At 40.2% G+C, this 72,089-nt stretch overlaps 1 long non-coding RNA gene across 2 annotated transcripts; it reads right to left on the reverse strand.

Moving 5' to 3' along the window:
* Positions 1-13,059: 13,059 nt before the first annotated feature.
* LOC132659753 (uncharacterized) lies at positions 13,060-48,785 on the reverse strand. 2 transcript variants are annotated; one of them, XR_009600516.1, is made up of 3 exons: positions 48,634-48,784; positions 48,120-48,271; positions 13,060-13,495 (listed from the first exon to the last, which is right to left on the reverse strand). It is a non-coding gene; the product is annotated as an uncharacterized LOC132659753 (long non-coding RNA). The 2 variants fall into 2 exon arrangements; XR_009600517.1 differs by lacking the exon at positions 13,060-13,495 and adding an exon at positions 13,505-16,813 and having other exon boundaries at positions 48,634-48,785.
* Positions 48,786-72,089: the final 23,304 nt, after the last annotated feature.

The raw sequence follows: 72,089 nt of genomic DNA on the forward strand, positions 1-72,089 counted from the left end.
CTAAGGTAAGATATCGGCTTTATGTTAAGATAATGCTGACCTCCTCATAAGAGAACTTATGCCAGGACACCTGCTGCTGCCAGTGCTCCTGCAAAATCAAGGAATGTATCAGAATGTATTAATATTAAAGACCCCTACACTCACGATCACTTAAAAGGTGAATTGATTCAGTCTCTTATAATTTAGACACTTACTATAAAAACTGAGCTCTATATAGCACCTGACACTGATATTTCTTGATCATCTATAGTGTTCTTAGTTGGTGCTAAATGGAACACTGGAAGTGATATTCAAATAGAAGTCATGATCTCTAAAAAGCAATATAAATTTTAGGTAGGGAGCCAAGACTAACATGTTTTGAGTTGATAACCAGAATGATGAAGTAGAAAAATATTGAAATGCTCAACTCTATAGTATAAATTGTCAATGTTATAGTCATTCCAAGAAGGAAGTTATCAGTGAGTAGGCCCTGGTTCAGAACCTTCCAGGATGGGTATGCTTCAGCATCCACAGAGATGGGAAATTATTCCAAGTGGAGGAAAGTGCACTGTGAAGAGAGGCTTTGAGAATGACCTAGATGAGTAGAAATGAGATACAGGCTGAATTTTTGGTCATTAAGTACTCTCAATCCTAAAAGGAAAATTAAACAAGAGCATGATGAGATCAGCAGAACTCCATTAGAATTGGCATTTGGAGAGTTTCATGACCTTGACATTGGAGGGTTTGCGTGATTTCACAACAGCGACTCTCTAGAAGCATGGCCAAGGAATTCAGCCTAATTAGGCAGGAAACAGCAAGTCAGTAGGTTCCTTCAGCAGAAGAGTAAGTCTTTGAAATAAATATTTAGGGAAGATTAACCTGTGAAATCCTGTGAAGTGTGTACAAGAAAACAGAGACTGGGAATCAGGGAAGCCACTACAAACCAGTTTGAGCTCCCTAGTGTGGACCATGAATGCACAATGGAGGTGGGAGGGAGAGAGAGGAAGGACATGGAGTGTCATGAAGAAAGTAGAATGTGATCACTCAGTAGTCCCAGGGAACTGGTGGGGAGAGTAAGTCAAGGATCATTTAAAGGTTTTAAGACTAAGGGCAGGAGCTTCAGTTAACAGGTAATTGCAAAGCAAGGAAGATGATGAATATGGTATCATAAGTTTAAGGAAATTGATTTAAAGGTCACAGTAAATCATTGGCAATGTGGAATTATAATTCGGGTAAAAGTGTTTCAGATTTATCATTACCTGCTTGCATGTATAGATAAACCCCTCCCTGCTAGAAGGCTTCCCTTGCAATTAAGATATTTATGTTTTGCATAAAAATCCTTCCTATTTGTTTTCTAACAGGTACAAAGCCACATAGACACACACTCCTTTATGCAGTGTCTATTGGCACATATATATACAATGGAATATTACTCAGCCATATAAAGGATGAAATTGTGCCATTTGCAGGGATATGGATGGACCTAGAGACTGTCAAGAAGAGTGAAGTAAGTCAGAAAGGGACTTTCAAGAAGAGTGAAGCAAGTCAGAAAGAGAAAAACAAATATCATATATTAACACATATATGTGGAATCTAGAAAAATGGTACAGATGAACCTATTTGCAAAGCATAAATAGAGACAGAAGTAAAGAACAAATGTATGGATGTCAAGGGGGAAAGAGGGTGGGATTAACTGGGAGAGCAGAGTTGACATATATATACTACTGATACTATGCATAAAATAGATAACTAATGAGAACTTACTGTATAGCTCAGGAACTCAGTGCTCTGTGGTGACCTAAATGGGAAGGAAATCCAAAAAATAGGGGATATATGTATACGTATGGATGGCTTATTCACTTCTGCTATACAGCAGAAACTGACACAACATTGTAAGGCAACTATACTTCAATAAAAATTTAAAAAACAAGAGAGAAACAAACAAATATAAAAACCAGAAGTGTACTAGAATTCAGAAGCAGAGAAGTCATGGAGGACACTCTAAGTACAGTGGCTGACATCAACAAAGATCTGAAGGTCACAAAATAAGGAGAAGAAAGGTAAAATTAGGAAAACAGAAAAATCACTAGAAATCCAGCTCACGTTATTACTTCCTCTAGCTATGTCTTCCTCCTTCCTAGTTATTATTTCCTCTAGCTACTGTATCTTGCTATGTCTTCCCTGATCATTTCTCACCAGGAAGATGGCTTTTTGCCCTAAGCTGCCCCACTCCAATGGCACTTAACAATGGATTCTTAATTTTTTGTGTAAGTCTTTAATTTTCTCGCTTCAATAAGATTTTAGTATGCAAGGTTGAAGTCTAACCCATCCTGTGCTTTACAGAAGTATATGCTCCATAAAATCATCTCATGCCGGGGTTCAGCCCCGGTGGATCCAGGGTGATTCGAAGGTGGGGACGGAGTCAGTGTCTCTGGAAATAACTTATTTAATTACAGATAGAAAGGGATTAGAAGATTAGCGGAGAAAAAGAGGCTGAATAACTTGGTTTACATGGGATACCAATCACCACCTACGTAGGCCGCAGGCGTCTTCCCATTCTCCAGAAGGAGAGGTGGCATTGAGGCCCCCCTGGTCCAATCTTAGAAGCCCAGGCAAAATTAGTAGGCTTGGCGGGTACCCATGTACCAGATGGGAATTCAGCCAGAAAATAGTAGGAGAGAAAAAAGGGGGTTGAATAACTTGGTTTACGTGGGATACCAATAAAATTCCAAGACAAGGAATTTGCACCATCTACATTGGGCCACTGGTGCCATTTGAATATCGGAAGGTGCCCCTCCTTGGGCTCCTTCTCGCGTGGTCTTGAAAACCGGGGCGAATAAGTAGACTTGGAGGGCACCCACGCTCCAGATGGGAATTCAGCCCGAAAAATGGGGAGCAGAAAAGAACGACATGAGGGAATCAGTCTTTCCGGAAACTGATCCGATTTCTTTATTTTTGGGTTTGCTTATATACCTTTTGTTACACATAGGGATGAATACAGAATCACGCGGGGGTCAGCAGTCCTGACCTTTATCAAAATCAGGTGCTTCACATAAATGTATATAAAAAAGGTACATCATCTTCTGGCCATGAGTGAGACCTGCTGACATTTTATGATCCTTTCTTTCTGATAACCAAAAACTTATTTCTTCCAAGGGTGTTTTTTCTTAAACCAGGCACCACCCTCCAAACAAAGTTACATTCCTATAGGGTGAGGGTGCAGTGAGTTACAATCAAGAAAGGAATTTATTTAACCCAAGGTTAACATGATTAATCTTAAAGGTTAATACTTATTTCTCCTATATGTTTAAAGGTTAATACTTATTTCTCCTATATGTTTAAAGGTTAATACTTATTTCTCCTATATGTTTAAAGGTTAATACTTATTTGTCCTATATGTTAGTTATATTCATTATAAGGGTCGGGAACATGGAGATTTAGCAGCAAACATCAGCCCGACAAATGAAAATCCTTTCACCAATGATCCCCTTAAGATCTATTTAGTCTTAAGATATGATAAAGTTACATTCTTACATAGCAAGGACACAGTGATTTATAACAAAGTACAGTGATCTACTACAAAAGAGAAAATCCATTAACTCAAAAAGTCTAGTATTGCTAACATCAAAAACTACCATATTTCCTTTGCTATATTCCAAATACATTGATTAATATATTCCCAGGTACCTAAGGATATAGAGGCCTGGCGGCGATCATTGACTCAACAAGAAGAAAAAGTCCTATGCTAATTAAGACTCTCAAAATACTCCAAAACTCTCTGCGCTGTTTATGGTTGAGAGGTAGTAAACAATCATGTGCCTAGTGGCAGCAGTAAGGATAATCCTGTCACACAAGCTAGTCTGTCAGCAGAGAGGTTTGACCTGAGACATCCTTGTCCCACCCAGAGCAGGGAATTAGCAGCAATTATTGACACAACAAATGAAGAGACCCTTCACCAATATAATTCCTAACCAACTATACTAATAATTTCTAACTCCCCCAAAGAATTTATCTTTAGTAAGTCTAAAACATCTCGTGCCTCTCAGGTTAGGAGGCTGTAGACAATCACATGTGGCCGGACGAACCTATACAGGTGGGCTAGATAACCTTCAGAGGAGTCCGTAAGCTGAAACACTCTTGTCAAGCCCAAGAATTTTTATTGCCTTGGAGCTGCACGTTTACTCCTTCTCCGAGAGAAACGGTTATGGGGGAGAGCTCCCCGTAAAGTCAGAGGTGTAGGTGAGAGCATAAAACAGACTCTGGTTTTGGGGTTAGATGCTCGGGAACAGGGGGTTTCCTGAGGATTGATCACGCCTTTGCATATGCCAAGCCTCGTTCCTCATGACCTTTGCCATGGGCGGAGTTCCTCACACTGGCCCCCGGCAATCTCATAATTTTTAATGGTCTATTTTTTATTTGTATGATGTGAGGTGACATGAAACAATGTAAACAGGAAATAATCTTACTTCTTTCATGAAATCATTAACATGGGAAGACAGGCTTGGTGTGTGTCGTGGTTATTTGTCATCATTTTGACTCTCCCTTTTTTTGTGAGAGACTCCTAATTTATAAAGCTGAATTGACCTTCTGCTCTAGAAGCTGCAAAGGCAGCCTGACCCTCTCTCACTTTGCCTTGCAATCAGGACATGGGTATGCAAACTGGACACACCTCTAGTATTTTGACACAATGAGGGAGCAACAGTGTAGCAGCCACTTCCAGTTTCCAGGAGCAGAAGTGGTCTGTGGGGTCAGTCATCAGGGATAGGGATGGTGCAAGCTATAGCTGCCCGCATTTTGAGGAAGCCGTCACAGTTCAGTGGCCTTTTCTAGTTCCAGTGCCTAACTATTTTTTCTTAGTGTCCAGGTTTTTGAGGCTGTTCTTTGATTTTTTCAGTGTTTCTGGGAGGCACACAATATCCTTTCAGTAAAATTTTCTCTTGGTTAGTTTCCCCATGAAACTGAGAACTGGGGATTCCCCATTGGTAAATATTTTCTGTAGTTTTAAAATAAGTAGGGTATAGTCCCATTCTTCATTAGGGTCCATCAGACTTCACTCTCTCCAGCAGGTGAAATGCAGCTGAGTCTGTGGTCTAGGGGTGTGTTACCACTGATCCTATCTTTCCCCTTCAGCAGTTTCCCTTGACGAAGACATTGATCAGTGTTGCCATCTCTTGCTCTTGGGAATGGAACAAGCTGCCATAGCCTTGTATGTCAACAGCGAGCTTAATCTCAGGTGGCCACGACACCCCAGGTTTGCTTAGTGCAAGTCCAGCTGGAAATCCCTCCAGAGGACAGGACCAGAACGGAACACCCACTGTGGGACACAAAAATGAGAGCTGTGTGTGAAAAGCTCTGCTCCCAAGGAACATCTGTTTATTCACTTGTTTGTTCATTCTTTCAATAAATATTTATTGGACACTTGCCTACTAGGTAAGAAGACACATTCCTGGACTTAATGAGTATGAGACCTGGCTGGGAAGATGTGAAGGCAGTGATCTGAGTACCATGCAATAGGGCCACTGACACTATAGAGCTAGGAACAGAGTGAAGTCCACAGGGAGGGAGGACAAAAGTTCAACTGCAGAGTGGGTCTATGCTTCAAAATAAGGGACAGGTTTTTTTTCTTGTCTTGGAGGATGAATAGGCATTGGTAGGAAATGCCAGGCATTGAGAAAGGTATGTGAAAAGATCCAGAAATATGAGGTGAGTACACATGCCAGTGACTCACTGTGATGAGGATCTGGGTATCTGAGAGGGGCAATTTGAAGAGATGAGAATTTGGCCTGTGTCTTGGAGATGGTGGGGTCCCATTGAAGGATTTCCACAGTCACTTTCAGTTTCTTTCTTACTCCAATATTACTTTTTCTTTTTTTCCAAGGAAGCTGGTATGTTAAATCCTACAGTGTATATATGATTCTGACCACTACCTGGCACATTGGGGGTACACACATTTTAGCAGCTCTTATTTATAATCAGGGCACAGGAGTTGCAGAGCCCCTCCAGATTTTCTTGGAGCCCATTCAACTTTTTAGGAAAGCCAAAGCTTTTTCCTTCTTACTGGTCCTTGTTCTGGCTCTAAGCCATGCTTACACTTGTCCATCTGTCCTGTAGAACCTCCCTTGGACTCTGCTTCCTGGGGAGCTGAATACGAGTATCACCCAAGGCAGCTTTCTAAGTCCTGCATTTACAGGGAGCTTTAAAACCTTGCAAATCACTGATCTTATTGTCAGGAGCTGGAAATCTTTCCTTTTACATCTTGGGTGAGGATGGGTGAGGAGCTGTATGGTGGGGGTGGCTGAGTGGGCAAAGGAAGATGAGAAAATTCGGCAGAGGCAGGGAAGGTACGCTGTCATTTGCTAAAGTTGGGGTTGTTGTGCAAGCGAGCAAAGTACTTTTAAAGGGCATCTCTTCATGACAATACACGAAAAAAATGTCTAAAGTTTATTTGGAAAATGTGAAACAGCTAAATTTGCTTACAAACTGAATGCATCTTCCAGCTAAGATTGGGTGGTGATAGGAGGAAAGAAGGAGGGAGGAAGAAAAGGAGAGGAAGACGGAAAGCCAAAGCGGGGCAGAGGATGCCACAGGGAGTTGGAGAAGAGGTATGGGTTTGCTGGATGGTCACTGTTTTAAAAAGCACTCTAAGCGACTCACTATAACTTACCATTTGGCACATCTTTTCAAGCTTCTTAGGGGAAAGAAAAAAAAACTGCTGGTACAGATGAACCTATTTGCAAAGCAGAAATAGAGACAGAACATAGCAAACAAACGTATGGACACTAATGGGGGGAAGGAAGGTGGGATAAATCGGGAGACTAGGATTGACACATACAGTGCTACGAATAAAATGGATAACTAGTGGGAACCAAAAAATATATATATATATATATATATAGAAAATGGGAGTAACAGGTATGTCCCTTTTCTCCCTCATGTCCTGCCACTACACACAAAAGTACCTCATAGAACTATCCATTTATGTCATCTTTTAACACCATGATAGAGGAGAAAGTTCCAAAATTGTACATAAATTCACCACATCCATATCTAAAAATATAATACATAAGAAAAAAGACTAGATGATAAATTAAAAAAAAAATCTGCTTCGATGACACTGCTCCCTAAGCATGATCAGAATTTCAAGAGCCCAAAGTCTGCTTCGATGACACTGATCTCTAAGCATGATCAGAATTTCAAGGTCCCAGAGGTCCAGAAAACCTACTTCTACCTATGGGGAGAGAAATAACAAAGGTCTGAAGGGAAAATAAATCTACTTTGTACACATAAATACACAATTGCTTATGTATACATTCATTCAGGGCTTCCCCTTGTGGCTCAGCTGGTAAAGAATCCACTTGCAATGTAGGGGACCTGGGTTCAATCCCTGGGTTGGGAAGATCCCCTGGTTCTAGAAGGGAAAGGCAGGATACTAGCCAGGAGAATTCCATGGACGGTATAGTCCATGGGGTCGCAAAGAGTTGGATGCGACTGAGTGACTTTCACTTTCACATTCATTCAATCACTCTGCGAAAAAAAACTCAAAGGATATACCAGGGTTTAGAATATTCTATTCAAAGTCACAAAGAGGAGAAAGATGATGAATAGCTGAAAAATTAGCAGCAGATTTTTGTGGCTGAAGCATAAGGGACAGGCCAGCAAGGGACACGGAGTGAGTCTTCTCCTAGGTCTTTTACCTCAAAAGAAGATCCTGTAGAGTCAGGTTTTCCTGAAGGCATCCAAGAGGCCAGGTCACATGATAAAATCTCTGTTTTAAGATGATGACCTTATGCAGGGAGCTGGGCATGCTTGGAGGGTGCTGACTATGGAGACATGGAGATCCTTTACAGAGTCAGGAGCGGACCATTCAATCTTAACCAAGGTGGCAACAGTGGGAGGGATTTGGATGTAGTGACCAAACAGAGGTCAGGGGGAGATTAAGAGCTATGTGAGGGTGGTGGCTGAGAAAGCAGGAGTTGTCCAGGTTGACTCAGGATAACTAGACAAACAATACTACCAACTGATCAAATGGGAAAAATATAGGGAGATGTCCATTTTGTCAGAGGAGAAATAATAATTCCTTCCTGGAGAGGAGCTTCGAAGTAACCTACACACTTAAGTGGGCTTCCCAAGTGGCGCTAGTGGTAAAGAACCTGCCTGCCAGTGCAGGAGACATAAGAGATGCAGGCTCAGTCCCTGGGTCAGGAAGATCCCTGGAGGAGGGCATGGCAATCCATTCCAGTATCCTTACCTGGAGAATCCCATGGACAGAATCTGGGGGTTACAGTTCATAGGGTAGCGAAGAGTTGGACATGAAGCAACTTAGCACATATACACATACATGCACTTACGTGGCATACATTTGGAAACCAAACATACATGTAACAGTTGACACCTTGTTTATTGAACTAAGTTACCCAGAGAAAAACTAGGATTCAAGTCTGAAGACAGAACTCTATGAGATACTATGCTTTAGGGCTGTTAAGGAAAGAAGCCTCTAGGCAGGATCCTAAAAAAAAAAAAAAAAAAAAACAACAAGAGAGCTAGCAGGGAATCCAAGGGAAAGAAAGATATCCTAGAAGAGAAAAACAAAAAAGCAATTCCTGAATAAAATGGCGAGATGGGTCAAGTAAGATGAGGACAGAAAAATACTCGAGATGTGACAGAAGTTCTTAAGTAAACAAATTACTCTCATAAGGACAGAAATGAATAAGGAGGGACTGTTAATGGGGAGATAAAAGGGCAGTAGCAGGAGCAATCTGTTCTTCCAAGGTAAACAGAGGGGGGATGCAAGAGGGAAACAAAATGAGCTTTCAACACATGGGAGAGACCAGCCCTTGTTAATCAGTGATTGAAAAGGACTGATAGGGGCCTGGACAGATTCAAGATATAGGAGCAGTAAAGATATTCAATCAGTTACTAGGTTATGGTAGTGGTGGTGATGGGAAGTCTAGAGCACAGACGGAGTGAAGAGTTTCGGTGAAGAGATGGGGTACGTCCTTCCTTGAGGCAGTGAGGAAAGCATTCAATGAAGTTATTGATTTGTTTATAATTTGTGGGGGTCATAACCCTGAGCGTGTCCATGTCTGAGAGGTAAATTGAGGACAGTGCTGGACCCTTGGAAAGGGGGATGTGAGTATGAAATACAAAGTTGATTGTGGAAGAGGATGGCTGAGAAGGACTGCAGACCCAGAGAATCCTGAGGCTATAGTGACTTCGATGAACACGGGTTTGTAAATTCCTAAGAAAATATTTAGTTGCTTCCTTAGGAGAGCAAGCAAGGCAGGGGTTTGGACTATTTCAAACTGAGTGGAATTTCTTCTGTATTCAGGAACTCTGAGACTGGGGCACCTTATGGAGTGAGGCCTTACTATCTGTTTGTAGGAAACACAGATTTAGATATGGGGATACATCAGATAAAAGTTCATGAACTGGGAGCAGACATTGGCATAGTGTTTAGAAAGTCTTTACCCTGCGTAAGTTCCCATAGGCAAATTCACACTTAAGGGGGAAAAAAAAAAAAGAGGGAGAGAGAGAAAAATCAGGTTCCCAAAGCAAACCACTAAATAACTTTAGCAGAAGAGTCTTGCTTTTCAATTTCACTGCACTTGTTAAAGTAAACAGATCACTTTGAGGATAGGCTAGACAGATAGCCAAGGAGGTGGCCAACTGGTATCTCAATTACCCTGAGGGACCAGAGTCTGGAAAACTGATGACTCATACTTGGTTTAGTAAATCCATGAGCTTGGGAGCCTGGCTGTTAAGTCTTGGGCAGAGATGTGGCCCTGTGTGTGTGTGTGTGGGCACATGCATGTCAAACAGCCAACAAGTTCGTTTCTCTGAGATGTATTCCTTTCATCAGCTTAAGAGATTCTGCAGGAATCAATTAAGCCCTGTATATTTTCTGCCAGAGGTGAAAAACTAGCAAGAAATAATCTTTTAGACTTCTTTAAGGAAAAAAAAAAAAAAATCATATCCAGAACTAGGATTTCATTTGCTGGTTGTTGGTTCACATCAGACTTTCCTTTGGAGGTAAACACCCTCTTGGCTGAGTATTGGGTGCTATGAGCCAAAGAAACCCCACCTCTTTGGTTACCAACTTGGCCCTAGCAGGCCTAAAGAAAGTTCTAGAAAATAGAGTGCCAGGTCATGAATACCCCCAAGAATGTAAGGCAACTCTATAGGTCAAATGTCCCATAGAATTCTGATAATATGGTACATAACTAGGCTCTGAAAATTATATTAAAGTTTTACAGATGTCCTGCTAATTCATGAGTTAAGTACCTTCTCGTTAGACTTTAATTGTCTACCTTAAAATCTGACAGGAGATCTCACTCCACAGCACTTGAATTTGAGAGATGGAAAAACTCCATGGTGTCTCAGACTGACCATCCTGAGTGTGAAGGGAACTTTGAGATCATCTAGACGAATGGTCCTCCATCACAGTGACAAAACTCACTGTCGAGTTATGACTAAGAAAGCAAACAGAGTCCATTTTAAAAAAAGTAAACATAGTTAAATATAAATAAATTTTAAAAGAAACCATAAACAAATTAAACTATAAACTGAGAAAATTATTTTCCAAACATGTGGCAGATAAAGGATTTATGTCTATAATATACAAAGAACTCTTACAAACAACCCCAAAGTAGGCAAAGAATATAAATAGGCTCTTTACAAATAGCAAATCTAAGTGTCAATAAACATATGAAAAGATGCTCAACTTCTTTGCAGGTCAGAAAAATGGGAATTAGGGTAACACTAAAACACCATTGCTCATCTACCAAACTGGAAAACATGAAGAAGGGTGGGAACCCATAGTACTGGTTGGGATGTAGAAAAGGGGGCCCATTCATACACTGAAGGTTGGTAAAAATCTACTATGGGTAAAAGCACACGCAGTCTTTGACCCAGTAATTCCAACCCTGACACTCTATTCCATAGAAACTAATGCAGATATTTAAAAAATTAGTTACAAATACATTAATTGCAGAATTGTGGGTAACACTAAAAAACTTCTGAGTGCTCAAAAATAGGATATAAATCAATAACTTGGGGATATTCACACCAGAGAACACTTTTAAGACATTAAATTGAGTGAGATCAATACCAGTTGATTTGGCAGCTTTTCATACATAAGTGAAGAAAAAGCAAAAAGCTAAGAAGTGTATATAATATGATTCCACTTTGAAAAATAGACAAACCCATTATTCATACTCATATATATGTGTATACTTTTGTGTATGAGTGCATGGATGTAGATTTATAAAAGAATATATATTAGGTGGGCAATCCTGATTACACTTAGGTAGAAAGGGGAAGAAGTAAGTGAAAAAAAAAAAGCACATATATTAATATCAGTGACAGTAAACCCATTTCCCTTGGTATGATTTAGTTGATGTAAAAGTATTATAAATAGTGTAAAACATAAATATATGTGTAGCAATATATGACAGGGTGGCCGCTGAACACTGATGGTATATGAGATTTCAGATCATGTTAGCTTCCTTCTATTTTAAAATATTTTCCATATTTGATTTTTACGACTGTGGGAAAAGTGCATATTCCTGGCCTCACACTAGCCCAGCAAGGCAGAATCTCTGTATATGAGGCTTGTTTATTTAAGCCCTTCGATGGATTCTTATAGACTTAAAATAATTTGGTAGCCAATGATGTGCCACAAACTCTCAACCACTGATGGGCATCCCTTAAAGGCATCCCCAACAGATAGCCTCCTGCTTGAATGCTTTCAAGTGAGATGCTCCCTCACTGCCTCACAGGTGAGCCTTTTTCGGTTTTGGATCAGGTCTTATTGATACCACTTTTCTTTCCCTGAGAGCAAGCTGCTATCATGATTGATAGCAAGCTACTTCTCATGATTGATTGCGACTGTAGTATTCAGGCATTTGGGACACTTCATGGTCAGCTCATGTTGTCTTGCACCATGATATCCTTCTCCAGAGCACAGAGACTTGAGGCTTTGGAAGAAAATCAGTGTGGTGATGAAGGAGAGTGCCCGTATTATTTATTATCTAAGCCAGGATACACAGGTGGAGAAGAAAATGGCGACCCACTCCAGTGTTCTTGCCTGGAGAATCCTAGGGACGGAGGAGTCCAGTGGGCTGTTGTCTATCGGGTAACACAGAGTCGGACACAATTCAAGCGGCTTAGCAGCAGCAGCAGCAGCAGCAGCAGCAGGATACACAGACTTCCCCAGTGACTCAGCGGTCAAGAGTCTGCCTAGAATGCCGGAGATGCGGCAGGAGCCGTGGCTTCTATCCCTGGGTCAGGACGATCCCCTGGAGAAGGAAATGACAACCCATTCCAGTATTCTTGCCTGGGAAATCCAGGTGCCTGGGATCCTGGGGCAAAAGATATTAAGTGGGACTGATGGAGTAAAACTGAGATGTCTGGTCACCCCCATGACATGTCGAGCGTGTTCTGTTTGAAATATTGTGTCGGTCAAAAAGTTCACTTGGGTTTTTCCATTAACAGCTTATGGAAAAATCTGAATGAACTTTTTGGTCAACCCAATATAAAGATGTACATCTGCTCATGTGTCTAGCATGTTCTCTGCTTCTTGCAGCTGCATGAGGGGTCCTGCAAAATGCCATCCCACTGAAGGGTACAACAATCAAAGAAGGAGAAATTAGCCAGTGGAGATCTTTGAACATTAAGGAAATTCAATTGCAATAATCTGCCCTTCTTGATGGCTTTTAAAGTGGTTATTGGTTTCTAGGATACCATTCCTTTCAAGAATATTCCACTATCATACTCTTTCTTAGGTTTGTGTGTATAACTTTCTATTTTAAAGGTCACGGGCTAGTTTTCCATTTTCTTTCCAATGACACATGAGAATAGGCACAATTTTAGTTTTCTGTAATACAGGCTTCATGGTCAGTGACGAGAAGTCAGGGCAGAGAACTCTGGAAAAAGGGCTATGGGTTGTAAGCTTCATGAGCATATGGGTGGCTCTGGAGGACCTTTGTGAGATCATGGGACACAAAGCAAGGATTATTTCTGAAAAATTTCCACCAAGGCATGGGCCTTTGCAGCATAGTAGAGAGTTAAGACACACACATATACCAACTATTTACTCCATTTTTTATCAATTATGGTGCAAATGCCTTTGAACTTCGTTTCACTTGTTTTCTCAGAAATCAAGCTATACTCCGTTATATAGATAGAGCCAAGTGATGGGTGGAAACAAGGTTAGAAAAGATGTTTAGACCCCATGGGGACATTGACAGCAGTGTTCAATTTTTTCCGTTCTAAAACATGGTCAGATTCTGGAAAAAAAAAACACAAAAAAAGGCAGTCACCAGCAACAACCCAGGGTTTTGTTTACACTTGCGAGAAGCTTCTGAGCAGAGCAGTGCCACTTCTTGCCTTCTCTGGCTGTCCGTTTTATGGTATAAATTAATGGCCTTTTGGGTTTGGCCCAGAGCAGTGAATTCCTCTTCACAGAGTCATTTTTCTGTAGCAAGACAGTCATCTTCAACACATCTTCAGTTCCAGGCTGGCAAGAAATAAAGCAAAGAACATTAAAGCTCAAAGACTTAGACAGGAGTCTCCTTCAGAGCCCCAGCCCCACGGCCCATGGCGAGGCACTGTGGTAAATATGGCGAGTGTAAAACTAGTACCACTCTTGCAGGCACACTTCTTTGATGGTAATTAATGCCAGAGGGTGAATGTGACAACGTGGGTTTCAGGCTTGCCAGGTTCTCTCCTTCCACTGAAAGTCTCTGGAGTCTATTTAGCTTGGGTTTCTTGTGACCACCCGCCTTGCATTCCATGGAATTGTCCCCAAAGCCAGTAACTGGACAGTCATGTTCCATTAGGCTGGTCCTTCCTATTTCAGCTTCACTCACTCACATCACATTCTCCCAACGCTAGCCTCACCCTGATGTCAACGCCCTGGAATAACACTTTCCCTCTCCCTCCATCATGTTGAAATATCTTCAGAGAATTTTTAGTGAGATTTAACTGGTACTTCTGTATCAGGCACGCTTCTCTGGTGGCTCTGATGGCAAAAAATCTATCAGCAATGCAGGGGACCTGAGTTCAAGCCCTTGGTCAGAAAGATCCCCTGGAGGAGGTATTAGATACCTACCCCAGTATTATTGCCTGGAGAATTCCACTGAGAGAGGAGCCTGGTGGGCTATAGTCCATGGGTTCACAAAGAGCCAGACCTGACCAAGCGACGAACATTTTCACTTTCACTTCTCTTAGTATCGGGCAAAGACTTAGACAAGAATCTCTTTCAGCCCCCATGCCAGACCACACTTTTGCTCATTCTTCACTGGCCTTTTGAGGCTACCGTTAGGTATCTTCTGCCATCCCTGTGGTGTTAGAAGCATCTGAGTCTTCTCCTTCTTGCTTGTCTGTTCTCCCTCTTACTCCTACCATGCCCCACATACCTCTTTCTTAATTTTAGTGACCCCTTTTGAGAGATACTTCCTTTTGATGAGGAACTCTAACTTGTTTCAGTTCAGATGTCTGACAATAGTTTGCTACAGAAAATTGGATGTGAGAGAGAAAAAAAGCCAACTGAATTCTTTGAACTGTTGGAATCACTTAGCTAAGGATGTTAGTTGGGAATCCTACAATATATATTTCAAAAGGTGTATCTACTTCCAGCCTGGATTCTTCTTGACATTCAATGTACTTTCAGTGGTGGGGGATAGGAGAATATAGGTTAATTTCAACTTGGGAGGAAATCAGTAGAATAACCAGTAATATTTTCTAAATCAAGATTATAGTGATTTTTTAAAAATAAATTATCTATTTAAATATTTGCACCATTGCTCTATTCTGTTGCCTTAAAAAACCCGGAAATGACTGCTTACTGAATCTTTAGCCACTGTAATAAATATTTTTCACCCTGTTTAACTGAAAACTAAATGAACAGGACTAAACATAAGCAGTTGTGATTCTGGGACGTTCAGCAGCATTGGTTAATGTGTTTGATATGTGTTTAGTGTGACAAGGAATGTCTCTTTGCATGCTAAAAATCTCTGTCTCTGTCTTAAATTTGTAGAGGTATTTATCTCCAAGTCTCCATTCACCCACTGCCTTTAGTAATACTTAGCCAAATGTTCAGTTATCCAAATTAAGAAAGACCCTGAGACTTTGCCAAAAAGGAGACGAAAAAGCTATTCATCTAATCATTCATTCCCTTATTCATTCAAGATAAATTAAGCAGTTACCTTATAGAACAGTAGGTGTTCAATACACAGAAATACAGGATATGGTACTTGCCCTGAAAAAGCTCACCATCATTCAAAGTTTGCTGTATATGCTCAAATTCTCTCTCATGAATCAAAATAGAGAAAGGCTCAGCTTTTTAGATAACTCTTTTCTGCTTTGCAGCTTCCCTGATAGCTCAGTCGGTGAACAATCCACCTTCAATGAAGGAGATCCCGGTTCAATTCCTGGACCGGAGAGATCCCCTGGAGAAGCGAAAGGCTACCCACTCCAGTATTCTGGGCTGGAGAATTCCATGGACTGCATAGTCCATGGGGTTACAAAGAGTCAGACACAACTGAACGACTTTCACTTCACTTTCTGCTCTATTAAGAGGAGGCCCTGGCTTTAAATCCTGCTCACAAAAGGTTAGTGGGAAAAAATTACTGCTTTATGGCTATAGGCCAAGTTCAAGAGTGAAGTAAAGCCTTTGGAAAGATGTTCACCTGCTCTTTCTTAGTCTTCTTGTTCCCTCACTTTCTACAGGAGTATTTCAGACTTTTCTTACTCCAGTAGAAATGCTTCAGCATGTTGCCCAAACTGAAATCAATCAAGGTCTGTTCTGGACTCCATGTTTTCCCTTCTCTCTTAGGTGGGACTATCATTTGTCTTAGCCTGGATGCTACTCAATAACTTCTGCTCCCTCCAGTGTGTTCAGCTGCCATTCTCCACTAGGTTATTTCTATTAGCATGAAACATGCTCAGATTTGTTTTCTCATTAGTTAAAATGTTTTTCATTAGTTCCCTACTCATTAGCGAATTAATTTACCCTCCCTTGTCTATAATTGGGGGTTATATTTCCTCACCTCCTACTCATTTCTCAACTCATTCTAATCTGGATTAGTCCCACCCAACACTGGTGAAACAGCTCTTGCTGAGGACATGTATGATATCCATGTCCCTAATTCCAATAATGATACAATTGTTTCAATTTATTTATTTAAAAAAAATTCTCAAAGCAATTCCTGAGTCTGCTTTAAATGTCAACTTGTCCTAGAAAGCACCATTTTTATAAGGTACAGATACACTGATTTCAAATTTATGCTGACTGCTGACAAATCTGGCATCATTCTGACTCTTTGTATGGGGCCTTTTTTTTTCTTATCTTTTTCTTTTTTCCCCCTCTCAGGAAGCTTTAAGATCATCTCTTAATTCCTGGTGTTTTGAATATTCCCAAAGGGTCTTAGTGTGATTTTGTTTTCGTTCATATTGTTGGTCTCCATTGGGTTCTTTAAATTTAGAAACTCATGTTTGGTTTCTGGTTTGTTTTTCTTATATTAACTTATTCGACAATTTTCTTCTCAATATGTTTATAGTCTCTTTTTTTTAGACCTTTTGCTATTCAGATGATGCAACTATGGCCTCTGTGTTAGTCAGCATTCTCCACAGAAACAAAACCAATAGGATAATAAAGATTATGTACAGATGTTCACATATACACGTACGCATGCACGTACTCACGCACACACGTATATAATAAGGAATTGGCTTTGGTGATTATAGAGGCTGAGAAGTTCCAAGACTTATAGTCAGCAAACTATAGACTCAGGAGGGTTGATGGATGGTGTGGTTCCAGTCCAAGTCCAGAAGCCTGAGAACAAGGAAATCAAATGATGTAAGTATTAATCCAAAAGCAGGTAATCTCAAAATTCAAGAACAGCTGATATTTCATTTGGAATCTGAATGCAAGAAAATACCAGTGTCCCAGCTCAAAGTAGTCAAGCACGACAAGTTCCCTCTTACACAGCCTTTTGGTTCTACTTATGTCTTTAATTGGTTGAGTGGATCCCACCCACATCATGGAGGACAATCTGATTTCCTCAGTCTATGCATTCAAATATTAATTTCATTCAGAAATACTTTTGCAGATATACTCAAAATAATATTTGACCCAACATCTGGGTATCCTTTGGTTCAGTTATGTTAACACCTAAAATTAACCATCACAGCCTCTTTTTCTTTTCTCCTTTTCTCTCTTGCTTTGCATTGCTACCTTTTTGCAGCGATTTTTCTCAACTTTATATTTGATACTTCCTTTGAATGTTTTAGTATCTGTTATCATATTTTCAAGCTCCAAGAGCTTTCTTATTTTCTGAATCTTTTTCTCCTCCTTTAAAAAATAAACTCCCTTCATGTTCCATGGATCCCAATATTTTCTACTATATTTTTCTTTTGAAGTTTTCTTTTGTAATTAGCAACATGTTCTACTCATTTTGCCTCCTGATACCTTATAAATCTCTATATAATTTTTCCCTTTCTCTACCGCCAGCACCTTAGTCCAAGTCACCATTTCCTCTCACCTGGACCCCATAACTCCTCAGTATCAGTCATTGATGCATCCTTTGCTCCACAGGCAGAGTGATCTTTCACACTGCAAACATGATGATGCTCCATACCTCTAGTTTCCCATGTGAGGCCTTATAACACCTTCTCATACCATTGTCTACTCCTCCTCTGACCTGTATCTATATGTATAAATATACTTCATTTCTTAGATTTGCCATGTCTCCCATATAAGAAAACTTTTACATAACCCACCCTTTTCTGGAACATTCATCATATATATATATATGTACTTTGCCTCATATACTTTGCCATATATTCCAACTTCTCTGATTTTTTAGATTTCAGTTTATTAAATCTATTCTCAATGAAATTTCTTAGTAACCCTATGAAAATGCACACTGATATGACCATATTCTTTCCCTGGGACATTTCTTTCAGTAAATTATTCTGTATTTATTAATGCACTTAGCTTTCCCCCAGGAGGTTGCCTCTTGAAAATAAGCATCATGTCTGTTTTGCCTGCCATCATATCCCCATGCTGAGTAAATGATTGAATGGGTCTCTCCTAGACTCTCTTAGTTGTTTACTCAATATCTACCGTTTTATTTTTTAGTAACAGAAACTCAGTTTTATTTGCTGAGGGAATGTGCCCAGGCAATGTGCAACTTCTCAGATTCCGTGGCAGGTAGAGTGTCCTTAGAGTTTCATTCATTGTTCCATTTTCTCTTCTTTTTCTTTCTGGAGTGCAGATGGGAAGCTGGACATGGAACAATGATCCAGTGATCATATAAACATGGGGCCACAAGCATGTCGATGATAACTTCATGCTAAGGATGAGGTAGCAGAATGATAGAAGGAACTGGGGACCCTGATGACACCACAGAGCCATAGCACCAACCCGAGGAAGTCAGTCCTAATCTTATTATATTCTTACAGTAAGGAACTCTCTTTAAGTTTCTGTGCCGTAGAGATGAACCCAAATATTCATCTGAGTAAATACCAGCCTATTCTGTGTTAGACTCATATTTAAATTCATTTATGAAACTTTTTGTATAAACCCTTTTGAAAAGTATTAGAGCATGAGGACTTGAATTGCGCGGGAGTTGCCCAAAGACTAAGAGTGAAATTTGGTGAAAGGGGAGTATTTCAGTTGCTGGGGTCAACTCTGACTCTGCGTCCAGGGGGCTTTTCTTGCTGCTGCTGATTATATATATATATATATATATATATATATATATATATATATACATATATATACTTTTCAGATTCTTTTCCATTAGAGATTATCACAAGATACTGAATACAGTTCCCTGTGCTGTACAGTACTTCCATGTTTATCTATTTCACATATAGTAGTATGTATCTGTTAATCCCACATTCCTTATTTATCTCTCTCCCCACTTTCCCCTTTGGTAACCATAAGTTTGTTTTCCATGTCTATGAGTCTTTCTGTCTTGTAAATATGTTCATTTGTATTAGTTTTAATATTCCACATATAAGTTATATTAAATATAAGTTAAATAAGCAGGGTGACAATATACAACCTTGAAGTACTCCTTTTCCTATTTGGAACCAGTCTGTTGTTCCGTGTCCAGTTCTCACTGTTGCTTCCTGACCTGCATACAGATTTCTCAAGAGGCAGGTCAAGTGGTCTGGTATTCCCATCTCTTTCAGAATTTTCCACTGTTTATTGTGATCCACACAGTCAAAGGCTTTGGCATAGTCAATAAGCAGAAATAGATGTTTTTCTGGAACTCTCTTGCTTTTTCCATGATCCAGCAGATGTTGGCAATTTGATCTCTGGTTTCTCTGCCTTTTCGAAAACCAGCTTGAGCCTCTGAAAGTTCACGGTTTACGTAGTGCTGAAGCCTGGCTTGGAAAATTTTGAGCATTACTTTACTAGCATGTGAGATGAGTGCAATTGTGTGGTAGTTTGAGCATTCTTTGGCATTGCCTTTCTTTGGGATTGGAATGAAAACTAACCTTTTCCAGTCCTGTGGCCACTGCTGAGTTTTCCACATTTGCTGCAATATTGAGTGCAGCACTTTCACAGCATCATCTTTCAGGATTTGAAATAGCTAAACTGGAATTCCATCACCTCCACTAGCTTTGTTTGTAGTGATGCTTTCTAAGGCCCACTTGACTTCACATTCCAGGATGTCTGGCTCTAGGTGAGTGATCATACCATCATGATTATTTTGGTCGTGAATCAAGATTGCTGGGAGAAATATCAATAACCTCAGATATGCAAATGACACCACCCTTATGGCAGAAAGTGAAGAGGAACTAAAAAGCCTCTTGATGAAAGTAAAAGAGGAGGGTGAAAAAGTTGGCTTAAAGCTCAACATTCAGAAACTAAGATCTTGGGATCTGGGCCCATCACTTCATAGGAACTAGATGGGGAAACAGTGGAAACAGCGACAGAGTTTATTTTTTTGGGCTCCAAAACCACCGCAGATGGCGACTCCAGCCATGAAATTAAAAGACACTTACTCCTTGGAAGAAAAGTTATGACCAACCTAGATAGCATATAGAAAAGCAGAGACATTACTTTGCCAGCAAAGGTCTGTCTAGTCAAGGCTATGGTTTTCCAGTAGTCATGTATGGATGTGAGAGTTGGACTGTGAAGAAAGCTGAGCACCGAAGAATTGATGCTTTTGAACTGTGGTGTTGGGGAAGACTCTTGAGAGTCCCTTGGACTGCAAGGAGATCCAACCAGTCCACTCTAAAGGAGATCAGCCCTGGGCACTCTTTGGAAGGAATGATGCTAAAGCTGAAACTCCAGTACTTTGGCCACCTCATGCAAAGAGTTGACTCATTGGAAAAGACTCTGATACTGGGAGGGATTGAGGGCAGGAGGAAAAGGGGACGACAGAGGATGAGATGGCTGGATGGCATCACGGACTCGATGGACATGAGTTTGGGTAAACTCCAGGAGTTGGTGATGGACAGGGAGGCCTGGCGTGCTGCAATTCATCGGGTCGCGAAGAGTCGGACACGACTGAGCGACTGAACTGACTGAAGTTATATTATATGATATTTGTATTTGTCTGGGACTATATCTGGAAAAGATAAAAACAATAGTTTGAAAAGATACATGCACCCCAATATTCATTCTTGTACTATGTAGAACATCCAAGACATTGAAGCAACCTCAATGTCCATCAACAGATGAATAGAGAAAGAAGATGCTGTGCATATATACTGTGGGATGTTAGTGAGCCATAAAAAGAACAAAATAATGCCTTTTGTAGCAAATGGATGGACCTTGAGATAGTCATATTAAATGAAGTAAATCAGAGAAAGGCAAATTATGTATATTCAGAGATTTATTTATTGTCTGCTTTTTATGTTCCTCCCTTAGTATATCATAAAGTGGAAACCCTTTGAAGATATCAAACCTAGTTCACTCAACAATGAATTCATGATACTTGGCCTAGAGGGGGTACTCAGCACATGTTTATTGATGAAATAGATAACAGATTTAATTAACTAATGGAAGAGATGTTTAAAAATGGAAGTGGTAATCAAAAATACATGGTGAAAGCATAGAGCTTCAGCATAAGAAACATCATGCTTCTGGTCGAAGATTTTCCATGTCTCCCATATAAGAAAAATTTTATATAAGCCACTCTTTTCTGGAACATTCATCATATACATACATATATAGATAGATAGATAGATAGATAGATGCACTTTGCCTCATATACTTTGCCATAGATTCCAACTTTTCCATCCCATATATTTATCTCTTTAGGACTTTAAGACTAGACTCCTACATCTACTTTAGGAGTGATTTTTAAATAAAGGTATTTGCCCCCTCCAAAAAAATCATGTTTGAATAAATGAATTCCCACTAAAAAGAACATTTGTGTGTAGTTAATATAGTGCATTTAAATGTAAGCACAATGTTTTTAAAGTTATTTTCAATTGTTTGAGGGGATATTGTACGCAGCTTAGTGAGAAATACTGTGCAAGTAGAAAGATAAATAAGGCATGAGGCCTTGCTCTCCACTTTCTGTCTTTCCTTAGGGAAGACCTAAGGAAAGGAATCACTGAAACAAAATAAAATTATCAGCATCATCCTATTGCAAGAAGTCAAGAGACTTGTGTATATCTTTGCAAGGCAACATTGTGCATGGAGCACTATGAGGGTGTGAAGATGAATAGATCTGTTGCAAAATTCTCTTTCTCTCCTCTATTTCTTTCTCAGTCTTATTTGTTCAGTCATAGTCTTTTTTAATCCAATATATTTTTCAATTTTTAAAACAACTTTTAATTTTTACTTAAATCAGATTGATTATATTCTTTGCAGCCAAAGATGGAGAACTGTATATAGCCAGCAAAAACAAGACCGGGAGCTGACTGTGGCTCAGCTCATGAACACCTTACTGCCAAATTCAGACATAAATTGAAGAAAGTAGGGAAAACCACTACACCATTCAGGTATGACCTAAATCAAATCCCTTATGATTATACAGTGGAAGTGAGAAATAGATTTAAGGGACTAGATCTGATAGCGTGCCTGATGAACTATGGACGGAGGTTCGTGACATTGTACAGGAGACAGGGATCAAGACCATCCCCATGGAAGAGAAATGCAAAAAAGCAAAATGGCTGTCTGCGGAGGCCTTACGAATAGCTGTGAAAAGAAGAGAAGCAAAAAGCAAAGGAGAAAAGGAAAGATATAAGCACCTGAATGCAGAGTTCCAAAGAATAGCAAGATGAGATAAGAAAGCCTTCCTCGGTGATCAATGCAAAGAAATGGAGGAAAACAATAGAATGGGAAAGACTAGAGATCTCTTCAAGAAAACTAGAGATACCAAGGGAACATTTCATGCAAAGATGGGCTCGATAAAGGACAGAAATGATATGGACCTAACAGAAGCAGAAGATATTAAGAAGAGGTGGCAAGAATACACAGAAGAACTGTACAAAAAAGATCTTCACCATCAAGATAATCATGATGGTGTGATCACTCACCTAGAGCCAGACATCCTGGAATGTGAAGTCAAGTGGGCCTTAGAAAGCAGCACTACGAACAAAGCTGGTGGAGGTGATGGAATTCCAGTTGAGCTATTTCAAATCCTGAAAGATGATGCTGTGAAAGTGCTGCACTCAATATGCCAGCAAATGTGGAAAACTCAGCAGTGGCCACAGGACTGGAAAAGGTTAGTTTTCATTCCAATCCCAAAGGCAATGACAAAGAATGCTCAAACTACCGCACAATTGCACTCATCTCACATGCTAATAAAGTAATGCTCAAAATTCTCCAAGCCAGGCTTCAGCAGTACATGAACCATGAACTTTCAGAGGCTCAAGCTGGTTTTCGAAAAGGCAGAGAAACCAGAGATCAAATTGCCAACATCTGCTGGACCATGGAAAAAGCAAGAGAGTTCCAGAAAACATCTATTTCTGCTTATTGACTATGCCAAAGCCTTTGACTGTGTGGATCACAATAAACAGTGGAAAATTCTGAAAGAGATGGGAATACCAGACCACCTGACCTGCCTCTTGAGAAATCTGTATGCAGGTCAGGAAGCAACAGTGAGAACTGGACACGGAACAACAGACTGGTTCCAAATAGGAAAAGGAGTACTTCAAGGCTGTATATTGTCACCCTGCTTATTTAACTTCTATGCAGAATACATCATGAGAAATGCTGGACTGGAAGAAGCACAAGCTGGAATCAAGATTGCCGGGAGAAATATCAATAACCTCAGATATGCAGATGACACCATCCTTATGGCAGAAAGTGAAGAAGAACTAAAAGCCTCTTGATGAAAGTGAAAGAGGAGAGTGAAAAAGTTGGCTTAAAGCTCAACATTCAGAAAACGAAAATCATGGCATCTGGTTCCATCACTTCATGGGAAATAGATGGGGAAACAGTGGAAACACTGTCAGACTTTTTATTTGGGGGGGCTCTAAAATCACTTCAGATGGTGACTGTAGCCATGAAATTAAAAGATGCTTACTCCTTGGAAGGAAAGTTATGACCAACCTAGATAGCATATTCAAAAGCAGAGACATTACTTTGCCAGCAAAGGTCCATCTAGTCAAGGCTATGATTTTTCCAGTAGTCATGTATGGATGTGAGAGTTGGACTGTGAAGAAAGCTGAGTCCTGAAGAACTGATGCTTTTGAACTGTGGTATTGGAGAAGACTCTTGAGAGTCCCTTGGACTGCAAGGAGATCCAACCAGTCCATTCTAAAGGAGATCAGTCCTGGGTGTTCTTTGGAAGGAATAATGCTAAAAGTGAAACTCCAGTACTCATGAGAAGAGTTGACTCATTGGAAAAGACTCTGATGCTGGGAGGGATTGGGGGCAGGAGGAGAAGGGGACGACAGAGGATGAGATGGCTGGCTGGCATCACTGACTCAATAGATGTGAGTTTGAGTGAACTCCGGGAATTGGTGATGGACAGGGAGCCCTGGCGTGCTGCAATTAATGGGGTCGCAAGGAGTTGGACACGACCGAGCAACTAAATGAACTGAACTGAATTGAAATAAAGTTGATTTAAAATGTGTTAGTTTCAGGTATACAGCAAAATGATTCAATTATGTATATGTGTGTATATACACACATATATAAAAGTATGTATATATATGCATACACACATATATATACATATATATATACTTTTTCATTTTAACTTATTTTTATCATTATAGGTTATTACAGGATATTGAATATAGTTCCCTGCACTATACAGTAGGTGCCTGTTTATCTATTTTATAAACAGTAGTGTGTGTAGGTTAATACTCTTAATTTATTTCTCTCCCACCCCATAGTTTTTATTTAAGCCTCTGTGATACACGCAACCTGTGCTAGGCTTTGGGGATATAAAAATAAATGACAGAGGCTCTACTTTCAAGGAAATTAATAGGAGAAGGTGGATTTGTCTACTAGCTAACAGCAGAGTGTCACAGGAGCAGAGAGACAGAGAGAAAGGTACTTTGGGGCTAGGACAGGAAAATAATAAGGAAAAACTCCTTGGAGGAAATGATCCCAGATCTAAGGCCATAGTTAAGTGGATGGGCTCTAGATTCATCTACTGGGGTTTTAACTCTTGCTTCACCATTTATCAATTGTGTGATTTAGGCTAACTAATTGGTTTCTCAGTGATAAATGTCCTTACAGTAAAAACAGGATAGTAGTAATTTTTAACTCAAAGATTGTGAGGTATGTATAGATTGTATGTATGTATAGAATATTGATTTTCACTGAGTAAGCAATCATTAAATATTGCTTATTATTTCATTGTTATGAAATGATGTTATTTCATCATTATCATTACTAGTTAACAAGAGAGGTCTTGGGGAGGGGGAAATAGTAGAAAATGCCATTTTATTCAATAACTTAAGGAAACAGATGTGAGGAAAATAGGGAAAGGTAAGAGTGCTCCAAAGGAACTGCAAGTTCCAAGTTTTGGAGTGTGTGATAGGATTGAGAAAGGTGAACTAGGACAAGGCTACATACATCAGAAAGGACCCCAGGTACCTAAGGAATTTTGCCATCAGCCTGCAGCAGCCTCTATTTTAGTAAAGGTATGATGTGGTCAGATTTCCATTTAAAAAGGTCACTTTGATGAACCATGAAGAATGAATTGAAGGGCCAAGGTAGAGCAGAAAATGAGGAAAGCACTATAAATATGCAATTACCTAAAAATGAGGTATTAATACAGTAGCATAGGAGGTTGATTTTAGAGTTAACACAGAAATAGAATCAAGAGATCTTGAAATCCACTGGCTGTGGGACTGAAAGTCTCCATGTTTAGTTCATAGGGTTATAGAGTGAAGATGGTCATTGACCAATGCTTGAGGCATTAATAAAAGTTAGGAACACAGTCTTTGGTTTTATTTCTGTATGAGTGTGTGTGCGTGTGCGTGTGCGTGTATGTGTGTGTGTGTGTGTGTGTGTGTGTGTGTGTGTGTGTGTGTGTGTGTTTATTTTGGTTGTTTGGGTCGAAAGGCAGTGAGACCAGTTTTGGTTATATTAAGTTTCAGTATCTTGTGTAACATCCATTTAGAAATACCAAGTAGGAAGTTGAATCTATAAATTGAGAAAGAGAGAGGTGGAGAGACAGAGAGGTCTAAATAAAGATTGAAGAGGCATCAGTGGGTAGGTAGGTGTTTAATCCATTGGTCAGTTACTCCCAGGAGGAGCATGGACCAAAGATGAAATAAGGGGCTTCAGTTTTCAAGCAGAGTTTGCTTAAGTGTGACCCTCAGGTCACCAGTATCACAATTAACTGGAGTGCTTGTTTAGAAAGCATGGTCCTGGGCAAGCCTCCAAAATTGTGTGGGTGTATTTATCTTTCCAAATATACATTTGATTGTATATATAATGCTTAAGTCCAGATATATCCAGTAAGAGTCTGAGAGAAAGACAGAGAATCTGTACCTGGGGGGTTTACAAGACCTAAAGCACCAATGATGGAGGCCCCTTAAGAAGGGGTTTCATATCCACAGGAGAAATATGGAAAATATGTCTAGAAGGATGAAGGAAAAACAAGGAGAGTGAAGGTGACAGAATTCATTGAATCAGACCTTTCTCAAGGGAGTGGGTGGAAGGATGACACGCCACCAGGATGGCAATCAAAGCTGGAAAGGTGGGTACAGTCACTATCATGAACAGTATGGAGGCTCCTTAAAAAACTAAAAATGGAGCTACTACATGATCCTTCATTCCCATTCCTGAGCATATATCCAGATAAAAACATCATTCAAAATGATATATGCACCCCTATGTTCATTGTAGCACTATTTACAATAGCCAGGACATGGTAACAACCTAAATGTCCTAAATCAACAGATGCATGGATAAAGAAGACGTAGTACATATATACAATGGAACACTGCTGTTGTTTAGTTGCTAAGTCTAGTTCTTTTGCGTCCGCATGGACTATAGCCCACCAGGCTCCTCTGTCCATGGGATTTCACAGGCAAAAACAGTGGAGTGAGTTGCCATTTCCTTCTCCAGGGGATCTTCCTGACCCAGGGATCAAACTTGTGTCTCCTGTATTGGCAGGCAGATTCTTTACCACTAAGTCACCAGGGACTATTACTCAGCCATAAAAAGGAACAAAACAGTGTCATTTTCAGAGAGGTGAATGGACCTAGAGACTGTCATACAGAGTGACGTTAAGTCAGAAAGACAAAGAAACATTGAATAATATTGCTTATGTGTGGGATATAGAGAAATGGTAAAGATGAGCGTATCTGCAAAGCAGACAAGAGACACAGATGTAGAGAACAAATGCATGGATGGACACCAAGGAGGGAAAATGTGGATGGGATAAACTGGGACATTGGGATCGATACTTACTCACTATTGATACTATGTCTAAAATATATAACTAATGAGAATCTACTGTATAGCACAAGGAACTCTACTCAATGCTCTGTGGTGACCTAAATGAGAAGTAAATCCACAAAAGAGGGGATATGGATATATATATATATATATGTAGCAGAAATTAACACAACATTGTAAAGCAACTATATTGCAAAACAAATTAATTTTTTTAAGGGGAAAATCTTTCCTTGGATTCAGCTAGAGAGAAATTCACAGTAACTCTGGCAATGCAGGTTCAGCTGAGCTGTGGGGGCTGGGGTGGGGGAGGGAGCAGAGAACTCATTTAACGTTCTGATCATTCCAAGAAGCAGGTCTGAAAGAAAAAGCAGAGATAAGGCAAAAATAAGAACAGCTCGATGGGAGGAAAGAAAAGATTGAGATCAATGGGTTTTGTTTTTCCATGCAAGGTGGTAAAAAATGAAGCGTTTAAACAATGTGCCTGAAAAGTTTTGAACTTCAGAGTTAAGAACACATAGACAGGGGGCGGGGTTGGGTGGGGCAAAGATGCACAGCTCTTTCATGAAGAAGAACTTAGGCAGGAAGAAGTGTCTGTACCATGGTGGGGAGAAAGGATGGACAAGAAAAGGAGCAATTTCCTCCAGCCTTCTGAAAACTTTAGGAAAAAGAGGATAGGGTCTGAGACTCAAAATGTAAAGATGTGTGGCTGCTGCTGCTGCTGCTGCTGCTAAGTCACTTCAGTCGTGTCTGACTCTGTGTGACCCCATAGAGGGCAGCCCACCAGGTTCCCCCGTCCCTGGGATTCTCCAGGCAAGAACACTGGAGTGGGTTGCCATTTCCTTCTCCAATGCATGAAAGTGAAAAGTGAAAGGGAAGTCGCTTAGTTGTATCCAACTCCTAGCGACCCCATGGGCTGTACCCCACCAGGCTCCTCTGTCCATGGGACTTTCCAGGCAAGAGTACTGGAGTGGGGTGCCATTGCCTTCTCCAAAAGATGTGCTGCAATTATTGCTAATTATTACTTTTAAAGCGTGTCCCTTGTTGCTTCTGGGCAAGCTTCTAGACAGCCTGAGGAGTGTCTGGGGAGGAAAAGAAAAAGGCTATATTTGACTCATTCCTACCGTCAGAGTTTTATTGAAAAGGCTTCATTTTTATTAGTGACTCTGTGGCCCACAGGAAAAGAGAATATGATAGCCTGGTGCCTTGAAAAGGTGCCCTGGAGGGAGCCCCTGGAACGTCACGTCTCTATGTATCTAGCTAACTTTTTCATTCATCTCTGGGCCCTGAAGTGGTTAACAGAGCTTCCCAAAAGTGCCTTGCTTCTACCTTGGGAATAGCTTTTACTCTAGGAGATTCTGACGCAAGGCTAAGCTCATGGAACATGTTGATTTTCATACACTTCAAATGGAGCCTAAATCAGCTGTCAGATATTTACAGGCAATTTTCCTCATTACACAGAACTCTCTGTGATTATTATACTTGGGCAATGCTTGCATTTATTTGCACATAAGCATGTCAAGGTAGGGGGGAAGGCTCCCTGAGCTGGAGCCAGGAATATGTCAAAGCATTCCAGGATTACTCAAGACTGGATGGGATGAAATACTGGGCTTTCCCCCAGAGCTTGTCATCACCCTTGCTCAGGTACCTCAGCTTACCATGTCCCCCTTGACAGACCCCATACCCCGAAGGCAGAATTGCACTTGTGCTATTTAATAACCTCCATGAAGTCTCAAGACGTACTGATGTGCATTTTTTAAGGGACTTTGGAAAGTTCTGTGTTCAGGTGATAGGAATGCAAAATGAAATGAACCGAAAAAGACACCTCCCAATCCAAACACGGCTGACCAGGGACACCAGACAGATGACTAACAGACTCAGAAAGAACGGGTCCTTAGAAGCGCTGCGCGAGTCCCTCTTGAGGTCTTGGCAAGTGAGTTAAATGAAAACAAAAGATGAAAATGTTTGCAACAGCTTGTCTTTTATTTTGTGAATTGTGAAACTGGCTAGCAAAAGGAAGGGTATGTTTACCCACCCATTATGGCTGGAAATCACTCCTTTCAAGAGCAAAATTGATACATTTGATGGTGATTTGAGTACAGTAGGCAAGATAACATGATGTAGTAGAGAAAGTTTCCCAGATTTACAGCCTGGCAGATGAGGGTTAAAATGTTGGTTCTGCCACCCACCAGTAGATGACCCTGAACAAGTTTCTTAGCTGTTGAATCTCAGCTTTTTTAACCTACATAGAATTAACTTAGCTCACAGATAATAAAACAGATAATGAGAAAATATAAGTATGATGAATAAAGATGGACAAGTACTGTGGCTGGCTTAATAGAGTTGACTCAATAAGTAACATGGGCATGGCAGTCACATATGAAGAATAAGAGCACAGGCTCACAGAGCCTGTTCCCAAAGCCTGGGGTGGCCAGCTTTCTCACCTTTAAAACAGGGCAAGTAACAATATTCTTGTAAAGAGTACTGAGATTATGCTTATGAAGTATTTCCTACAGTATCTCATGCAAAGTTCACATCCAGTAACTGGCAGGTATCATTACTAGGTGGTAACACTCTTTCTGTTCCCCTTTCACTGTGCTTATCAGCAACATCATCCATCTCACAGGTCTCTGGCACATGGAGACCTTCATCTCATTCATCTGTTTCCCCCTCACCTATCACAGTGCCTCCAACACTGAGATTTAATGGGTCCTTATTAAAATCTTATTGAATATTAAATGAATAAACCCATAAAGTGCTTGTCACTTAGGAGATTGTAACATAAGTGCTTTTTCCTTTCTGACATCAGCCTCCCTTTGGCTGATTTGAATGGCAGAAAATACCATCTCAACTTGTCATACTGTATATTTTTGGAGAAAGGAAAAATGAACCACTTCCATGAACAGCGAAAGGGTTTAGTGAAAGAATTTAAAACCAACAATCTGGTCGATTCTAAGGGTATAAATTAAGCTAGTTAAGCAGTCTTAACCCAGGATATTGGCAAGATAACTATCAGACTCTGGCAGTTTCATTTCTTTATCCTCCTCTAAGGTTAGGAAATAAAAATTTAACCAAGACTTTAGAAGTTTAAAACAGAACCCATGATAACAATAAAATAATTCTAACTAGTTCAGTATGGATTGGAACCCAAGAACAGGGCAATGACTGTCAGCCACGGCTAGGTCCTGTATTGCTAACAGATGGTGAACATTTTCATGGACTTGGGACCAGTTTAGATCAGAGTGAGAATCTTTCCCTCCCCCAACAAGAGGCTCTAATTAGTAGGTAGGACATTAGACCATGTTAAAATTCTGGCTGACATCTTATTTGTTAGTTTTACATTGAACTCATGCCTGAGGGTGGCTGAATTTGCTTGCTGAAGCACACTCATGCACACGCACACACCAAAAAAGTAACTCTAACTTTCTGTTCTATAGGGATCAAAATAAAGATTTTCAAAGTCCTCTAGAAAAGGGCTCCAAAGATTTGTTGGATATCAAATAGCTCCTTCAAGACAACATTTTGATGAGTTAAGTGTAAATGAATCAGAAACATATGGATTAAGTTTCCCTTGAAATACACAGGGGCTTAAAAATCAAAGAGGAAACAGTGCCTGGCCCAGGGTCTTGCAGGTTGTGCCAAACCCAACACATTTGAGCAGCAGTTCAAGATATTTGAGCGATCCAAGGACGAGGCTGGCCTGACCTACAACTAGTTCCTACCGTATTGAAATAGGGAACATAAGTCATGCCATTTATACTGCATTATTACTAAAAATTCCTCCTTACTTGTGGTTGAAAATTAGCTAAACCAAGCCTTACCAAAGGAAAACCCTATAAATGGTGTCTGCAGCACAGAAAGCTCTCCAAAGGCTAAAAGAGCAAGTTCACAATGTTCCCAGACAGTGTAACTGTTACTGTCTGTCAGTGCAATAAAAGTTGGGCATTAGCATCGGACCAAAACCTGCTTAACAGTGGCATAACTTGAGATTTTCTCTTCAGAAATTCTCCACAATATTGCCAGAAAGGATACACTGGAATAAAGAGCAATTATTTTGAAGATAAGTCAGACATTAATCAGCATTTCCAATCACTCCTATTTGCTATAGATAGTGGATTTTAAAAACTTCTAATTGGTTAATCAGTAAATTGCCAACATAGGAAACTTACATTTGAATCTCATCACAGGAGACACATGCCCCAAATAGATTTTATCAGTTAAACACATAAATGCTAAGTCTAATTTTAATTTAGGTAGCTCTTAAAATTAGCCTGCTTATATCACTTGTGATAAATAATGAAATCTTAATATAACCTATTTTGAAGATTTACCAATCTGGTGTTGATCAGTCGTATAACTAAACAGAAGTAAGCAAGGTGATATAGATTTATAGATCTATGTGAAAAGGAGGAGTGCTATTATTCACATTATCATATGTATGGTTTATTTCTTATTTTTTTAAATTTATTTATATTTTTATTGAAGGATAATTGCTTTACAGAATTTTGTTGCTTTTTTATCAAACCTCAACATGAATCAGCCATAAGAATACATATATCCCCTCCTTCCTGAACCCCACTCCCATCTCCCTCCCCATATCACGCCTCCAAGTTGATGCAGAGCCTTGTTTGAATTTCCTGAGGCATACAGCAAATTCTCGTTGGCACCTATTTTACACATGGTAATGTAAGTTTCCAAGTTACTCTTTCCATACATCTCACCCTCTCCTCCACTCTCCCCATGTCCATAAGTCTATTCTCTGTTTCTCCATTGCTGTGCTATGAATAAATTTTTCAGTACCGTTTTTCTAGAGTCTATATATGCATTAGAATATAATATTTATCTTTCTTTTTCTGACTTACTTCACTCTGTATAATAGGTTCTAGGTTCATCCACCTCATTAAAGCTGGCTCAAAGTCATTCCTTTTTATGGCTGAGTAATATTCCAGTGTGTATATGCACCACGCCTTCTTTATCCACTCATCTGTTGATGGACATCTAGGTTGCTTCCATGTTCTAGATACTGTAAAGAGTGCTGCAATGAACAATGGGATACAGGTGTCTTTTTCAGTTTTGGTTTCCTCAGGGTAATATGCCTAGGAGAAGGATTGCTGGGTCATATGGTGGTTTTATTCCTAGTTTTTTAAGGAAGCTCCATACACTCTTCCATAGTGGCTGTATCAATTTACATTCCCACCAACAGTACAAGAGTGTTCCCTTTTCTCCACACTCTCTCCAGCATTTATTTTTGTAGACTTTTTAATGATTACCATTCTGACCAGTGTGAGATGATATCTCATCGTAATTTTGATTTGCATTTCTTTAGTAATGAGTGATGTTGAGCACCTTTTCACGTGTTTGTTAGCCATCTGCATGTCTTCTTTGGAGAAACATCTGTTTAGGTCTTTTTCCCTAAATGTTTGTTTAGGTCCTTTTAGATTGGTTTGTTTGTTTTTCTGGTATTGAGTTGTATGAGCTGCTTGTATATGTTGGAAATTAATCCTTTGTCAGTTGTTTCATTTGCTATTGTCTTCTCCCATTCTGACGGTTGTATTTTCACCTTGCTTATAGTTTCTTTTGCTGTGCAAAAGCTTTTAAGTTTAATTAAGTCCCACTTGTTTATTTTTGTTTTTATTTCCATTACTCTAGGAGGTGGGTCATGGAGGATTTTGCTTTGATTTATGTCATTGAGTGGTCTGTCTATGTTTTCCTCTAATAGTTTTATAGTTTCTTGTCTTACATTTAGATCTTTAATCCATCTTGAATTTATCTTTGTGTACGGTGTTAGGAAGTGTTCTAATTTTATTCTTTTGCATGTAGCTGTCCAGTTTTCCCAGCACCATTTATTGAAGAGACTCTCTTTGCCCCACTGTATATTCTTGCCTCATTTGTCAAAAATAAGGTACCCATAGGTGCATGGGTTTATTTCTGGGTTTTCTATCTTGTTCCATTGGTCTATATTTCTTTTTTTATAACAGTACCATACTGTCTTGATGACTGTAGCTTTGCAGTATAATCTGAAGTCAGGAAGGTTGATTCCTTCAGCTCCATTCTTCTTTCTCAAGACTGCTTTAGCTATTTGGAGTCTTTGTGTTTCCATATGAATTGTGAACTTTTTTGTTCTAGTTCTGTGAAAAATGTCATTTGCAGTTTGATAGGGATTGCATTGAATCTGTAGATTGCTTTTGGTAGTTTAGTCATTTTCACAGTATTGATTCTTCCTACCCAGGAACATGGAATATCTATCCATCTTTCCAACCAATAAGTCATTATCAGTGTGGAACAGTCCTTTCAGTACATGATGTTTGTACAGTATAACAAGTTACAGCTAGCCACATACAGGCCATTACTGTGATGCAAAGATTTCTGTGCAGCCAAATACATAGACACAAAACAGTGGGACCACACAAGCAACAAAAGAGATACTGTTGACCTTGACTTAGAAGTCAGTAATTGTTTTGGGGGCTGAAGCAGAGGGACAATAGATGTTGCCAAAGATAGAAAGCAGGGAAGAAGTACAGTGGAAAATTGTGATTTGAGCTCCTTTAAATAGTCATAATGAGAAATTTTCCATTCATGAGGAGTTTAGAGACTTACCCTTATAAAAGAGTAAGAATAGAAAGAAATATTGTTTCAGACACTGTCTTGATTACTGTTTATAGTGAATCTTGAATTTGGGTAGTGTCAGCCCTACCGCTTCTTCTTCAACAGGTATTGACTATTCTGAGGCTTTTGCGTCTTCACAAAAATTTTAGAATCAATTTATCAATATCCACAGAATAATTTGCTGGGATTTTAAGTGAAATATTGAACCTATAGATCAACTTGTGAAGAACTAATATTTTGATAATATGGAGGTGTCCTATTCATGAACATGCAATATCTTTCTATTTAGTTTTTTATCATCAGAATTTTGAGGTTTTCTCATAGGTCTGGCATATATTCTGTTAGACCTATACATAAGTGTTTCATTTTGGAAGGGAGGTGCTGAGGTAAATGGTACTGTGCTTTTAATTTTAAATTCCATTTGTTCCTTGCTGGTACGTAGGAAAGAGATTTTTTAATGTTAGGTTTGTATACTGCAATGGTGCTATAATCATGTGTAATAGCAGGAGCTCTTTGGCCAATCTTTTGGATTTTCTACATAGCTGGAAGAGCTGATGACAACAGGGTCAGAATTCAGTATTCACCCATTGAATGGAACAGAAGGGCTTTGGCAGCATTTCTTTGACAGAGGATAAGGAAGGATGGAAACTTTCTTGACACAATGGGAAGCATCACTTAGAAGGAACCAGCTAGATGGGAGAGAAACTGTTCTAGGAAGCTTGAGACTTGACCAAGTGAACCCATATGGAAGGTCTTTAGAATATCAGTGGAATTGGAAAATATAATCAGTAATGTGGAGGACCAGGCTGAAAAACTAAGAGAATTTGACTATTTAAAAGGATAGGCAGGCGAGATCTTATGGGGGGGAAAAGGCCCACATAAAATAGAACAGAAATAAATCAGAGGTACCAAAGAAAAAGCACTCTCCTGTCCTAGAGAAGGACCTGAATTTGAATACTTAAAGAATCCATTGCCTATCAATAAGAATGCACACAGGCCAACTTTCAACTACTATTACTAAGATACACTCATATGTATATTTCTAAATATCTATATCACTGTGTGTGTGTGCTGTCACTTCAGTCATGTCCAACTCTGCCTAACCCTGTGGGCTGTAGCCTGCCAGGCTCCTCTGTCCATGGGATTCTGTCAGTATCTGACCCCAATACCGTATCAAAGTCTTTAAACTTTAAGCTAGCCGTAGGGTCCATGATTTTCTCTGCCATTTCCTTGACAAGCCTTGTTGCTTTTCTTGGCTTTCTGGGGGAGGTGGTTCATATCAGCTTTGGGTATCCTTTCAAAACTTGATCCCACCTGTAAGACATCTAGTAGAAGGTCGTGGAATGTTCCATCACTTGGAGGGACTCACATAATTTACACCACTGAAACAACTATGATGATGTTAATGATGATGATTTTACTTTTCCCTCATTGTAAAAGCTCTTTGCGAAATGGTTTATTTTGGGATCGGGAAGGAAAAGGTTAAATGTCATCCAATTTTGCAGCCATCTATTTGATCTTTGTAGGGTTTCCCAGGTGGCTTGTTGATAAAGAATCTGTCTGCCAATGAAGGAGACAGAGGAGATGCAGGTTCAATCCCTGGGTCAGGAAGATGCCCCTGGAGGAAGAAATGACAACCGACTCCAATATTCTTGCCTGGACAATCCCATGGACAGAGGAGCCCAGCAGGTTACAGTCCATGGTGTCATAAAAAGTTTGACATGACCTAGGACATATACATGCATTTGATATTTGCACAACATTTCCTTTTAAGTCCTTGGATATTATGAAGAAAATGTCACAGCCAAGACAATGGAAAGTAGATCAGTTCAAAGTTTGCTTTTTCTGTAATATCTGTCTCACAATGGATTGGCACAGCTCATTGCCCCCTTGTAAAGAACCACTCCATGATGACAACTGGTCACTGGTTATTTGGCTCAGGTGTTGCCAAGGATGAGTTCTGGACAATACACTGGATATACAAAAAGCAACCTCTTATCTTTCTCTGATCTATTTGGAATGAGAGTTCAAATATTCCCAAGGTGTCAATGGCAGCCTTTTACACAATGTTTTACACAATGTTTCTGGCAGCCTTTTAAAAGTTCTGCCAAGTTTTGCTTTGTTTTGTTTCAGTGACACCACTGTAGTTAATGGAATATTGTTATGAATTAAAAACAGGGCTTGACTGGAAGGCCAAAAGCTGAAATTCTGATAGCAAAAGTCCACCAGACTACCAAATCTCTTGAAAATTGTGAGACATTCTTGTGAAAAATCCAGATTCCAGAAAGTCTCAAAATATCTAACCTTCATACCAGAGAATGTACTCTGAAGATGTTTTCTATTCAAAAAAACTTAAACTGTAGTTTAAAAAGAAGTATAAAATATTTTAGAGTTTTCAGCTATTATTATAACATTGATAAGCTAAGGTTGTATGCTTACAGAAAATATACTAACACAAAGGGTCCAAAGACCCTTTTAATGTCTGAAAATGACTCTTTGGGTGGAGCTGAAAACTCAGTCCCTGTAGTATAGATTGCTGTTTCTAGTTCTTTCATTCTGAGCAACATAAACCCGGGCTTTTCTCTTTTGTCCACTGCAGTTGCCCTGTATGGACAGCTCTCATGGTACCTCTCCATACCCTCTCCACTACAAATATTTCTAGCTTCCTTCAGTTTTTTCCACCCTCCTAATTATGCTAGCTGCCTTCCGTAAGATTAACTATTACTTGTCAATATCCTTCCTAAAACTGGGGACTTCCCAGACATGAATCTAATGCTTTTGATTTGTTCTTCTTAGACCATGTGCTGCCCACAAAGTTAAGCTTCTAGATCATGGCAAATAGATGTGGAAACAGTTACAGACTTTATTTTGGGGGGCTCCAAAATCACTGCAGATGGTGACTGCAGCCATGAAATTAAAGCCTCTTGCTCCTTGGAAGAAAAGCTATGACCAACATAGTCAGCATATTAAAAAGCAGAGACATTATTTTACCAACAAAGGTCCATCAGGTCAAAGCTATCATTTTTCCAGTAGTCATGTATGGATGTGAGAGTTGGATTATAATGAAAGCTGAGTGCCAAAGAATTTGATGCTTTTGAACTGTGGTGTTGCAGAAGACTCTTGAGAGTCCCTTGGACTGCAAGGAGATCCAAACAGTCCATCCTAAAGGAAATCAGTCCTGAATATTCATTGGAAGGACTGATGCGGAAGCTCAAACTCCAATACTTTAGCCACCTAATGCGAAGAACTGACTCATTGGAAAAGACCCTGATGCTGGGAAAGACTGAAGGCAGGAGGAGAAGGGGATGACAGAGCATGAGATGGTTGGATGGCATTACTGATGCGATAGACATGATTTTGAGTAGGCTCGAGGAGTTGGTGATGGACAGGGAAGCCTGGTGTGTTGCAGTTCATGGAGTCACAAAGAGTCGGACATGACTGAGAGACTGAACTGACTGAAGGATCATATACTAAGGCAACTTACTATAGTTTAGAGTCAGGTTCTACTCTGAAAGTGGTTCCATAAATAATACACTGGGTTATGACTTGTTACTAAGCATGGAAAGCTTAAAATTACCATTAGAGCATGTTACCAAGGAATGATGCTATAAAATTTCTTACCTGTTCACTTTGACCCCCCCCTCCAATTTTCTTTATTTATTCTTTTGCTCTATTTTAATTCCTCCAATACTGTCTATTTAACCTTTCCTGGTTAAGAGTCCACCTGTGATGCAGGAGATTGCCTGCAAAGCAAGAGATCCAAGTTTGATCCCTGGGAAGATCCTCTTGAGAAGGAAATGGCAACCCACTCCAATATTAGAGATCCAGGTTCGATCCCTGGGAAGATCCTCTGGAGAAAGGGTAGCAAGAATTGGACACGGCTTAGCAACTGAAACACCACATATTGTCTATTTGCTCCCCTAATGATGACTAAGGAGGCCCATTAGTCCTACTAACTGTTGGAAATCTTCACCCTTGGAAATCATATCAGGGCTAAATTTTGTCACTAAAAATTTCACTGACCAATGGGGCTTTCCTGGCCACAAACACTTGGTTATCAAGCCAGCATTGTGGAACAGTCTTGAACCTGTTTAAAGATGTTTTGTCTTTACAGTTATGAGCTTCATTGAAAATAAATAAATCAGCATATTTTAGAATTTTCAAAGTAGGGATTTTTGCCTTTCACAATATAACCATTCAAACTCCTCTTAGCATCGCAGATGGGGATATTTTGAACTAATCAAACACTGGAATGACATTAAACAGTTTAAAAGACCATGAGTATAGTAGCAGCTGAACAGTGTATTACTGCTTTTTTCCCAAAGGTCCACATGTGTGAAAATATTTACTTTCATTTTAACCATTCTTTCTTGAATCTCTGTGGAATTTGTGAGCTTTGAGACACAAAGGAAGGGAAAGAGAAGTAAACAGTTTCCTCAGCATGTCGAAAGCTGACTATTCTGGAACCATATTTCCCCCTAGGGTGACAACTGAAGTCTTTTACTGAGAACCTTCAGTGAGTGAAAGAGCAGTTAAACCATCTCACTTTTGCAATTGTCACTGATTTCCGAGATCACACCATGTGGTAATTCTAAAACCTCTGAATGGAAATTGCTGCCATCATTTGAGGCCATTCTGTAATTCCTCTTAAGTCTTCAGTAGCACCTTCAGATGCCCCTCTTTCATAATTCTACATCAACAGTCCCATGAATGGCAGAACTAGATAACATGTCCCCAGATAATGAAATCCAAGAAGGGTATGATTGTCTACAAGCTTGGCTAATTCCAGAGACATCTATTGGCTCCAGACATCCGAACTTCCATCCCTCCCCCTTCCAGGCCAGGAACCATCTTGCTGAAGAGGAAGTAGCTCTGTGACAAAGGGTCACAATGTCTCGTCTATAATGAGTAACACAATGTGAGCATTTAAAATGCACACGTAGTTTTCTGTATGTCAAAACTGGAACTTTTTGCCACAGCATCACAGTAAATTAGAAGAAAAAGATTAGTGGAAAACAAATTTGGAGCGAGGTTAAAATATTGAAAAGGTTTCTAAAGTTACGCTGAAATATTTTCCCTTGGTCAGTTATCAACATCGACTGCCTGTGTTGAGTAATTTAACCAAAGTCAAACTTGCATAAAACATTTCCTGTGTTCAGCATAGATGATCCTATATTCTACTTTCTAGTTTTGCTTTTCACAAAATCAATTCTCTCATTCCATCCTCAGGCTTCCTTCGCTGGGAGACAACACAGGTGGCTCCCCCTTCTGGTTGAACTGGGACCCAGTTTGGAGAGGAATTGCTGTGGTAGAAAGGATTCTGAAGTAGTAGGGCCTTGAGGACACTTCCAAAGATGGAGAACCTGAATATGTGAAATGGAAAAGAACTCTGACGAAGAAGGTACCACTTTGTCTCTATTCATCACCCTGTCTTAATTAACCTTTACCTTTTCCATACAGTCCAAGCTGAGCTGTCTACCACCCTCCCTGATCCTAGGAGGTAGCTCAGAACCACATGGTTTCCGGGGCTGGGAATTACCTATTGGGTTCAATAAACAGAGAAAACACGGACTTTGGTTAAGTAAAGATTATATTGCAGATTCTGGTTAAATTTTCACATATATTAGCTTTTCTAGTGTTCATCACAACTCCAAGAAGTGCAGGATGTAAGATGTGCTTACAGAGAATAGCATGGTGTAGTGGGTAGGCTTACAAGTTCTAGAGCAGGACCACCAGGAAAAAGATGCATGAACTGGGGATATTACTTCACCTCTCAACGGCACAGATTCCTCCTCTGCGGAAGTGTCACCCTCACTCTTTATCCTCAGTTTACAGACAAGGCAACAGAGATTGAAGATTTCTTTCACAGTCAGCTGAAGAGTAAGTGCTGAAAGTTGAAGTGGTATCTATAGCTGTTCTTCTACTGCTGGGACACTATCAGATGGCTCAAACAGAAAGTGACAGTTGTCTATAGATTTAGGTTCGTGGTTCCTAAGGTAGGTAAGGTTCCTGAGAAAGGTAAGGCCCAGACCAGTTAGACGTTCACTGCAACTGCGACAGCCTATGTGGGGCTTCCTACTTCAAGGGCAGAGTGGTTGAGAGAGAGGATGAGATGGAGAGGATGGGATGGAGGTACAAAATGATTTGGAAAATGAACCAATAAAATGTGATAATTGGGTGGTTCAGGAGCATGCAAGAGAGTGTGAACATAAAGGAAAATCTCAAAATTTTGGTTTTTCCAACTGGAAAATGGTTTATAATAACTTTTAGAATTCTCATTAAAAAGTGAAGAATATATATGAGATCCCTAGCACACTGCCTGGCATAGCAGGGACCCAGTGAACTGTAGTTGTAGGTAAATGTAAAGGAAGAAACCAAACAGTGAATAAGAATTATTAGAAAGAAGGACTCCTCTGGGTATATGAGTGCACATGTGTATATCAGTGAAAAACAGCACCAAGGATTCAGCATTAAAACCATAAAAGGCTTATTCTAACAATACTGATGTCAGCTCTCTACAATATGGGAGGAGTTTTCTTTTCCAGAAAAGCTCCATGCTTGACAAAACAACAAATTAGACTGAAGAAAATAGAAATTTGGAATAAAAATAATAAATATGGCATTGGATACACAGGATTTTAAAAAGACATTTTTAAAAGACATTAAACAAAACTTTTAGAAGGAACTGACTTTTAAACTAAATATATTGATGATAAAATGTTACCCCAACAGACAATCCACCAAAAATCAACCTTTCTATTTTTAGAAAATCTGACTGCATTGACACCAAGGTTGGCTGGGGAAGATTCTCCTCCATAATCTTTCTTTATTTAGCTGATACCTCATTTTAGCTTTCTGAACTGGCCCCAACTACTTGAAATTGAGTGTGTTTTAGAATGTATTTTCCCTTGCTCCATTGTGCCTTGTCTTCGAAAAAAAAAAACAGCGATTGCATTGTCTCTCTGACCTTTTCAGAAATTATGGGCATACTTCAGGGCCCTCTTCGCTGAGAGGGTAGAGCCTGCTCTGCTTTCTTCTCCCTCTAAGCCCTCCATCTGCCCACATGGACACTGTAGGGGGGATGGTTATTGAACGCTCCTTTTGGTTAAGAGGACTGGACTGCATCATGCAAAGAGTGCTCAAATACAAAACTGCTAGACCGCAAACTGCCAGGGAAAACCACTGATGGTGGAGGATTGCCGTATTACAATGTCAAGAGCAACGCCCCGGCCCCCCTGTTGCTCACCCTCTCTATGCCACATTGCAGGAATCTCTAGGATGAAAGTTTCGAGGATCTTAACAGAGCCTGCTACTTGCTGCTGAGTGAGTGGGGCTTCTTGAACTTATCCTGGGTTTGCAGACCTTGATTTCATAATGATTCTGCCTCACACCCCCCACTCCCCTTTAAAAATGAGTCATCCACAGAATAAAATATAACCAGCTGTCTGGAATGTAAGAACACGAGTTATTACATTATGATGAGCTCCAAGTCGCAGAGAGGAAAATGGGAGCTATGTACTTTCAGTTCGTATCTTCGTCCTTCAGGCCTTTCCTTCTCTCTGTCTCCAGTATCTCTTCTTAGTGTGAATTCAGTGAGTGCTCAGGCCCAAAGTCAATTATTTTCTTGTTTAGCCTCTATTTAGCTCTAAGGAAGCCTGTCTGTTTTTCCGAGTCTGTGAACTTCTTTTCCCTTCCAAATCCTCTCTTGGAAGCTCATGGATGTATATGGCAGCATGGCTATATGATTTTCCTGGACCAGAGGTTTCCCTGTTTCCCATACACTTCTATTAGAAGAGTGACTTGCTCTCCAGGGACAATTTCCGTTTATGCCTATTGTCCTAATGTGGTTCCTGACAGTGGTCCCTTTTAGTCTCCAAAATATTGGCTTGGATGATAGACTCTGTGATCGCTTTCTTCATAAGACTTCTTATCAGTTTTCAAACTTCTGTGGGGAGGAAATAGTGGAAGATATTTACTGAGATCCTGCTTCCTGACAGAATAGGACAGGGTTTCATATGCAAGCGTCTCATGTAAAACTCTCACAAGTCTGTGCTTTGGGTTAATATCATCACAATTTTTCAAATGAGGAAGAAAAAGTTCAGAAAGGTGAAATAACTCACCTAAGAACACTCAGACAGCTCCTAGAAGAGCTGGTTTTTGTGAACTAAGCCTTTCTTAATTCACAAACTGTTCCTTCCACGGATCTTCAGCCCCATTGTCATCCTAGTCATCAGGGACCCACAGTCAGACACATCCTTTCTCTTTTTGTTACTCTCATTTCTGCTGTTCCTCCAATCCTGGAAGACAACCTTGGAAATATTCTTTTCCTTTCCTTCATTTCTGTAACCTGTGGTATATAAAACACAGTGACGCAAATAGAGTTCTACCTATTAAAGAAGATGTAAGGAAGTTGATCAGGGTACTCCTAGTTGGAAACAAGGTTGCTATCCACTCTCCAGCAGTCACTTTGCTCCCCGAACTAAGGAAGGTCCACAAAGGAAATTTTAAAACCCAGACCCTTGGCAATATCAACAGAGGGAGGCAAGAATCCGTAACAGGTGATGCACCATGAATAGTGGGAATGTAATTTAAGTCATTTCCCCCTAATTTCATCATCTGGAAACCAAGAGTAGAGACTATTAGTTGTTGTTGTTCAGTCATTCAGTTGTGTCTGGCCCTTTAAGATCCCATGGACTGCAGCACACCAGGCTTCCCTGTCCTTCACCATCTCCGAGAGCTTGCTCAAACTCATGTCCATTGACTAGGTGATGCCATCCAACCATCTCATCCTCCATCATCCTCTTCTCCTGCCTTCAGTCTTTTCCAGCATCAGGGTCTTTTCTAATGAGTCGGCTCTTGGCACCAGGGGGCCAAAGTATTGGAGCTTCAGCTTCAGTATCAGTCCTTCCAATGAATATTCAGAATTGATTTCCTTTAGGATTGACTAACTTGATCTTGCATTCCAAGGGACTCTCAAGAGTCTTCTCCAACACCACAGTTCAAAAGCATCAATTCTTTGACACCCAGTTTTCTTTATAGTCCTACTCTCACACCCATACATGACTAATGGAAAAACCATAGCTTTGTTGACAAAGTAATGCCTCTGCTTTTTAATACACTGTCTAGGTTTGTCATAGCTTTTCTTCCAAGGATCAAGTGTCTTTTAATTTCATGACCGCAGTTACCATCTGCAGTGATTTTGGAGCCCAGGAAAGTAAGTCTGTCATCTAAGAGAGCTCTAACTTATACAATGTGACTCTCTGTGTCTATATCTGACTCTTTGTCTCTCTCTATATACACACACTCATAGGAAATGTGTGATATTGTTATTTGTGTATATGTATTTTTGGTGTGCTGTGCTGAGTCACTCAATCCTGTCGTACTCTTTGTGACCCCATGGACTGAAGTCTGCCAGGCTCCTCTGTCCCTGGGGATTCTCCAGGCAGGAATACTAAGAGTGGGTGCCATGCCCTACCTCCAGCAGACCTTCCCAACCCAGGGATCAAATGCAGGGCTCCTGCATTGCAGGTGGATTCCTTACTGTATGAGCCACCAGGAAAGCCCATAAATACTGGAGTGAGTAGATCATCCCTTCTCCAGGGGATCTTCTCAGCCCAGAAATCAAACCAGGGTCTCCTGTATTGCAGGTGGATTCTTTACCAGCTGTGCTACCAGGGAAGGTCCATATATATTTTTAATGAACAGTAAATATTTAGCTCTCATTCTGTAACCTGCTTTCTCAAGCAATAAAAAATTTTAGGTATGCTTCCATATTCGCAAAAATAGACCCACTTCACTCCTTGGATCCACTGCTGAGCAGCCCACAGAATGCAGGTCATACAATTTATATGGACTCTCCTCTCTTTGTTGAAGGAAGAGTTTAAGTTGTTTGACCACCTCCCCCCACCACAGGACACCTTGAACTCAAGTATAAATGATCATCAGGGAGAAAATCCTTGCAACCTATATAACAAGGTGTAACATATGGCATGTTTCTGGATTATGATCCAGAATTATATAAAGAACTCCTCCAGAATGACAAGGAAAAGGCAAAAGGACAAGAGAATAAAAGGGGGGAAACTGGGGAGAGGTTGTGGAAAGGTAATTCAGAAAAGAGGGAAAAAAAGGTCAGTGATCATATAGAAAAATATTCTCCCTTCCCAGCAAAAAAGGGATCTACAAAGTCAAACCATAAGAGAACACTTTTCCTACACTGTGTGTGTGTGTGTTAGTTGCTCAGTTGTGTCTGACTCTTTGTAACCCCATGGACTGTAGCCCACCAGGCCCCTTTGTCCATGGGGTTCTCCAGGCAAGAATACTGGAGTGGATTACCATTCCCTTCTCCAAAAATTTCCTACACTAACATGTCAGAAATGAAAACTCCTAATGGTCTCTATGGTAGATAGAAGAAAGAAGGTTTTCTCAAACCCTCCTGGTAGGAGCACAGCTAGACAAAATGCTGCATTTTAAATATGATCCCCAAGGACCTAGGAAGCCAACTGGCCACGGAGTCACAGTTCCTTCCATATCCATGTCCCCTGCCAGGCTGGGGCTGGGTGGGGGGCAGTGAGCCTGGATCAGTACAGAGGCAGAGATCAAACATCCCTGTACCAACTGGGACACCTGCTTTCCTCTCAACCTTAAGCCCTGCTGGCCATAGCTAATCACTCCTCATTCCTTCCCCCCAGGATAGAATTGATCTCCAGATTCCTCTGGAGTCCCTCATGATTTAGCTTCTGTGCACCTCTCTCTGACTCCACTCCTTCCCTGACAGTTCAAGAGAGAAAGGCAGTAGCTCCTTGTTTGTTATCTATTTTATGTACTGTAGTGTGTATATGTAAATTCTGAAACCCTTAGTTCATTCTCCCTCACCCCCACCTTTTTCCTTTTGTAACCATAAGTTTGTTTACTAGGCCTGTGAGTCTGTTTCTGTTATGCAAATAAGTACATTTGTATTATTTTCTTTTAGACTCTGCATATAAGTGATATCATCTAATATTTGTCTTTCCCTGTCTGCCTTCACTTAGTTTGATAATCTGATAATCTCCAGGTCCATATATGTTGTTGCCAATGGCGTTATTCATTCATTTTACTGGCTGAGTAATATTCTACTGTATAAAAGGACCTACTATATAGCACAGGGAACGCTGCTCAATGTCCTATAATAACCTAAATGGGAAAAGAATTTGTGAAAGGATAGATACATGTATATGTATAACTGAATCACTTTGTTGTACACCTGAAACTAACACAACATTATAAATCAACATTTATAGTTTATAGTCCAATATAAAATAAAAATTAACAGCAACAAAAGAGAGTAAGGCAGGAACTCTCAACCCTGACTGCCTGAGCTTAAGTCCCACCTAGGGCCACTTTGTCTGACTTGCTTCTATTTTCTACCTAATAATCTTGGAGTACCTGCCTCTCAGGTGGTCACAAGATGAAATGGACCATTACAGTCTTGGAAAAGGGCCTGGCAGGAGTAAGTGAATGACAAATTAAAAATTATCATGAGTGGTCTGAAGTCTACCTATGAGCAAGGTTTAAATTTCTCAGTCACTCAGTCGCGTCTGACTCTTTGAGACCCCACAGACTGTAGCCTGCCAGGCTCCTCTGTCCATGGCATTTTCCAGGCAAGAATAATGGAGTGGGTTGCCATTTCTTTCTCCAGGGGAAACTTCCTGACCCTGGGATCGAATCTGTATCTCTTTCGTTGGCAGGTGGATTCTTTACTACTAAGATATGTGGGAAGTCGAAGGTTTAAATTATTTCCCAAGAAACTCCTAATCTCCCCAACCCGTTTTTCCCCTGAATAAAGCCAGATGCAGTGGGAGCTGGAGATGGGGGTGAGCACCAATGGGAGAGGATGCCAGGTATGTTCCCACTCAGCCCAGACACAGGGTTCTCACTGCTTTTCCTAGGAAGTTACAGCTTTCTTTGAAACCATATGACTAATTTTATGCATCTGTTGGACCAAGAAATACCAAAAAGGACTTATGAGTCATATACTCAGCAGTTTAGACATGTGACGTATTTGTTGAATGCACTGCACAATGAGTGGATACTTGGGAGAAGGCACAAAACTCTTTAAAATAAGGAAAAATGGATTTGCTAAAAGATGCTTACTCCTTGGAAGGAAAGTTATGACCAACCTAGATAGCATATTAAAAAGCAGAGACATTACTTTGCCAACAAAGGTCCATCTACTCAAGGCTATGGTTTTTCCAGTAGTCATGTATGGATGTGAGAGTTGGACTGTGAAGAAAGCTGAGCGCTGAAGAATTTATGGTTTTGAACATGTGGTGTTGGAGAAGGCTCTTGAGAGTCCTGGACTGCAAGGAGTTCCAACCAGTCCATTCTAAAGGAGATCAGTCCTGGGTGTTCTTTGGAAGGAATGATGCCAAAGCTGAAACTCTAGTACTTTGGCCACCTCATGGGAAGAGTTGACTCATTGGAAAAGACTCTGATGCTGGGAGGGATTGGGGGCAGGCAGAGAAGGGGATGACAGAGGATGAGATGGCTGGATGGCATCACCGACTCGATGCACATGAGTCTAGGCCTGGCGTGCTACAATTCATGGGGTCACAAGGAGTCGGACATGACTGAGCGACTGAACTGAACTGAAAAGATATACATACACAGTAGCAGGAGATGAAAAAGTTATAATAAATGAGAAGAAGCAAAGGTCTGCTTCAAAGTTTAGTGACTAACATTAAAAGGGAGAAAACAAATATTCGCTGAGCATTTGCTGAGTGTCAATGACGAACTAGACAAGTTTATAAATGTAGTGTTAACCATCACCACTCTGAGGTCCTTATTGCCAAACCCATTTTTTCCTTTTCACCTTTATTGTTTTTATGAAGGAACAGATTTACCAAAGATTCAGATTGTTAAATTGATTTAAAAGAGGGCATTGGACTGAAGCTATTCTAATACCTTATCAGCCTATACAAGCAAGCTAAAGTCTAAGCCTGAACTCTCAAGGTTAATAAATCAAAACAATGGAATATTAGTCAGCCATAAAAAGAAACAAAATTGGGTCATTTGTAGAGATGTAGATGGACCTAAAGTCCCTCAAATAGAGTGAAATAAGTCATAAAGAGAAAAACAAATATATATTGGCACATGTATGTGGAATCTAAAAAATTGGTACAGATGGACTTATTTCCAGGGGAGGAATGCAGTGGTAGACATCAGACTTGTGTGCACAGTGGAGGAAGGGGAGGGAGAGGCAAACTAGAAAGGAGCAAATGGCTAGGATTGTGTGTTAGCTGCTCAATCATGTCGGCCTCTTTGTGAGTCCATGAACTGTAACCCACCAGGCTCTTCTGTCCATGGAATTCTCCAAGCAAGAATACTGAAGTGGGTAGCCATACTCTTCTTCAAGGGATCTTCCAGACCCAGGGATCGAACCCAGGTCTCTTACATTGCAGGCAGATTCTTTACCATTTGAGCTACCTGGGAAGCCCCATACATACACTATCATGTGTAAAATAGATAGCTAGTGGGAACCTGCTGTACAGTACAAGAAACTCAGCTCAGTGCTCTGTGATGACCTAGATGGGTGGGATGGGGTGGGGGTCCAAGAGAGAGGGAATATATGTAAACATATAGCTGATTCACTTGGTTGTACATCAGAAACTAGCACAACATTCTAAAGCAATTATACTAAAACAAAAAAAAAACGTAAGGACCTCCCATCACCAACAACCAACTTGGCTTTCCTAAGTAAGTCAACCCCTTATGCTAAATCAGTCAAATAATTTCCTTGCTTTACTTCATCTTCTCTAAAAGTCTTTCCCCTCACTCCTGCTGGTTGAGTGTTCCTAACCACTTCTGGTTAGGCACTGCCCAATTCAAGTCAATTTTGTCTCCAAAAAACTTAAATATATTAATATGTCTCTATTTATCATATAACAGTTCTAGTGTCAGAAGAGGGATCCAAAGGAAACCCTGACGGCCCCTGGGAATAGCAAGCAATGAGCAAACAAAAGGTACCTTTTGACCTATTGTACTCACGATTTTCACTGCATCTAGAAGTCCCAGGTAAACCCTTCTCAGATGTCCCAGTTCCACAGGTTTTGCATTTATGCATTCTTAGATTTTATTTGAGCATTCCTTTTACCTCAGTCCAGAGCTGAACTGAGTCTGACATAAACTGGATGGGGTCCAGGGTGAGATCTCAGTTAAATTTTTGTTAAAAAACAAAAAAGAGAGAAAGAGAAATGGGTTCCTCTGAGTGCAAAGAGCTGGGAGTCTTCCATCTTGGACTCTGGCTAACTAGCTGTGTAACATTTATGGGCCCAGACCTTGTCTGAATAATTAGATTCACTTTACCAAAGATAATCTTGAATTACAGAGGCCACAGTGGGAGATGTTTAGCCCTGATAAGCTTAACCATTGATGAGAGGTGTCCTAGAGAGAAAAAAAAGTCCCAGTTATGTAAAGGGAAAATAATTTTTCCTCTCACAATTTCTGGTAACATAGATGGGACCCACTGGGATACCCCGCTCACACTGGAGCCTGCAGTCAGGATCCTGGGAAAACTGATAGAAGCTGGGGAAGGGTGAGAATTTTTTTTTAAAAAAGATCTGTATCTGTTGTGCCCAGCCAAGAGACAAAGGTAAAATTTCACATTATCCTTTCCTTTCCCAGTGAAGACTGTGAGTTTTGGTTCTGGGATACTCACTGATTGTGGATCTTCCCCTCCCAGAGACAGCTATTGTTTTCTTGTTTGTCTCATTGCATGTCCTGGGGATTGGCTTGACTCTCTGCCTGCTTGGAGCACACTGGCTGTCAGTTCTTACAAGTCCAGGCATCTCAACCATCATGCTGGAGACCCTGAAATATGACCGGATAGAAACGTGAGTTGCACCCATTTTCAGCCAGCAGCTGCTGAAGGTTGGCAGCTCCCATGGGAATTGTCTAAATCTTTCTTTCTGTTGGCTCTCTTTGGGAGTTGCTCTGGATCTTGGCAGGGCTGTATCTTCTGCACCCTTCCTGGGGATGCCTCTCGTGTCTGTAAGCCATAAAAGGCTTTTTGGGTTTGAGTCATTTCATAGGCATTTCTTTGGTTTAAAAGGGGTGAAAAAAAAGGAGTTCAATACTGGCAGGAATACAGCTTTCCCCTGGTATCTGAAAGTAGAGGTTTTTCTAGGAAACCTTTCGTAAGCTAAAATGGCAGAAGGTGAAGAAGTAATTACCTTAAGCTGCAACTTGCTAATGGCTGCCTAAAATCCATCTTGATAAAGCCGCTGAAGCTCACAGACAGTTTTAAGCTATGGCGGCTTGACGCTGAAATGCTGAGAGCAGCTCTGGGGGAAGAACTTGGCCGTGCCAGTCTCACTGATCAGGGTGTGTGCTGCCTCTGTACTGGCTAGATGCAAAACACATGCTGGACATTACTTCTGCTTTTTGCTTTTTTCATAAAAGTGGAACTCTTCTTCATATTTCTTTTAGCTAGCAAAAACAGGTACTAATGTCAGTCTTTTGTAAAAGCAAAATGGTGTGAGGTGAACTTTTGAAAAGTGGGCAGTACCTATATTATTTTTGTTCAGGCTAAACTCTGATAATAAGATATTTGAAAGGATTATTTTAGCTTTCATTTTCTCCCTCCCCCCCTCCCTTTTTTTTTTTTTTTTTTTACTTTTTGGCTGCACAGGACACTTGGGAGCTTAGTTCCCTGATCCTGAGTCCCCCACATCCCAGCAATGGAAGCTCAGGAGTCTTAAATACTAAACCACTAGGGGGATCCCTGAAAAGAGTTTTTAAAATGAGCTCTGTGGTCAAAAGTTGACTAAATTGGAAATTGCTATTGAGAACCTGATAGAAAAAAAAAAAAAAAAAAATTAGGTCTCCTCCCCTAAAATAAAATGAACATAAGAATCTATTGATTTCCATCTTCACTGGAAATCTTCTTCCTAATATGAAGAAGCAAACTGAATACAGTGTAGTCACGTTAGGGGAAGCACACTGATTGAAAACGCCCGCCCTGGCCAGGCACCATAGTAACCATTTGCATGAGTTGTTTTATGACAGGAGGTCCTGGTAAGGAACATGGAACTAATAAGCCTCCACCAACCAGAAGAGTTCGGGAAAGGTCAAAAGGAGACACTACCTGTCCAACCACCTCCCAGAATCCTCTCTGGCATCCATCTTGGTTGATCAAGGCATGTACCACCAGGAAGGACTCTGAGTCAGAATGATTGGCTAAGGACAACCCAGAAACTAATCCCATCACCATAAAACCCGAGACTGCAAGCCATATGACAGAGCAGTTCTCCTGGGTTCCCTTACCCTACTGCTCTCCACCCGGGTGCCCTTTCCCAATAAAATCTCTTGCTTTGCCAGCACATGTGTCTCCTCAGACAATTCATTTCCAAGTGTTAGACAAGAGCCCAGTTTTGGGCCCTGGAAGGGGTCCCCCTTCCTGCAACAAAGTCAGATGGATGAGTCAGCCTCTGGATAGCATTCTGGTTTCAACCCAATCCTTCGAGAAATTAAAAATAACAGTAGTGTCTTGGTGGCTTCCCTGGTAGCTCAGATGGTAAAGAATCTGCCTGCAGTGCAGGAGACCCAGGTTCGATTCCTGGATCAGGAAGATCCAAGAATCTGGATCTTCTCCTTCCTGGAGAAGAAAATGGCAACCCACTCCAGTATCCTTGCCTGGAAAAATCCCATGGACAGAGGAGCCTGGTGGGCTGCAGTCCATGGGATCGCAAAGAGTCGGGCACAACTGAGCGACTAACACTTGTCATTTTGTAGTGGCTTAAGAAATCTAGTCCTTATAAGAACAGATACGTGGCTCCAGAAGCAACTCAAAGCTCACCCTTTTTTTTTTTTTTTTTAAATTAATCCCCAGAACTCCTATACCACCTCAGATGCTTGCAGATACTATAAAAGATCAGGACAGTGGAAACAAAACTTGGGAGAAAACTTACATCCTGTGACTTTGAGATGTAAATATGCTTTCCTGGTCTTCTCCTGGAACCCAAAGAGACAATCTCTTTGAAATGCAAACTTCAGGGAGATAATTCTTATTAGAAGATGGGGGCGGGGGGGGGGGAGTGGCAGGGTGGGGAAACTTCCTGGAAACAAGGATCTTAAACCCTCAAAGTCTTCTATACAATCAGTAAAAGTTTTAAGTCATCTACACAGGTAAACTTAACTTATTCCAGAAGTCATTTGCCAGAAACACAATTTGGATCCATCTGTTCTTTTATACCCTAGTAAGTTTTGTACTATCTTGTCAGTCTCATGGCTAAAATTTTAAAAAATGAAAGCTATTATATTTGCTTGCATCTGTCTGTACGTTTATGTATGTCTATATATGTGTGTTATAGATGTGTGACTTTTTCTACCACCAAATGGTATTGCCAAACTTCATTTGTAAAAGTACTCTTTTTAAATGGCTGAAAGAAAAATAAGTGCTTATGTAAGTTATATATTCTTTCAGAAAATATAGAAACTAACCCAAATGTTTTTCAAGTTCAGATGGTCTTAGATAATATTTGGTAAATAAAAACAGTGCAAGATTTGTTGGTTTAGTTAAAATAAGCACTTTAGATTTATCAATATTACATAATTCAGGCATACACATTTTATTCTTCTGGGTTTACTAAAAGTCAAATAAACTCATGTAATCTCTATTTCAAAATCTGTCAGCAAGAAAAAGAACTTAAGATGATGGTGGGCTATGTAATGTATAGGGAAATCTTCATGAATTAGCTAAACATAATTTTTAAGAATAAATAGTTGTAAGCAAGATAAAAGTTTATAAACTTCAGCAATAATTAGGTTTTATGTCACCTTAAAAATAGTCACCAAAATCTTTTTCGCAACTTGAAAGCATACAATTCTACTAAATTAAGTTACATGATAGATATTCATGCTAAATTATGTGCGAAGCATATCAAATAAGAAGTGATGATAAAATCTTCTTAGGTTATATAGGTGGATATATTACTTAGTTATTCCAGAAATTGAAGCTAATGTACATTTATCAGTTTTTTTATTGTCCAATTATTATCTTAAGTTAGTATATGCCACAGAAATAACTAAATTTTCTTATCTAATAAACTTTTATCAAATCTTTACAGCCATTTTTAAACTTTTTGTAATTCACAGATAATTGCTGTTTTTACTTTGATGCTTGCAAATGTTTTCAGAGAGAATCGTGGAAAAGACTGTGACAAGTACTCTAGAATATAGCTTTCTGATAATTTTAGATTGGATCCCTAAACTGGGTAAGAATTTCCAAAGCTCTAATGGAAAATCTGGATTCAAGCAAAATAAGAATTAATAATGCAAGATTGAATAAATTGATGAGAATAATTATAGTTTTTAATGACTTTTTTGCTGATTCTTTAACATTTTGATTTTCCATGTTTAAGGAAATTTTCCCTGAAGCTATCTGTGACCTACGGCACTTTAATAAAGTATGTCTTTGTAAACAGAATTGAAACATTTTCTTTTTCTCCCAACCTGATCCCTCCAGAATTTGAAAACCTATGGAGCATTCTTATTTTCATGGCAATATAATTGTTGGCATAAGTTCAATAAGAATCTGTTCTTATAACAGGACACAATTGGAAGCATCGGTTATATACCAAGTCTTTGACTGGAATGTCATGTTTAAGTCATGTGCATAAAATCACATCTGATCAGATAGTTTTAAAAGCGCTAAGGTTGACTTTACAGAATCAATAAAGCCTCTTGGAAAAATCACCTGATACCTTGTTGAAAAGTTTCCAAGCCTTACCAGGTAACAAGGTCACTTCCTGACACCCTGAGGAGCATGAGGAAATTTGGGGCCCTCCAAAAGAAAGGAATTCACCCAGATCTATAGAAATTCCTAGCAAAATCTGATGGTGTTTTCAGCTTGGCTTCCTAGCCTACAGAACCCTTTGAAAGCCCATGAGGGATTCCTTATGAAAAGGTCCAGCAAAACTAACTTTAAAAGAGCCTGTATGGTCAATTGCTGTTCTTGCTGCACTTGTGTAAATAATCAAGTTTAATAAAACTAGACTTATTTTGCAAACAAACTAGTCTAACTTCAATTAACCTTTATAAAAATAGAAGAAACTATCGAGAAAAATATTGTATTTTGATGGAAGAATATAGCAACTCTTGTGGGTATTAAATTCAAGTCCTATTCACTGAGGACTTGAGATTTTTGTTATCTGCTTGTAAATTGGACTGAATCTTGAAATCTTCTTGTTTTCTCAAATATCTGGCTACAACTCTCTATAATAATATATCCAAATCTCTCCCACCCTTCTGACTTGGAATCACAAAGAACAAAGACTGCTCTTGAACCTCATTGGAAGGGACCATACCAAGGGGACTACTCAGATGGCTGCCAAACTTTGAGGACCTTGAACCTTCATCCACATATGCTTGCCAAAAAGTTCTCCTCCGCAGTCTTGGAACTGCACACCAGCTGGAGATCTAAAATTAAAATGGACCAGGGAGGTTCCTCCTCCAAAGCAAACGACATCTTGAAAGGGACAGCACCCCCAAGATCACAGACCAAGAGCCTCATCTTCAGTAATGTGTGTGTGTCTATGTGCTCAGTTGTTCAGTTTTGCCTGACTCTTAGCAGCCCCATGGACTGTTGCCCACCAAGCTCCTCTGTCCATGGCATTTTCCAGGCAAGAATATTGGGGCTGGTTTCCATTTCCTCCTCCAGGGGATCTTCCAGACCCAGGGATCCAACCTGTATCTCTTACATCTCTTGCATTGGCAAGAGGGGTTCTTTACCACAATATGAAAGCTTTATTTTCTTTTGCCTTTTCACTACTTGCCTTTTCTCTCTGTTACATATGATTGGATGACAAAAAGAGGCGAATTGTTAAGTTACTTAAACATGGAGGCCATGAAACTGAGGTGGCTCTAATGCCCTGGGAGCAAGCAGGCAAATCCAAAACTAAGTCTGAATGCTTCAAGATTAAGAAATCAAAACCCTAAGGCTACCAATCGCAAATATCCAATTAAGCTTTCCTAAAGAGAGTGACGTTTCAGCTATAGCCAATCACATAATTTCTTCATTTTGCTTTTGCCTCTTCTCTATAAAAGTCTTTCCCCAGCTCCTGTCAATGGAACACTTACCAACATCTAGTTTGTTGCTCAAATAAACTTTTAAAAATTGGCGTATAGTTGCTCCATCAGGTTGTGTTAGTTTCTGCCGTACAACAAAGTGAATCAGCTATAAGTATACCAAACTGGCCCCTCTGTGTTATACAGCAGGGTCACACTAGATAGGGTGGGTTACTCATGGTAGTGTACATAAGACAATGCTACTCTTTCAATTCACCCCGCTGTCCTCTTCCCCCCTTCCTCTTTACATCTGGGTCTCTATTCCTGCCCTGCAAATAGGTTCATCAGTACCATTTTTCTAGGTGCCATGTATATGCATTAAAATATGATATTTATTTTTCTTTCTCACCTACTTCATTCTGTATGACAGAGTCTAGGTTCATCCACATCACTACAAATGACCCAGTTTCTTTCCTTTTATGTCTGAGTAATATTCCACTATATATATGTACCACATTCTTTATTGACTCATTCATAAATTCTTCAAATGTTTATTTTGCCTCTGTTCCTTTTAAGAAGACATTTCTGACTGATCTCAACCCCCTGTACATCTTACTGTGCTTAGATTCTAAAGCCTTATTTTGAAATCCTTTTTTGTGAACTCTAGGTAGATGAGGAAGGGTGGGATTGCCTGGGAAGCTAAATCTCTGACAACATGAGGAAAGCACTTTTGTGCCCTAGTGATTAGAAGATAGTCAATCTGGGTTACTGGGAGGGCAGAAAATTGTGGTAATTGGTGGAAGAGGAAAGTGGACAAGGGGTTAACTGACAGAGAAGCAATGGGGAAAGGAGCTTGGGGAGGTTTATTGAGAAAGAGAGGACATGAAAATGTCCCAAGCAGTTTCAAGCAAGTTGGAAGCAGAACTTAAAGACAGCCAAGACAATTAAGAGTATATGGGAGAGAAAGTGATCCAGTACATCAGAGGAAGATGAGGAAAACAGGCAGCCATGGGTCTGACCTGAAGACAGCTCTAAATACCCTCCTAGTAACTTTGCCTTTAATGAGCATGGCCCAAAGTTTATGTTCATTAGTAAGAAAAGCACAGTTAGATGATTTTATAGACACAATTACTTAGGCAGAGAGTGTTTTTTTCAGTAAATTTATTACATCAATTTCAAAACTTATAGTACAGTACTGTGAAATTGAGTTTTCTAGAAGACCCCGTTTTTCAGTAGACAGTGGTCCTTGAAACTATAGTGTTGAGCAATGGAGTCTTTGACTGGATTTACCAGAACAACAAAGTCTTCAAAAGGAAAGATATTAACAATGTGAAAAGTGCATCTGTTTCTTCACTGGAGCGGTTACATCTCCTCCCCCTTTGATATTAAATAGCGGAAATCACTCATACCCACTGGCATTGTGACATTTTCTTAACCTCTACATTGATTCTCTTTGCTCTTTCTGTTAAAACTCCACACAGTCGGGCACCTTCCAAAGTCTACATTGCTGGGAATTCTTTGGAGGACAAAAGTTCCCAGGACAAAGTTTCATGCTTTATGTAAACAAAACCTCATTTCTATTATTTTCAATTTAACCGTGAGCAATTAAGCTAGAAACACAAATGTGAAGCATATTTGTGATGACTTTGCATGTCCTCTGACAGGAACCACATTCTCTTTTGAGATCAGCAGAACCTTTACTGACATGGACAGATACCTTTGTTACATTCTTCCATTCTTCCATGACAAAGTGTTAGCGGCTCAGTCATGTCCAACTCTTTGCGACCCCAAGGATTGTAGCCTCCCAGGCTCCTCTGCCCATGGAATTCTTCAGGCAAGAATATGGGAGTAGGTTGCCATTTCCTTCTCCAAGGGATCTTCCCAACCCAGGGATCAAATCCTGGTCTCCCACATTGCAGGCAGACTCTTTACCATCTGAGCCATGACTGACTTTTACCTGATAAATTCATTTATTAACTTGATAAAATTTAAAGTGTGTTAGCATAAGGCTAGTGTCTCAGTTCTACGTTAACTCTTTTCAAAAACAAAACCTTAAATGATATTTGCTGCTTTGAGGAATATTATCTGCTCTTTTCTGCATCAGATCCCCTTGGGAGTCATTGCAGCCCATGTTGGGTGAGAAAGGGTTTAAGGAAGGGCAAAGATTTCTTTTCCACTTCTAGCCCAAAGTTGCTCTGTTGAGAAGTGTGACCTTGTGGTACATGAGATTTGAACAAACAATAAAGAGGAAATTGAGAGGAAATGAGAAAACGAATAGGGGAAAAATGAATGAAGACTCCAAACAGATTAGTTTTTATTGTCAGCACTTGAAGGGTTCTATAGATTTTCTTGTAATAACTTGGAAATCACTGGAATTAAGAATGTAGAATAATTCAGAGATGATATGAATATCTTAAAAAAAAGATGTTGCATGCCCTCATCCTCATGAACTCTTCACCTGACTCATGATATTGGAAGAAGACAACAGAGGATGAGATGGTTGGATGGCATCACCGATTCAGTGGACATGAACTTGGGTAAATTCCAGGAGATGGTGAGGGGCAGAGAAGCCTGGTGTGCTACAGTCCCTGGGATCACAAAGAGTTGGACACGACTTGGGGACTGAACAATAACAACAAAGAGAAGACAAGTCCATCCAAAGGGGGTGATGAGGCAACTTACTAGCCAAGAAAGAATGAGTTACTAGAAAACATATCCAGTGCCCACTGGAGGAATGTGTGGGGGCAGGGAGTAGTAACCAGAGGCTTTCAAAGATTTCAGACCTATTGGCAAGATGACCCTTCACGTGGGACAGAAGCAGAGCACTGTAACCAATAATCCCTGTGCCTCGGGGAAGCCCAGCCCTGTGGTGAAATGGATTAGCTTGATCCTTTCAAACATTCCATTCAAATTACTCTTCTTTGTTTAGTTCCATGTTCATCCCAAATCTCTCTCTGATGATTTCTTTTTTTCCTGTGAAACTCAGCCCACAGTGTCACTGTGCACTGGCCCTACAGACTTTGAACACGGAAATGTTTGTGGCGTCATTTGCATTGCAGATCACTATGTTGGCATTCTCTTCATATTGCTGTGTGATTACAGTTAGATAAATAATACATGGAGTCAGAGAGATTCTGAGTACCTCTCTTCATGACATTCTGATATTTAGGTCAGTCTTATCTGGTTTCAGGTGATTTTGCCCAAAAGAAGTGAATACATGATCACAGTGTTTACAAAATCAGGTGTCTCTGCCTAGGTTTGGGCTAGACCTGGAACCATGGATATTCCCTGAGATAATAAAGGTCTCCCTACTAAATTTCTCTGGAGGCAGGCTGATGACATCTTAAGCCATAGAAGCAGAGAGTTAAACTGTGCCCACAGAAGGGCCAAAGCACTTTCTTATAACTCCAGGAAGGAACTTGATTATTATAAGTATCTGAGATACCATATATGTGCAGTCCCTGGGCTTAGCAGGAAAGCATCCATTCTTCTCTAATGTTACAATTAATTATATACAGTGGTGGCTTATACCTGAAGAGTATTTGTCAAATGCCAATCACTGTGCCAAAGTCTTCATATATAAAATTTCATATATTTCTCATATCATAATTTGATATTTCTCATATCAACTGTGAAAGAAGGTTGTGACGTGGCCCCATTTGAGAAATGAGGATCCCAGAACCCAGACATGTTGAGGACTTTGCCTCAGTCACATGATGGTGCAGGCAGGAAATGAACCCACCAGGCTATCTTTCTCAAGAATCCATATGCTTACCAATTCCCTTGTTCCAATGGTAGTTTCTTTTCACTTTACAAAATGTCTCTGGTTACAGAATGGTACCATTGAAGCCACTGGCTTGTGGTCAACCTAACTGGCTAATCTCTCCCCACCAGAGGGACACTCTGCTCCCTGATCATTGGTTATAACTGCATTTTGGTCCACAGTGCATATCATGGCTCCCTGGGGCCAAGAAGATGTGCCTGCCCTGATTGATGTATACTTTACAGATGGTGGTGGTGTTAGTCACTCAGTCATGTCCAACTCTTTGCAATCGCTTGGACTATAGTCTGCCAGACTCCTCTTGACTTGGAATTCTCCAGGCAAGATTACTGGAGTGGGTAGCCATTCCCTTCTCTAGGAGATCTTCCCAAACCAGTGTTCAAACCTGGGTCTCCTGCATTACAGGCAGATTCTCTTCTGTCTGAACCACCAGGGAAGCCTGGTGGGGCAGAATGCAATCAGGACTATCACTTTATATGAGGGCCACAGGGCTATTACCTGTGCATGCTTAGTTGCTCAGTCATGTCCAAATCTTTGCGACCCCTTGGACTTAGCCTGCCAGGCTCCACTGTCCATGGGGATTCTCTAGGCAAGAATATTGGAGTGGGTTGCCATTACCTTCTCCAGAGTATCTTCCCAACCCAGGGATCGAACTCCAGTCTTGTGCATTGCAGGCAGATTCTTTACCAGCTGAGCCACTAGGAAAGCTATCTGTACCTCAGTGTTATTCCATCATTTCATGGCCATCAGAAAATGGCCTCTACCTTGAACCTAACTATTTTCCTATTTTCCTATGGAATTTCTGATTTTGCTACAGTTCGTTTTTCACAGAAGTTAAATGTATCTTCACTTAAATTCTCCCCAGCTCCACTGCTCCTAGAGACACTCTTATTTTCATCTTCATAGGCCTCAGAACTCTGCTACATTCTTTTTAGATCTATGCTGGCCTAGACTTCTGAGTTTATTCCTCAGATACAAACCCAGGACGAAAAGTGTCTCATGTACCTCCAAATGAAGGTTTCCAGAAACCGTGTCTATGACAGAAGTCCAGGGTGGACTTGTCTCAGATGTAGATGAATAAGGGCAGAGAGCACCTGCCCCTTTCCTAGGACAGAAGTTTGTCTGTAGTAAGGGAGACCTACAAGACTTTGTAGAACTAACGCCCCAAAAAGATGTCCTTTTCATTATAGGGGACTGGAATGCAAAAGTAGGAAGTCAAGAAACACCTGGAGTAACAGGCAAATTTGGCCTTGGAATATGGAATGAAGCAGGGCAAAGACTAATAGAGTTTTGCCAAGAAAATGCACTGGTCATAGCAAACACCCTCTTCCAACAACACAGGAGAAGACTCTGCACATGGACATCACCAGATGGTCAACACCAAAATCAGATTGATTATATTCTTTGCAGCCAAAGATGGAGAAGCTCTATAGAGTCAACAAAAACAAGACCAGGAGCTGACTGTGGCTCAGATCATGAGCTCCTTATTGCCAAATTCAGACTTAAATTGAAGAAAGTAGGGAAAACCCCAAGACCATTTAGGTATGACCTAAATAAAATCCCTTATGATTATACAGTGGAAGTGAGAAATAGATTTAAGGGCCTAGATCTGATAGATAGAGTGCCTGATGAACTATGGATGGAGGTTTGTAACTTTGTACAGGAGACAGGGATCAAGACCATCCCCATGGAAGAGAAATGCAAAAAAGCAAAATGGCTGTCTGCGGAGGCCTTACAAATAGCTGTGAAAAGAAGAGAAGCAAAAAGCAAAGGAGAAAAGGAAAGATATAAGCATCTGAATGCAGAGTTCCAAAGAATAGCAAGATGAGATAAGAAAGCCTTCCTCAGTGATCAATGCAAATAAATAGAGGAAAACAACAGAATGGAAAAGACTAGAGATCTCTTCAAGAAAACTGGAGATACCAAGGGAAGATTTCATGCAAAGATGGGCTCGATAAAGGACAGAAATGGTATGGACCTAACAGGAGCAGAAGATATTAAGAAGAGTGGCAAGAATACACAGAAGAACTGTACAAAAAGATCTTCACAACCCGGATAATCACGATGGTGTGATCACTCACCTAGAGCCAGACATCCTGGAATGTGAAGTCAAGTGGGCCTTAGAAAGCATCACTATGAACAAAGCTGGTGGAGGTGATGGAATTCCAGTTGAGCTATTTCAAATCCTGAAAGATGATGCTGTGAAAGCGCTGCACTCAATATGCCAGCAAATGTGGAAAACTCAGCAGTGGCCACAGGACTGGAAAAGGTCAGTTTTCATTCCAATCCCAAAGAAAGGCAATGCCAAAGAATGCTCTAACTACCGCACAGTTGCACTCATCTCACACGCTAGTAAAGTAATGCTCAAAACTCTCCAAGCCAGGCTTCACCAATATGTGAACCATGAACTTCCAGAGGCTCAAGCTGGTTTTAGAAAAGGCAGAGGAACCAGAGATCAAATTGCCAACATCCACTGGACCATGCAAAAAGCAAGAGAGTTCCAGAAAAACATCTATTTCTGCTTTATTGACTATGCCAAAGCCTTTGACTGTGTGGATCACGATAAACTGTGGAAAATTCTGAAAGAGATGGGAATACCAGACCACGTGACCTGCCTCTTGAGAAACCTATATGCAGGTCAGGAAGCAACAGTTAGAACTGGACATGGAAGAGCAGACTGGTTCCAAATAGGAAAAAGAGTACGTCAGGCTGTTTATTGTCACCCTGCTTATTTAACTTCTATGCAGAGTACATCATGAGAAATGCTGGGCTGGAAGAAGCACAAGCTGGAGTCAAGATTGCCAGGAGAAATATCAATAACCTCAGATATGCAGATGACACCACACTTATGGCAGAATGTGAAGAGGAACTAAAAAGTCTCTTGATGAAAGTGAAAGAGGAGAGAGAAAAAGTTGGCTTAAAGCTCAACATTCAGAAAACGAAGATCATGGCATCTGGTCCCATCACTTCATGGGAAATAGGGGGGATAACAGGGAAACAGTGTCAGACTTTATTTTTATGGGCTCCAAAATCACTGCAGATGGTGACTGCAGCCATGAAATTAAAAGACGCTTACTCCTTGGAAGGAAAGTTATGACCAACCTAGATAGCATATTCAAAAGCAGAGACATTACGTTGCCAACAAAGGTCTGTCTAGTCAAGGCTATGGTTTTCCAGTGGTCATGTATGGATGTGAGAGTTGGACTGTGAAAAGGCTGAGCGCTGAAGAATTGATGCTTTTGAACTGTGGTGTTGGAGAAGACTCTGGAGAGTCACTTGGACTGCAAGGAGATCCAACCAGTCCATTCTCAAGGAGATCAGCCTTGGGATTTCTTTGGAAGGAATGATGCTAAAGCTGAAACTCCAGTACTTTGGCCACCTCATGCGAAGAGGTGACTCATTGGAAAAGACTCTGATGCTGGGAGGGATTGGGGGCAGGAGGAGAAGGGGACGACAGAGGATGAGATGGCTGGATGGCATCACGGACTCGATGGACGTGAGTCTGAGTGAACTCTGGGAGTTGTTGATGGAAACGGAGGCCTGGCATGCTGTGATTCATGGGGTGGCAAAGAGTCAGACATGACTGAAAGACAACTGAACTGAACTGAAGGGAGACCAGGGAGACCACTTTATAGGTAAAAATCATAAGACCATAGAAGCCCTTAATTTGCCCCATAATTAGTTAGTTGATGTTATTGTTTACTGTTCAGTCATTAAGTTGTGTCCAACTCTTTGCAACCCCCTAGCCTGCAGCACACCAGACTTCCCTGTCCTTTACCATATCCCGTAGTTTGCTCAAACTTATGTCCATTGAGTAGATGATGCCACCCAATCATTTCATCCTCTGTTGCTCCTTTCTCCTCTGGCCTTCAATCTTTCCCAGCATCAAAGTCTTTTCCAATGAGTCAACTCTTCACATCAGTCGGCCACCGTATTGGCACTTCAGCTGCAGCATCAGTCCTTCGGATGAATATTTAGGGTTGTTTTCCTTTAGGATTGACTGGTTTGATCTCCTTGCTGTCCAAAGGACTCTCCAAGAGTCTTCTCCAGCATGACAGTTTGAAAGCATCAGTTCTTTGACACTAGTTTGGTCCAACTCTCATATCCATACATGACTACTGGAAAAACCATAATTTTGACTATACAGCCCTTTAGCTGAGTACATAGAAAGTGCTCAATACATATTTATTGAATGAATGAATGGACAAATCCAAACTTGAGTACTGCCTCCATCTACTGCACTGTGAAATATAAATTAAGAAACATTTCATTCTGCTCAGAACCATTCAATGTCTTCTCATTATCTTTGGTATAAAATGAAAATGCTTTATGACAATCTACCTTTGTGATCCTTATCTGCTCATTCTCATAGGCCAAATTCATTCCCACTTCAGGATCTTTGTAGGTCTCAGGCCTTCTGCCTGTAGTGATTTTTCCCCCAGAGCTTCAGATCCACTATTTGACCTACCCCACGGCCCTCCTTCATATAAACATTCTGTCTGTCTCCCCTACTGGAATCGTGCCTTGTGATACCACTACCTATCACCATGTCTCCAGCCCCTCTACGTGGAACCCTGTGAATGTTCAACTGATATTTGCTGAATAAACCAATGAAACCATATGGCCTTCCTAATAAAATATAATGTGACCTCCTGTTTCAATGTATATGTCAATTTATAAATGCATATAAACCTTTAGTAAGTCCATAGACTGCCAAACACAGACACAGGGCCACTTTTTAATTATCAACTCTTGGTGAGCGATGTCTTCAATTTGAGGCTTTCAATATGAAGCTACTCCAAGATTTAAAACCTAAAAATGCATATTTTTTTTTACAATTATGCATCTTGTGGTGTATAATAGCATAGAGTGATGATCTGTAATTTTACCACCTAACTGTGGGATTTTTTTTCAGTCGTGAGAAGAACACTTAGAATGAAATTGACTCTTTAAAGAACTTTTTAGATGTACAATAGAATGGTGCCTTGTACATCTAAACAATATGATACGTGGGTACCAAGTTGTATAGCAGATCTCTAGAACTTATTCATCTTGTATAACCGAAACTTCATACTAATTGAAAGGCAATCTCCCATTTTCCTTTCAGTGCTAGGAAACCAACATTTATACTCTCTGTTTCTATGAATTTGACTGTCTCATGTAGAGGAATCATACAATATTTGTCCTTCTGTGACTGGTTTATTTCACTTAGCATAATGTCCTCATCCTCTGGGTTCATCCACCTTGTCAAACAGGTAAAGAATTTCTTTTCTTTTCAGGCTGATATATATTTTCTTTATCCATTCATCCTTCAATAGACACTTAGATTGTTTCCATTTTTTGGTTATTGTGAATAATTTTGCAGTGAGCATGGGGGTGCAGATATCTTTTTGAGATAAGGGTTTCATTTCTTTCAGTTTGATACCTACAAGTGGCATTTCTGGATCATATAGTAATTATATATTTAATTTTTGAAGAATTCACATACTGTTATCCATTGTGGCTGCACAATATATATTCCCACCAACAGTGTACAAGGGTTCCATTTCTCCACATCCTCGCCAACACTTGTTATCTCTTGTCACACTGATGAGAACCATTTTTGCAAAGGTGAGGTGATATCACATTGTAGTTTGATTTGCATTTCCCTGATGATTAGTAATGCTGAACGTCTTTTCCTGTGGTTTTTGGCCCTTATCCTTGGTTCTACTGATCCCATAGAGACCTATTTTCCATTGGCTATCAAGGAAAACCAATCCCATTTTCTGAAAGTCACAAGACTTCTCTCATCTAAATGGCCTTGATCCCTGTACATTTAGGACCATCTATTAGAGAGACGTCATTGACTGCTGTTTCTTCAAACATCAGTGAAGAGCTTGTTTGCCCTTTGCATTCTGCTACTCACTCCAGGATTCCATGTTGAGGAAAGCCCGACTCTGTCCTCCAAGAGGCCTGAGTGAGAAAGAACAAGGTTTCCAAGAACAGCACACATGTGGTGTGTGGAGTTTTCTTTCGTGATTTCAAGCCTCTAATTTTATCACGATTCACTGAATTTTCCATTCTGTGCCTGAGAACCAGCTCACTGGACAATGCCCGTTAGAAGAGGAGGCAAGCAGAGAATAAAGCTGTGACATTCTCCTGGAGACTCATCACTTTGTCCCTGCTTTATTTTAAGGCATGTCCATCACCACTCCTCTCTGGAGGCTGGGCAGGGCACCTGGCCTCTCAAAAACCACACACAGCTCCAGCAGTTTCTAGCCAGGCAGGTCCCCTGGCCTAGTGGGGGCTCCGCCTCACCCCTGCAGAGCAGCTGTGGATCTGAGTGTCTGCCCCACCCTGCCCCCTCCCGAGGGCCCACACAGCTGCAACCGGTTACTCCTTGGCCAGGAGCCGGGACCTACCCTGGGTATAGCCAGTGTCCTCCCTGAAGCCATGGAGATGCTCTGATCCCATGTTTGTTTTTCTTCTTGTGGCTTTTCAGAAGAGAAGAACCTTAAGCTTACTTAGGCTTTCTGGATTTTTTTTTCAAGTCATTCTCTGATTCCCTAGGTTGCATCTCAGGGGACAGAGGATGAGAATAGCTCTCCAGTGTGCAGAAGCTTCTAGTTGCTTTTCAGCTCCATCCCAGGGAGAGGAGTGTGAATTGATGATGGGAATGTGGACCAGGGAGCAGGTACAGAACTGAGAGGTCAGCCACATCTGGGTGCTTCACCAGGCTCTGCTTTTTCTAAGCACATCACTTCGCTACGGGATGTGGAATTGAAAGAAAGCCTGTCTCATGGTGGATTAAAAGAAGGTGCCCAGAATAGTGATGGGCATATACCCTGAATTCTTGGACTATTCATTATTAATATTATTTGGCTTTTGTGGTTTATTATAGGTTTTTATTTATTTGGTCTCCAGAAACAAAGTCAGAAGAGTCAGCATATCATTAACTCATTATTTCCATCACAAAAAAGAAATCCTAGGTTGTCCAATTTTTAATGAAAATAAATATGTTGGAGAGAGATCAGCTTTCAATTCAAGATGTGTCTCTACTATGCTTGTCCAAAAAAATTGGTGGTTATCCAGAGAATGAAACATGACTGTTTGCTCATTAAATTCCTCCCTTACTGATATTTTACTCTAAAGTGGACTGGGTAATAGATGGTTAAAAAGAAAACACTTCAATATTTGAAATCTAGCCTGCACTACATTTTAGCTTAAATTTTCTTTCGACTTATATTCATATAGCTATAACACCTTTTAAGGAGCAGACATCTATTTTAGAAATATTTTCCCTGTATTTAAATTCAAAGTTGTTATATAGTTTTGCTTTAAATTCATATACTGTAAATATTTAAACTGGATTAAAAAAAAACTACTTTGAGATCTCTTTCTTTTAACTGAGCAAATTCACTTATCCTTACTATGTTTGCTGACATTACTTATTTTTTGGTCATATTTTATGCCATATATATATATGATTTCCCCCTTGCCTCAGTTCAGTTCAGTTCAGTTCAGTCGCTCAGTCGTGTCCGACTCTTTGTGACCCCATGAATCACAGCACACCAGGCCTCCCTGTCCATCACCAACTCCCCTTGCCTAATTGTTTTCTATTTATTTAAATTATGATAGATGGATTTCTTTTTACTTTAGTCCCTCTATTGCCTCTCCCCCCAGTTTGGAAGTTATGCTTTTCCATTTACCACTTCCCTTCTAAACTCGTTGTTCACCGTCAATAGTAAATTTTTTAAAGTCTAAAATAGCTTTAATGTTTACTTTTTTATGAGTGATTATTTGTTTGTGTGTTACATAAAATGGGTTGATAATTATATTTTCACTTACTACCTTGGAGCCCATATTCTAGTGCCTTATTATTGAGTATCGTCAAATGATTGCCGTTCTTTTTTAAGCAATCTGTCTCCTACTAGTCTACTAGCTTTTAGGATTTTCTCTTTGTCTGAAGATGTTGTATTTTCACTAAAATGACCCTAGTTTGGGGTTTGTTTTCATTTTAAACTCTCCCAACTGTCCATCAGTGGAAAACATCAAGTTTTTAACAGTCTGGAAAATTCTGACCCATTTGTTTGAACATTGTCTCTCAACCATTCTTTCTCTTCTTTCTGTCTGAATCTGATGTTAAGTTGGGAGTACTTGATCTATCCTCTGTCCCTTGTCTTTTTCCTATGTTTGCCAAGAGTTTAGCATTCTGTAATGCTTTCTGTGATACCTCCTTAGTTTTGGCTTTGGTCTTTAAGATTCTCTATCTTTACCTCTGTCAGCTGATCGGTTTAAGTCAACAAATAACATTTTCTTTGGTATGTGCACCTGTCTTTGTTTTTGTAATCTCTTGCTTTTGTTTATGTTTTTCCCAAGGATGGTAGTCCATTTTTCATTTCTTTGAGAACATCATATTCATTTTATGATTGAAAATCGTTCTATAATATGTATGTTTACTTGGGAATTTTTGTTTAATGAATCTGGTGAACTTTTTATGCTGCTAGAATTTTTTTCACTTGCTTGGTAACTCTTGTTCATCTGTAGGAATATCTCCCAGCTTGTAAGAAGGCTTTAATTCTGCTTTTGCCTTAGCCCTATAAAGTATGTGGCTCTAAACTAGAGGTTATACTCTCCTGCCACAAAGATGACCAAAATTCAGGCCTCTTATTATATGTGGTGGGTCTTAGCTTCAAGTGGTAAGTTTGCTTCTATTCCTGGCTATGGGAACTCCTGCAGCTCTCATTCATAAGAAGCAGCTTGGTCCCAGCTCTTGGCTTCATGCAGAAAGCCTGTCACATAGAGTTGGATCTCCCCACAGAACACTCAGCACCAAGAGCGATGCTCTGGTTTCCCTGCTTCCTTCTGTGGGTTTGATTTCTGGTTGTGGTCCACAGGATTTCTTTTAAAGCACTCAGTCAGTTGTTTGTGTTAGCTTCTATTGGAAGCTTCAGATTCCAGTGACTTTGATCTGCCATCTTGGGTATTCTTTTCAATGTATCCCCATTGTCTTCTTCTGGAAGGAAGAAAACATTTTAGAGGAAAGATCATAATGAAAACTGTGTGTTTAGAGCTGAGATTATGTTTGTCAGGATATTCGGGAGAGAGAGAAGATGACTTGGAGGAGGAGCACACAGCATCACTACAGCCCTTCCTCTCCTCTAGCGCTTTTATTCTGGGTTTGTACCAATAGCAGTATCAGATGCAGGGACTTCCCTGGTGGTCCAGTGGTTAAAAATCTGCTTTGCAATGTAGGGAAGGTGGGTTTGATCCCTGGTTGGGAAACTGGCATCCCACATATCATGGAGAAACTAAGCCTGCATCCAGTTCCATCACTCAATGGCAGATAGATGGGAAAACAATGGAAACAGTGACAGACTTTATTTTGGGGGCTCCAAAGTCACTGCAGGTGGTGTCTGCAGCCATGAAATTAAAAGGTGCTTGCTCCTTGGAAGAAAAGTTATGACAAACTTAGACAGCATATTAAAAAGCAGAGATATTACTTTGCCAACAAAGGTCCATATAGTCAAAGCTATGGTTTTTCCAGTAGTCATGTATACATGTGAGAATTGGGCCATAAAGAAGGGGGGATTGATGGTTTTGAACTGTGGTGTTGGAGAAGACTCTTGAAAGTCCCTTAGACTGCAAGGAGATCAAACCAGTCAATCCTAAAAGAAATTAACACTGAATATTCATTAGAAGGACTGATGCTGAAGCTGAAGCTCCAATACTTTGGCCAGCTGATGTGAAGAGCTGACTCATTAGAAAAGAGCTTGATGTTGGGAAAGAATGAAGGCCAGAGGAGAAGGGGATGACAGAGGATGAGATGACTGGATGGCAGCATCTACTCAATGGACATAAGTTTGAGCAAATTTCGGAATATGGCGAAGGACAGGGAAGTCTGGCATGCTGCAGTCTATAGGGTCACAAAGAGTTGGACATGACTGAGTGACTGAACAACAACCAGAACTGCTGATTCCAGGCACCACAACTAGAGAGTCTGTGCACTGTAACATAATATCCTGCACAACACAAGGAAGATCCTGTGTGCAGCAACTATGACCAGTGCACCCAAATACAATAAATAAAAATAATTTAAAAAAAAAGAAATCTCAGGCACAATTTCTGGTAGAGTTAGGGGATCAGGCATGCAACCATTCATCCCAGCTCACACTGCTCTCTGTTCTACTGTTTATCTCATGGCAAAAAGACAATTCTCTGTAGTCATGTCTTTAGTAAAAGTCAAAAAGGAAGCCAAAATTGACTCAAGAATATATTTCAAGAAAAAAAATGTGAGAGCACATTTCTGTGTGGAAGTGAAGACAAAGTGTGTGTTCCACCGTGCAAAGCTGAGTTTGCTAGTCTAAAGCATTATGCCTTCTGCTTTGCTCACTGCTGTTGGCGACCTGTCATGTAAGCATGTGTGTCTTCCATCACCATCACACACTTTCCTTTAGAAGCATGGTTGCTGATCATTTCGAAGAAACTTTGCTCCTTATCGGAGAGTCTCTGGGAGGTTGAGAACTATTTGTTTTATCTTTTCTTAATTATAATCTGAAAATGGTCTTTGACGTGAATATATGTGTAAATAGTTGACAGATTTTATTACAAATCAACAGACTATGGCAACACTGCATTTGGTAATGGAATTAATTTCATTATTTCAATCTTCTTCCCATTAATAGCCTGATTATTTTTCTTCATGTCTAATTGGATCTAATTGAGGCCAGTATGTGGTAAGCGTCTAGGAAATACTAGTAGACAGGGAGAGTGAGAAACAAAGATGACCTGCTGAAGAAAGATCAGAAGTAAATAATTTTATATTCTTGAGTACACACCTTCAACAACCCTCTTCAAAGAGAATGTTGACAGATAGCCACAAGAACCCAACAAGAAATTCCTCCTGGAAATGGGGGAAGAACTTTGTTAACTATACAGATATAGTCACGTATTGGCTGTGCCTTCTCATGGCCACATAAAGTGAGAGGCTGTTTCACTTCTCTATAATCAGGTTCTCATATGTAAACAAAAACACTAAAATCAGCTCTACTGTGTGTGGATTGTCCAATACCTGGTGGGTGCTTATTGTATAGTGATTGTCATGCAAACAACATTATTCAACAAGATCAATTCACCTTAACCAAAGAAGCACTAAATAGCACAGGGTGTATTCCCTAAGGAGTGTTTACTCTTTTCCATGTGCCCTGAAGCAGAATGAAGAATCGGATTCTCTGACGTGATGGCTATTAACTAAACATCCAACCAATTAGTTCCATAATTATTTCACAATATGGATGTATATTAAATCGTATTTTGTACACCTTAAAACTATCCGAGGTGGGAGATTTCCCTGGCTGTTAAGTGGTTAAGACTCTGTGCTTCCCATGCAGGGGATGCAGGCTCGATCCCAGGTTGGGGAACTGAGATCCCATATGGTGTATGGTGCTGCCAAAAAAAATTTTTTTAATAAATAAATAAATAAAATTATCCAATGTTATATGTCAATTTATTTCAATAAAACTGGGGGGAAAATTAGACTATGACAACAACAATACAAGGAAATACAAAAGTCCAAAGCACTGTAAGAAATGAGTCACTAAGAAAAGAGGTTGATGTCTCGTTCCTAAAAATATCTAGGAAGGTTCTAAGATTATATGGATGTACTTGGATGGCTCCCTAAAATCAATTTTTAATCTGACTTCTTCCTATCTCTCTGTCTTTATCAGTTTCCAGATCCAAGCTCCTTCTCACCTGAAAGCTGCCTTTTCATTTATTGCACTCTAGGTTTTTGGTTCAGGCTTGTATTGTCTTTTGCTTTCTCTCCTTTCTTTCCTTCCATTCATCCAACATTAACAAATAATAATGCTAATAATAGCAATAATAGTAGGATAAAAACAATAGAACAGCTACCATTATGGGGCATTTCTTATGCATTTCACCTGCATCTCTTAACAGTTAAGAAATGTGGGTGTAATTCTATCAGATTTGGAGATGAAGAATTTGAAGCTCAGGTAGGCTAAGTAACTTGCCAGATGTCGTGAAGTGCCTGGTGGGATGGTTAGGACTTGAATGTAAGTTTGTTGCCCTAACTCATCTGTGTCCAGTGCTTTTGAAATCAAGCCTTTCATAAAAAAACAATAGCATCCACTTATGAAGTGCCAGATATTCCTACATTCTTTCATTTATTATATGGTTATTTTTCTCCATTTTACAAATAAGGAAATTCAGATCATTTAAGTAATTTACTTGAGATCAAACAACTAGAGACTCGTAGATTTAATACGGGTCTGCTTTGATTATAATGCTACATATTTGTTCATTGTATTGGATCTTTACCACCTTTGGAGGGCTTCCTAGGTAGCTTAGTGGAAAAGAATGTCAGCCAATGAAGGAGACACAGGAGACTCAGGGTCAATCCCTGGGTCAGTAGGATCCCCTGAAGGAGGAAATGGCAACCCACTTCAGTATTCTTGCCTAGAGAACCCCATGGACAGAAGAGCTTGGCAGGCTCTAATCCACAGGGTTGCAAAGAGTCAGTGAGCACGCCCCAGTGAGCAACCATCTTTGGAAGCCTAATCTTTTCCTATATTAGACTTTCTTTTTCAGAAATTCTATAAAATGTTTTGTTTACACATTTGACCACCGAAAATAACCTGTTTGGGATTTTCTTGAATATTTCCCCAATGTTTCATAGTTTCCAGATTTTCCATTTTCATCAAGACTGGGAACACCCTGAGGCATATGCAGTATTTGTATTCCTTTGGATTGCATTGCCTTTGGGCCCAGGGCTAGAAGCCCACTTTTTGTTTTATAAATTGCTTGGTTTATTGGTTCATGATTGCTGCATCCTGGTGAGTTTGCTGGTGCCCTTGTCCCAGAGGTTTTTGGGGAAAACAAATATATTTCTGGATTAATGCATTTTGGATAAAACAACTACATTTTTGGATGAATGCATTTTCTATATAACAAGTACATATCTCACTAACCTGAGGAGAGAAAGGAAGCTGCTTTTATTAGTTGAATCAAAAGGAAAACTGTGAGGGACCATATTCCTGGTGGGGCAGATGTCTGTGCTGCTGCTGCTAAGACACTTTAGTCGTGTCCGACTCTGTGCAACCCCATAGACGGCAGCCCACCAGGCTCCCCCATCCCTGGGATTCTCCAGGCAAGAACACTGGAGTGGGTTGCCATTTCCTTCTCCAATGCATGAAAGTGAAAAGTGAAAGTGAAGGCGCTCAGTCGTGTCCGACTCTTAGCGACCCCATGGACTGCAGCCTACCAGGCCCCTCCATCCATGGGATTTTCCAGGCAAGAGTACTGGAGTGGGGTGCCATTGCCTTCTCCAGGGCAGATGTCTATGAAGCACCAATTCAGGTCTCAGGTTAGGAGGTTCTGATTGCCCACTGACATCCACAGTAAACGTGGCATTTCTTGAACATCTCAATATGTGCAAGTGGACTTAGTCTTTAATAGAAATCATCTCCTTTATTCCTCACATCTATTCTTTTATATACTTGTAACCAAAGCTTTAAAAGTTCGAGAGACTTACTCAAATTCACCTTGAGTAAACAGCCAAGCTAGGATTTGATTCTCAACTTATCTGAGTCCGAAAACAAAGAGCCACTACATTCCACCGCCATTCACTTGGGATAAGTGATTTTCTATCTGGACTGGATCATCAGAGAAGCAAGGAGAATCCTATATGATTAATGCATTTTGTATATAGGGGTGAGTGAGATGGGAAGCAGGTTTAGAAGCCCATTCTCAGAAAAGTCTGTGAAATCTGGACTTGGAAGAGGATTGTGAACTACAGCAGAGAAACAAAACCAGGAAACGTGAATAAGGTCTCTGCAAAGCCACCATGTTTCCAGGGTCATCCACCAAGTCTTGTGACTTCTACATTCTGGCTACCCTGGAGCACAGGCCTTTGCTGTGTTTTCTTCTGCTTGAAACCCTCTTTGTGACAGCCCCCTGTCAGATTATCTTCCATCCCTGATAGGCTGGCATTGATTTACATGACCTGCTGGCTGGTGATAAAGGGAAAAAGAACTCTCAGGTATTGAGTAGCCATGTCTTTCTGGTTACTTTACTGACCATCAGATCTTATTTCCATCATAACTCTGTGGATCTAAGACTGCCATCCCTATTCTGAGATGGATTATTTGGACTTTAAAAAGTTTCATGAAGAAGTATAAGTGACTCAAATAGTGTATACAATAAGAAATAAAATCCTAATTTCATTAATTTCTGTACTCATTCACTGAACAAAGGTTGTTGAATACCTAACAATTTTACACTGCCAGGTGGTAGACATAGAATTAAGGGCAAAGGAGTTCATATCTTATCCTCAAGGGGCTTGTATTTTGTAGGCAAACAGGGAAGGTTAATCTAATACACTGATGACTATTCAATTGCAAATTTAGGGGACTTTCTACAGGAAAGAAACATGCCTGGAAGAGCAGGTAACAAATGATGATGACCTCTGCTGGACAGAGTGAAGACGGGATGGGTGGTCCTCAGGGGAGGCGTCACTGAATCTGAGAAGGGAGGGACGAACTTAAACTAAGCCACGTGTGTGTGTGTGTGTGTGTGTGTGTTCATGCATGTGTATGTGTGTGGTGGTGGGGGGTGTTACAAAGGGTTAAAGGAAAGGATTGTCAAGATTATATAGAGAAACGGATATGAAAGATGGAACAGCTATTCAGATCACAGGAAATTTGAAGTCAGCTATCAGGTAGCTCTGAAGAAGGAAATAATTATAACAATAATAATGTCTATAGAACATGTTTACATGCCAGGCATCGCAGAATATTTTATATGGAGTCTTAATTCCATTTTTAAGACTGGAAAGCAAAGCTAGGA

Source organism: Ovis aries, chromosome 4 (genome assembly GCF_016772045.2).
Source record: "Ovis aries strain OAR_USU_Benz2616 breed Rambouillet chromosome 4, ARS-UI_Ramb_v3.0, whole genome shotgun sequence".
Classification (NCBI taxonomy): Eukaryota; Metazoa; Chordata; class Mammalia; order Artiodactyla; family Bovidae; genus Ovis; species Ovis aries.